We start from the raw sequence: 72089 nt of genomic DNA, 5'->3' as shown, positions 1-72089 counted from the left end.
TTTTTTTTTTTTTTCCCCCTCCTTTCCCCTTTTTACATAATATCATTAAAACATTTCTTTCCCTCCCCCCTTTTTTTTCCTTTATTTCCCTTTTTCCTTTTTTTCCCTTTTCCTTTTCTCCCTTCGTTTCAGTTTGGACTCCTACAATAGAGTATTGTCATTTTTATTAAATCTGTGTAATGTATTGCAGTAAGTATTGTCATTGGTTTATATCTCTCATGTTCACCATGTTGTGCCTTACAACCGATATGTATGTATTTTTATCCGCTCCATATGAAGCTTTCATCTCCTTTTTTCTAACTTTGCCCATGGCGATATCTGCTCCCGCCCCTCGGCGCCTCTCCTGTGAGTAAGTCTCTCCCCAAGCGCTACTGCGCAGGCGTGGGTTACCCGCGCCATTTTCTTGGCGGTTTTCCCCTTATGGGCGACATGTTCCACTCCTTACTGCGCAGGCGCCGGCGTCTGACATCACTTCCGGTCAGGTGACCGACCCTGCCACCATTAAAGAGCGCTGATACAGACACAGCGCTCATTCACTGCACAGGCACGGCGGTGCCTGCATTCACCACTGCCACCAATGATTGTGAGTAACATGGAAGAGATTCCAATAACCACCGCTGCACCACCAATAGATCTCGCTATTTACATGTCATTATGTGTATGTTTTTACCTTTAAGGCGATGTACCTTGGGCACACTGGCATAATTGTGGATCCTCTAGAATCACTTATCTTAAAGGTATTCATTTTTCCTCATGATTCCATATGTATCTCTGTCCTCATCATATCATACTTATTAGTATGCCTTTTTGGCGCATACCTATAAAAGATTTTCTCTTTTAAGGCAATTAGCTTTTGGCACATTCACACAGTTGTGGATCCCCTTGAACCAGGACCACTTGCTACAAAGGTATTCTAATTTTCCTGTTGATTTCATTCCTTTATTATACAAACTAGTCATTTAGAGTGTTACATCAGTTTACCATAGGTCTACACCGTATATCCCACATTTACATGATCAATATACAAGTTTCCATTGGTCACACTATAAATGAAATATTTCTGTCTACATTTCTGATCTTAGTAGTACTAGGAACCATACGGTCTATAGACTCTTATAAAGACCTTTTCATTACTTTGTAACATGTTTGTCGACATTGCAATCATTATACTCTAGTATTGGTTCCCATCTAATGATATTCCCATCTAATTATATTCTCAAGTATTGGCTCCCATCTAATTATATTCTCATTCAACCTCCACTTACAGGACAATCCATTTACTCTAAAAACATTGTCTAACAGTGAAACTATCTAACCGATGACTACAATCTTTCTTCTCGAAGGGGTATGATATCAATATTTACTTATCGAGTGATACTCTGTCTGCCGCCATGCTTTCCTTTTCTCTGTTTTTTGTCTTAAAAATGTCTCTATACTCCCTAATGATCGTTTGGCACATAACATAAAGATGCTCCTCAACGAGATACTTATTCTAAGATCTATTCTACGGGGGCGGAAGAAGCAATAGGGCGAAACGCACGTCGGGGCGCAGGGGACAGCGACTGGATCATACTTAGCACCTTATAGGTATCCATATGCCTCTATTTATTTATAATTCTTTATTGGCGGTTGTTATTAATATGTTTGTTGCTCCACTAATATATTATATAGTGGTGTATGGGGGTTAATGCTGTGGATTTATCTAGCATTGGATTAATTATGCCTCTTTTTCTGCCATCAGAGATCTAGTTATGTGGTACATGGGTCTATATATGGAAGCAAGTGTGTTGACTTTCTGAGGGTGGCCCACTGTTATAATAAGGATAATATCGGTCATAATTATAACCAATTTTGGTATTAGTGGATTTATTTATATGGTGATGCTTGATCAAATTATAGGGACCGTACCCTCACAGTGTCAATAGACTTTTTTACCTATATATTATACTATTAAAATAATGCTGCAGTCCCTTTTCTGGGTTATTTTTTCAAAAAATATGGGTATGTGGCCCTTTTAATGTATATGATTTTGTTAATAAAAATTATTTTTTATATTATTTTGTGGTTCGCTTCTTTATGGTGAGTTCACGTTGTGGCCATCATAGTGTGTTTTCTGATTTGATGAAGTGCCATTATTTACAATTGGACATAGTGTTTAAATATGTTATTTTTATTGTATATATTTGTCTGTAATTTTTATTGTATATATTTTATTTTTTCAGCGACTATATGATAAAGGCCATTGTGAGGCCGAAACGTCAAAAAAGCTGTCGCTTCTTCACCGTTCAATAGAAATAAAGATTTTCCACTTTTGCAAAAATCCACGTGTGCAGTGACTTTATATTTGACTAGTGTTGATGTAGAGACATACCCCACCCCCCCTTTGTTTACCTGAAGCTACACAATCACTGTCAGCTCTGTAGATAACAAAACCAGGTAGATCCAGACTACAATCAGGGATGGTCTCATTCAACCAGGTCTCAGTAAAACAAAGAGCAGCTGAATTGGCCATATCAGATCTCATGTTACAAAGTAAGCTCAGATCCTCCATTTTGTTAGATAAGGAACGGACATTAGCCAAGTGGAGTGAAGGAAGAGCTGTTCTGAACCCTCTCCTCCGAAGGCGTGCCAGGACGCCTCCTCTCCTACCTCTCTTGCAGTACACCTCCACAGGTTTCACAGAAGTAATGGATTTTATGTACTCAATTGTTGAATTAGCAATCATGCTCCAAGAAGGGGAGTCCATGAGAAATTGCGGATGATTCCAGAATAATAAATCGTCCCTTGAAATCATAAGAGTAGGTTTACAGAGTGCAGTGGCCATGACTACACTCAGCTTGTAGCTATAAAGACTGAACAGTCACAACTTAGCAGAGTTAGATGTACAACTTTCCATAAAGGGTGCTCCCAGCACTGCTGGGGGGGAGGGCATGGGCGCAACAAGACAGGGACATCATGGGACATGCCAACATTAAGTCCAAACCTGCCCAGCTCACCCCTTCAGCTCCACCTGGACCACAAGATCTCCAGAACATCTCCAGCACCGCACACTCCACCAGCTTTCCTTTCCCGGGATCATCTGCATGCTGGAAATGGGTACAAGTTGTAGGAAAGTTGGCAGGCAGCCAGCAGCTTCACTCTCTCCCAGCTGAAACCAGGCACGGAGCTCTACGAGGACAGAAAGACACCGGTCCCAGCTGGTCGCAGTCTCCACACTACTCCCAGCTCTGCCGAATCCTGTAGCCCTACAGCTCCACAAGATCTCCAGAACAACTCCAGCACTGCACACTCCACCAGGTTTCCTATCCTGGGATCATCTGCTTGCTGGAAATGGGTACAAGTTGTAGGAAAGTTGGCAGGCAGCCAGCAGCTTCACTCTCTCCCAGCTGAATACAGGCACGGAGCTCCACGAGGACAGAAAGACACCGGTCCCAGCTGATCGCAGTCTCCACACTACTCCCAGCTCTGCCGAATCTTGTAGCTACGCAATGGTGAGTGAACCAAAGGGAGAATTAACAATTAAACGGGGTAAAAAACTAAAAAACTCAGGAGCCTCATGGCAGAGCAGCCATCTCTCGGCGCTCCTCCTCCTCCTCCACATAGTCCTTCATACAGTATTATAAGCATCACAGAGTCCTCCAAATAGAATAATGGGCACCACATAGTTCTCCATACATAATTATGTGCACCACATAGTCCTCCATACAGTATTATTGGCCCCATCTATGGCTCCATATAGTATAATGGACAGCACATAGTGCACCATACAGTGTAATGCACCCCAAATATTGCTCCATAGAGTATAATGATCCCCATATAGTGCCCCATACAATATAATGGGCCCCGTATCATGCTGCATACAGTATAATGGACTCATATAATGCTGCATACAGTATAATGGACTCATATAATGGTCCATACAGTATAATGTACCCCATATAATGCTCCAAATTTGCAAATTTTCACCTCTCCTGTTCCTTGCAAGTCCGGTCTGCTCAGCAACTTCTGACTCTTTGCACTGCTCAAGACAGAGGGCAAGATGTAGTGAAGTAATTTTGCCTTCTGCTCTGAGACGTCACATAGGCTGAAGACACTGGAGCTGCTGGGAACGAGGAGAGGTGAGTATTTGAGGGAGGGCCCTTTGTCCCCAATGGTGACTCGTGTGCACGCCCCTGCATGCGCTTTTAAAGGGCCCGTGCCCCTAAAACTTTTTTTTTCCCCTTCTTCTCTCTCACGGCCCCATTGGGCATTTCACCGGTACACCACCAGACCAGTCCGACCCTGACTATAAATATCTGATAGGTACAAATTCTATTTAGTGGAGTCTTACTTTCAAAATCAGCACTGTAATAGTATGTTCACGCTGAGTTTTTTTTATGGGGATTTAGAAATAGTTCTTGCTCCCAATTCTGTATAATAAATAGGGTCAGATACTCTTTGAAAAGTTGGTAACTGATTTTAATAGGAAAAGCATCTTTAGTACACACAGTAGTGCTTTTTTGTTTTTCACTTTTTGAACATTTCACAGTGAAACTAATAGAAAGTATTTGAATTTTTTTATGTGGATCTAGAATAAAAATTATTTTCTAAATCCTTATAAAAACTGTGTGAATAAGCTCCAAAAGGTAAACAGGTCATGCATGTGCTCTTTGCAATAGATCATGAGCGTTTTGTTTACTGCCTAATGATTCAAAGCTCCCCTAAACTGCAGTGGAGAAAGTCACAGTCACCTATCTAATTAATGTACTACTTTCTAAAGTGATAAATGGGGTTCAGAGACCCGTTCTCCTGATTTATGAGGCATCCAGAGATGTCTACACAGGGCACCATTAGTACTTGCCAATCCCACTACTCTTCTGTGTTTGGCAGCTCACATATCGTTGTCCAATCAGTCAAGCATTTTTCTGCTCATATGGTTGGGGGCCACACAGAAAAGCATCGTGGGCCACATGTGCCCCTCCGAGCAGCATGTTGTGCACCCTTACTTTACAAAACAACAATGGGAGCAATATTCACCACCTGAACATACCAAATAACGGGCTGGCTAGTGTAACAAGTGTAGAAAATATTTTAGATGCTCGTCTTTAGTAGACTACAATAGGTTATCATTTCTCGTGTTGTGCAGAATTCTTTGCACAATCCATGGAGTTGGGTACGGACTGGGACTGAAATTCAGCCCTGACATTTGAAATCACACAGGCCCATGCTGTCCCCAAGCACCAGATGGGATAGATTACTAATATTACCCTGGATGGAGGGAAGCAAGATTTACTTCATGACCAATATTTCTAATGATTCCCTTGACCTGCTGGGATAAGTGATAGATTTGGCAAATTTGTGCTCCGTCACAACTCTTAACAGTATGAGTGTCTTGAGAACAGCAATTCTGTTAACAACATAGCAGACAAAGCAGCCCATGACCAGACAGGACCTTCTGACATTTGCCAGAATTGCCAGATGGCCAGTCCGGCCCTGCATGGAGTATTTGTGCTAATTGTTAGTATTACTTTTAAGAAACTTAAGTTCTATCTTTTGAGTTTCCTTCAATACGACGGAAACTTGAAAAGAGCTGTGTAACATTTATTATGGTCACGGTCTCACCTATTTACACTGTAAGAGCGTGTAACTCGTCGTGTAACTCCGAGAGAGGTTTACTAAGCCGCACTTTTCAAGGAGCTATTCAATAGGTTGTGTGAGTGACATTTAGCCCTCAAGTTGTTCTTCCAGATATGTCATTATTACCACAGTGAATTGAACCACCTTGACTTCATGCAAGTCATTGAAAAATTCACTTATTAAAGTTTCCAGGTTTGTCATATTAGGGGTTATTTTGTATTTAGTAATTAGTAAATAGTAAAAGAAAATCCTCTAAAAAACATTAAATCCCTAGTAATACATTTTATTCAATGGTACATCATTTTAATACTATTTCTAAAAATATACGACCAATTCTATCCTACATTATGCTTTGCACCTAATAACTCCAGTAACACCTTGATACAACGAACATTCCCTTTGTTCTCCCTGCGTCCTATGAATTTCTCATTTGGTCTGCAGTGCAGGTCATATTTGTGTTCTTTTAAGCTGATGCTATGTAGTTACAATCATCCTGAACACTTGCCCACCTCCAATCTCACTTGCCTTGTATAATCATCTGAATTCCCCACATAGCTTAATGCTGCCGGTTCTCTTATGGATTGTGCCAAGCCATATTTTGCACATGCTTTCCCAGGTCGTTATATCTTCATTAGTACCGTTCCAGTGGTTTGTTATTGGAGATATGTTCTTTACTCACAGTCCAAAGAAATTAAACATCCAAAATAATTCTAGGACAGAAAACAAGGCTATTTCCATCTCAGATCAATGGGAGCTAAGACAAGCCAACATGTGAACAGGAAAGGCGGAGGTTATTAAAATGGTGATCTTTACTCCTGGGCTATTAGCCTACGCAGATTACAGATGACTTGCATGGGACTTACAGTAGTAGCAATAAACCTGGCACTCAGGATAGTTTGAATGTATAGCAGATTTATTGGCAATCCACAATTTACCGTTTCGGTCTGTTTATACCTGTTAGCACCACGCCGGATCCCTGCTCTGACAGGTAGGGTCTCCGACGTGTCACTTCACTTACCTGCGGTCGGTTTTTCCCTTTCCCATGCTCTGCATGCATCCAGCAGAGCTTCCAGCTGAGCCTCCATATATGTCCTTAGAGCACACGCGCATGCGCTCCCGCCCTCTTGCTGTTTCCTCGCCAGACAATGGCTGTGGGACATTATATATATATATATATTGCTTCCGCCTCACTGTGGAGGTGCCTGAGCAACCTTCCTGTTCTGCAGTCTAATTGTGTAAGGTTGCGTACCAGACCCTGCAGAACTCTGGTGCAGATCTTGCCTGCTGCACTCTGGTGCAGATCCTGCCTGCTGCACTCTGGTGCAGATCCTGCCTGCTGCACTCTGGTACGAACTCTGCCTGCTGCACTCTGATGCAAACGCTGCCTGCTGCACCATCCAATCTGTCCTACTGGGTCCAGCTGCTGCGTGTCCGTTGGTCTGTCCTGGAGTGGCACCTGGTGTTCATCGGGAGCCAAGTATAACCTCCTCATCAGAGGCTCTAGTGATCAGTCTGGTGCTCGTTTAGTCACACCCCTACAGGGTCTTCGTGGTCTATGGCACAGTCGTTCCACAAACCACGTCCGTGACAAGACCTTCATCAGAACTGATTGCGTGGGAGCTATCAGAAAAGAGCGCTGACACAGGGTGATCCGAAATGCTGCAGAAATGTAATTTATTTATCAATTACTGATGACTGGAGTACATTTTCTGGTGCATGGGCAGCCTAAGGATGAACCAAAGTGATTATTTGGTGCATCTTACCCTAGTGGACTTTTAATTTTGACCACTTCTCCTTTTCAGAAAAAAAAGCAAAAAGCAAAATTTAACACTTGGAAATTCAGAGACATGTTGTCAGTAGTTTATAGACTAAAAGAACAATTTACATTTTACTCAAAAATATACCTAAAAGAGAAAAATCAGACAAACTGAACATTTGAAAGTGGTCTCTTAATCTTTGCCAGAGTTGTATGTGTGGTCAGTACAAAGGACTGGCATATAACTTATTCCATCCAAAGACCTTACACAGGACCAGGGGCCATTCATTTATGGTTAAGAAAAGGCAATTCCGGCAGCTAAATAGGAAAGGGTTCTTTACAGTTAGAGCAGTCAGAATGCCCTACTGCAAGAAGTAGTAACGCCTGACACTATAGCTGCTTTTATAAAAGGGCTAAATGTTTTTCTCACAGCCAGTAGCATTGTGGGTTATCACAAATAATCGCGATAGAGAACGTATAACTGCTGGAGTAGGTTGGAACTGAGTCATTTTTGACCTATATAGCTGTGTAACTATGTAACTACAATAAAAGACATAAAAAGTAAACCACAAATATATGAATTCTGGAGCTCAAAACTGAAACACTGACCAACCAGTGATACAAATCTGATCTAAAATACCGATGTAAAGATTTTTTAAGTATGAGAAAAATCACTGATGTTTCAAGGGGTTTAAGATATCTTGCTTCATGTTTTGTATTTTTATACTTCTTAAATTGCCCGTTCATAAGCACTTGCAAGTTTGGACCCTGGGGCACGAGTATCAGCTAATGCATCAGCTAAATCTCTTGATTTGGAGTGTGCATCTTGAACACTCTGACAATCACACACAACAATTATAAACCTTTGGCTTTAGGCTGTGTGTCCACCATGCGATTTTTAAGCATTTTTTCAGTGATTTTCAGCGCGAAAACGCTGCAAAAACGTTTAAAAATCTTGTACAGAATGCACCCCATGCGGGAAGTTAAGCGTCTCATGTGCGGTTGGTACCCACGGTGTGGAGGAGAGGAGACTGTCCTCCAGGCCCTGGGCACCATACCCCTGTAAAAAAAAAGAATAAAAAATAAAAAATCGGGGTATATTTACCTTCCGATGTCCCGTGCTGCATTCCCGGCCTCAGCGTTCCCAGTAATGCCTTGCGGCAAGGCCCTGTAATGACGTAGTCTCGCGTGACTCTCGAGATCGCTATAGTAACGCGAGACAAACATCATCACAGGTCTCGCAAGGCATTACTGGGAACGCTGTGGCCTGGGAATGCAGCGTGGGACGTCGGAAGGTAAATATACCCCGATTTTTTTTATTATTTTTAACATTTTATCTTTTACTATTGATGCGGCCTCAATAGTAAAAACCTGGTCACACTTGTCAAACACTATGTTTGACGAGTGTGACCAACCTGTCAATCATTTTCCAAGCGATGCTTCAAATCGCTTGGAAAGTGCTTGAGAAAATCGCAGCAAAATCGCGAACAGAATCGCGGTAAAATCGCGGTGAAATCGCGCGGAAAAAAACGTGGGATTTCTGGGAAGTAGTCCGGTTTTCATTGTGCGTTTTAAAACGCTAGGTGGGCCCATAGCCTTAATCATTAGTATACTTTGAACCTCTGTGTTTTGCGAGCATTATGCAGTATATTATTAAAGGATTCAAAGTAATTTATTTTTTTTGGCTTGAAAATTGTTATTTTTGTTTTTAAATCTAATTAGTTTTGGAAGACACACAAACTAAACATTCCCTCGCTTTATTGCCGGTCCCCAAGTTTATCTTTTGCGCTATGATATTACATGCGGTTTAGAAAGCACGGTCTGAAGTCTCAAGCAAATGTGGATTTAATAAACTAATTGTTTGTCGCAGACTGAGACATGATAAATGCAAATTGTGGTTTGGTAAGATTAAGGGTGTGTGCACACGTTGCGGTTTTTGCTGTGGCTTTTTCCGCAGAGAAACCGCATCTCTTGGCAGAAACCGCAGGGTAAAATATTCCTGCAGTTTCCTAGTATTTGTTCAGTGGATTTGATGCAGGTTCTACTGCGTTTTGGCAGTGCGGATGAGAAAGAGAGAGAGAGAATTTGTATATCCCGGAATGTAGAATGCAGCTGCAGTTCCTGAAAAAAGAAGTGACAAGCTGTGGGAAATGAACCACAGCAAATCTGCGTGGAATTTTCCACAGCATGTGCACAGCGGATTTGGTTTTCCATAGGTTTACATGGTACTGTACACCGCATGGAAAACTGCTGTGTATCCGCAGGACTAAATCCGCTGAGGATCCGCAGCAAAAAACGCAATGTGTGCACACACCCTAAGAAGGACGAAATAAGATACAGTTTAATTGTCCAGGACTCCAAGCTCTACACCACATTCAAGACTGTAGCAAAGAATAAGCGTCACGATACCCCAAGTAACAAGTGGCATGGACCCACTATGGGTTGTAAGAGAAATAAATATATATTTATATTTATCATGGTCATGTGACCCTGAACACTGAAGCTACGGTCTTCTATCGGACATTGTACTGCTCCTGCTCCTTGGAGCCGATGCACTCACTGTCTGCTGGTGAATGTCTATGGAGCATGTGTATGTATGGTTAAACAAAAAGGTTTCCAGAGGAGGATATCAAATAATAAGTATACGGTTACAACTCAAATATTGCAAACAACACACACAAAAACGACTCAACGTATTAAATCAAATGAGAGGGTCAAAAGAGTATATTAACCCCTTCACCCCCAAGGGTGGTTTGCACGTTCATGACCGGGCCAATTTTTACAATTCTGACCACTGTACCTTTATGAGGTCATAACTCTGGAACGCTTCCATGGATCCCGGTGATTCTGACATTGTTTTCTCGTGACATATTGTACTTAATGTTAGTGGTAAAATTTCATTCAAATAACTTGCGTTTATTTGTGAGAAAAACGGAAATTTGGCAAAAATTTTGAAAATTTCGCAATTTTCCAACTTTGAATTTTTATGCCCTTAAATCACAGAGATACTGCACACAAAAAACTTGATAACTAACATTTCCCACATGTTTACTTTACATCAGCACAATTTTGGAACCAAAACTTTTTTTGTTAGGAAGTTATAAGGGTTAAAAGTTGACCAGCGATTTCTCATTTTTACAACACCATTTTATTTTTAGGACCACATCACATTTGAAGCCACTTTGAGGGGTCTATATGATAGAAAATACCCAAAAGTGACACCATTCTAAAAACTGCACCCCTTAAGGTGCTCAAAACCACATTCAAGAAGTTTATTAACCCTTTAGGTGCGTCACAGGAATTTTTTTGAATATTTAAAAAAAAATGAACATCTAACTTTTTTTCACAAAAAATACTTCAGGTTCAATTTTTTTTATTTTACCAAGGGTAACAGGAGAAATTGGACTGCAAAAGTTATTGTGCAATTTGTCCTGAGTACGCTGATACCTGATATGTGGGGGGAACGACTGTTTCGGCGCATGGCAGAGCTCAGAATGGAAGGAGCGCCGTTTGACTTTTTCAATGCAAAATTGGCTGGAATTCAGATCGGACGCCATATCACGTTTGGAGAGTCCCTGATGTACCTAAACAGTGGAAACCCCCTATAAGTGACCCCATTTTGGAAACTAGACCCCCCTAGGAACTTATCTAGATATGTGGTGAGAACTTTGAACCCACAAGGGCTTTACAGAAGTTTATAACGTACAGCGGTACAATTAAAAAATCATATTTTTTCCACAAAAATGATCTTTTCACCCCAATTTTTATTTTCCCAAGGGTAACAGGACCCTAAAAGTTATTGTGCAATTTGTCCTGAGTACGCTGATACCCTACATGTGGGGGTAAACCACTATTTGGGCGCATGGCAGAGCTCGGAAGGGAAGCAGCGCCATTTGACGTTTTTGGCTGGAATTGAGATCGGACATCATGTCGCGATTGGAAAACCCCTGATGTACCAAAACAGTGGAAACCCCCCACAAATGACACCATTTTGGAAACTAGACCCCCTAAGGAACTTATCTAGATGTGTGGTGAGAACTTTGAACCCACAAGGGCTTCACAGAAGTTTATAACATACAGCCGTATAATTAAAAAATCATATTTTTTCCACAAAAATGATCTTTTCATCCTGAATTCTTATTTTTCCAAGGGTAACAGGACCCTAAAAGTTATTGGGCAATTTGTCCTGAGTACGCTGATACCCCACATGTGGGGGTAAACCACTATTTGGGCGCATGGCAGAGCTTGGAAGGGAAGCAGCGCCATTTGACATTTTTGGCTGGAATTGAGATCGGACACCATGTCGCGATTGGAAAACCCCTGATGTACCTAAAAAGTGGAAACCCCCCACAAATGACACCATTTTGTAAACTAGACCCCCCAAGGAACTTATCTAGATGTGTGGTGAGCACTTTGAACCCCCCAGTGCTTCACAGAAGTTTATAACGCCCGGGCGTGAAAATAAAAAATTCGCATTTTTTCCACAAACATGATCTTTTAGTCACCATTTTTTTATTTTCCCAAGGGTACCAGGAGAAATTGGACCCCAAAAGTTGTTGTCCAATTTGTCCTGAGTATGCTGATACCCCATATGTGGGAGAAAACTACTGTATGGGCACACGTCGGGGCTCGAAAGGGAAGTAGTGACGTTTTGGAATGCAGACTTTGATGGAATGGTCTGCGGGTGTCATGTTGCCTTTGGAGAGCCCCTAATGTACCTAAACAGTGGAAACCCCCACAAATGACCCCATTTTGGAAACGAGACCCCCTAAGGAACTTATCTAGATGTGTGTTGAGCACTTTGAACCCCCAAGGGCTTCACAGAAGTTTATAATGCCCGGGCATGAAAATAAAAAAATCGTATTTTTTCCACAAACATGATCAATTAGTCCCCAATTTTTTCATTTTCCCAAGGGTAACAGGAGAAATTGGACACCAAAAGTTGTTGTCCAATTTGTCATGAGTACGCTGACACCCCATATGTGGGAGAAAACTACTGTATGGACACACGTCGGGGCTCGGAAGGGAAGCAGTGACGTTTTGGAATGCAGACTTTGATGGAATGGTCTGCGGGTGTCATGTGCGTTTGGAGAGCCCCTGATGTACCTAAACTATTGAAACTCCCCACAAGTGACCCCATTTTGGACACTAGACCCCCCACGGTACTTACCTAGATGTGTGGTGAGCACTTTGAACCCCCAAGTGCTTCACAGAAGTTTATAACGCTCAGACGTGAAAATAAAAAAAATCATTTTTTCCACAAAAATTATATTTTTGCCCCCAATTTTTTATTTTCCTAAGGGTAACAGGAGAAATTGGACCCCAAGAATTGTTTTGCAATTTGACCCGAGTAGGCTGATACCCTACATGTGGGGGTAAAACACTGTTTGGGCGCATGGCAGAGCTTGGAAGGGAAGGAGCACCATTTGACTTTTTCAACTCAGAATTGGCTGGAATTGAGATCAGACGCCATGTTGCATTTGGAGAGCCCCTGATGTGCCCAAACAGTGGAAACCCCCAATTCTAACTCCAACCCGAACCCCAACACACCCCTAACCCTAATCTCAGCCCTAGCCCTAGCCCTAGCCCTAACCCTAGCCCTAACCCTAACCCTAACCCTAATGGGAAAATGGAAATACATACATTTTTTTTATTTTATTATTTTTCCCTAACTAAGGGGGTGATAACGGGGGTTTGATTTACTATTTATGGCGGTTTTTATGTTTGGCAGCTGTCGCACGCTAAAAGACGCTTTTTATTGTAAAAATAGTTTTTGCATCACCACATATTGAGAGCTATAATTTTTCCGTATTTTGACCCACCGAGTTATGTGAGATCTTATTTTTTGCGGGACGAGTTGACGTTTTTTATTGGTACCATTTTCGGGCACGTGACATTTTTTGATCGCTTTTTATTCCGATTTTTGGAGCGCAGAATTAACAAAAACCAGCGTTTCATGAATTTCTTTTGGGGGGGTGCGTTTACACCGTTCCGCGTGCGGTAAAATTTATAAGGCGATTTTATTCTTCGGGTCAGTACGGTTACAGCGATACCTCATTTAGGTCGTTTTTTTATGTTTTGTCGGTTTTATGCAATGAAAACTATTTTATATAAAAAATAATTATTTTTGCATCGCTTTATTCTGCGAGCTATAACTTTTTTATTTTTTCGCTGATAATGCTGTATGGTGGCTCGTTTTTTGCGGGACAAGATGACGTTTTCAGCGGTACCATGGATATTTATATGCGTCTTTTTGATCGCGCGTTATTACACTTTTTGTTTGGCAGTATGATAATAAATCATTATTTTTTGCTTTGTTTTTTATTTTTATTTTTTAAGGGGTTTGCTAAAGGGGTTAACTAATGGGACAGTTTTATAGGGCGGGTCGTAACGGACGCGTCGATACCTAATATGTGTACTTTTATTTTGTTTTTTTTTTTTATTTCCAAAAAATGGATTTATTTGGGGAATATTTTTTTTTTTTTTCTAATTTATTTGGCGATTTTTTTTTTAAATTTATTTTTACACTTTTATTTTTTTTTTTTTAACTTTATTAAATCGTCCCAGGTGGGACATCACTGTCCTGTGACAGATCGCTGATCTGTCACATCACAGATCACTGTGATAGATCAGCGATCTGTCACAGGCAGTGCAGAAGGCTTCCTCATGCCTGCGCTTGCCGATGCTTCCCTATCATGTTTGATCGCGGTGTGCAAGGGGTTAACGTGTCGGGGGCGGTCCGTGACCGCCCCTGACACATTGTGCCGGGTGTCAGCTGTAATAATTAGCTGACACCCGGCCGCGATCAGCGGCGCTCACCACGTGGGCGCCGCTGATCGCGGTAGATGTACTATCCCGTCCATGGGCATAGGGGCCCGGGTCCCATGGACAGGATAGTACGTCTGATGTCAGGAAGGGGTTAAACCATAAAAAGTATTTTATTAATATAAATAAATATTAAAAAAGAATGATTGAACAAAGTACACTACCAAAGCAGGACAGTTCATGGGGTAATAAAATTGAAGGTATTGCCTAAGAATTACAAAGAGGTTGAACAATAAGTGCTCAAAAAAGGGTACACATAATTTTTAGAAAACCCACCGCTTCAAATTCTATATTACATGCTAAATCTGCACATCCAAAATCTACAATAAAATCAATTCCGGTGGGTCAAAGGGCCAAAAGAATCTACTCCACTGATGAAATCTATCAGGAACAAGCAGCTGACCTCTATTCCAGGTTTCGGGAAAGAGGATATGGGCATAGACATATCAGATATGCTTATAGGAAGACACAAAATGTTACAAGGAACCAATTGCTGTACAAAAACAAGGATAATAAGAAAACAATGGACAACCAAGTTAGGTTGATTACACCCTATAATGAGCAATGGAGAGAATTGACAGACATTATTAACAACAGATGGAGCATTTTGCTCACCGATTCAATCTTGAAGAAAGTGCTCACTCCCAGGCTCCTTATCACAGCCAAAAGGTCTAGAAATCTATCTGACTTTCTTGTAAGAAATCTTATTCTTCTAAAAAATCTTGTCAAACCAATTTCCTTGGTTTAACTCCAGACTTCTTTCCTTGTAAGAGATACAAGGCCTGTGCCAACACTGTTAGGGGGAAAGAGTTTTTCAGCTCGGTCCACAACAAAACATTTCAGATCAGGAAGGACCTAACCTGAACATCCCAAGGGGTAATTTATTATGACTACTGCCCCTGTAACAAGATCTATATAGGGATGACTACCAGGGAATTACCTGTAAGGATTCGTGAATATGTACGTGATATTGAAAAATCCAAGAATGCCAAGGAGGGGGAACAATTAAAGACCCTTCCAAGACACTTCAAGAAAGTCCATGATTCTGATACAAAAGGGGCTCCGTATTATGGCTATCGATCAGGTATCTCTGGGAGTGTGGGGCTGTAATTTGTTTAAGGCTTTGAGCCAGGTCGAAAGCCAGTGGATTTTCAGGCTTAACACCTTGGTGCCCGAGGGACTAATGAAAGCCATGGTTTTGGGTTCTTTCTTTATCTCGCTTTACTCTATAGGTATATTTTGTATCTGTGTTAGTGTATGTCTTTTTGTGGTGTTAATATTAATATTTTCTTTTGTTAGATTTATGTATCTTGCTCCAATGATTGGCCTTCCTTGTCCGGGTTATCGCAGGATTGGGACCAACGTATGGATGTTGATGGTGAAAATCTCTGAACTTCCTCCCGGATTATCATCTGCAGGGATGTTATAGACTTGGACTATATTTTTTGTGTGATCACAATTTCTGGTATTATTATGGGGGTTTCTGGATTGTACACCATCTGGATTATTTATAACTATAATTGGAATTTTTTATTTTTTTTATTTTTACTCCCTTTTTTCTGTATTTTTTTGTTTTCAAATAATTTTATTGTTTTTTTTAGAAATAAACAGGGTAGGGAAAGGAAGGTAGGAAGGGAGGGAAGGGAGTGGGGAATAAACAACCTTGTACAGGTACGGAAAAAAAATTTAAAAACTAGAGAACCCACAAATAAGCATAGAATAACATTTATCGAATAGCAACATAAAAGAAAAAAAAAATCGACAATCCTTATTATGGGGTAACATTCTTGGAAGGAGATACAGCATCCCAGCACTAAAGTGCCCAGGTTTAAACTTCAAAATATAGTGCCTCGTGTTAAGTCTATTTGATATGAAATTTGTTGTTCCAGGTCTTCCATTTTTTTGAGTATTTGTGAATGTGATTGTTGTTAATCGCAAATCTGCGTTCTAAATCGCTGTGTTGGCCTATCTTGTCAAGTATGTCTGAAAACTTGGGAACCTCTGCTTTCTTCCACCATTGTGCTAACATGGTCTTGGTCACTAAGAGGATGTGTATAATAATGTGTCTTACCGAATCATCAAATTGTTCCATGTCTAATGAAAGAAGTGCTCTTTCGGGTGTAATTGTGAAGTCCTTAGCAATGAGGTTAATGTGCTGTGTGACTTGAAGCCAGAGGTTTTTGATTTTTGAACAACCCCAGAAAATATGGTAGAGGTTCCCTTGGTGTCCACAATCTCTCCAGCACAAGGAAGATAGATCTGTGTTAAAATGCGATAACCTCATCGGGGTATAGCACCACCTATTTAACAATTTGAAATAACTCTCATGAAGACCCATTGATATGTTGGAATTGTAAGTGTTTTTGATGGCATCGTTCCAGTTCTCGAGATTGATATCAGCACCAAAATCGGACTCCCATCTCTTCATGTATATGTTTTTGTGGCTCGTTAGGTCTTTGATGACAGATCTATACAAATTACGCAGACTCCAGAGGTTTTTATTTTTAAGGTTGCACAACAGTGAAGTTAGCATTTCATAATTCAAAGTCTTCCCTTTTATGAATTTCCAAATTCTGTCTTTCAACATGGTGTAAAAGACTAGCTCAGATGACGGTAAATTATATTTAACCCTGATCTCACCGAATTTCAGGAACTCCACTCCACTAAAAACATCCCCCACCCTTTTAATTCCAGATTTCCCCCAAACCTCCGGTATCGGGAGATCATCCATCAGTGCCAATGAAGAAAGAGGCAACTTTAAGATTTGCTCTGCTTTTTTGATATTTTTAGTCGGCTTAATGAGATCCCTCCAGGCTGAGATTATCGGCCGGAATATAGGATGAGATGAGTTCGCACTGGGCTTTTGCAGAAGGAAGTTAAAGAAAAGCTTTTGCAATGAACCTCTATCACTAGCATCTCTCTCCAAGCCATACCAAGCTGGATGCGTCATGTTTTCAGTAAACCAGTGCCAGCTCTGTTTAATGAGCGAGGCCTGATAATAAGCGTATATGTTGGGCAGTCCTGCGCCCCCATGTTTTTTATTTTTGTACATCAAGTCTGCAGATATTCTTGCTTTTTTACCTTTCCAAATAAATAGTCGGATGAGCTCTTGAGCTTTATCAATGGTTTGGCGCGGAAAGCTAACTGGTAAAGTCCTAAATATATATAAAATTTTGGGAAGGATAAAAGTTTTGACTGCCAGAATCTTCCCAAAGATGGAAGTCTCTAGCTGAGCCAAAAAGGATAGATCGCCTGTAATAGTCTTTATAATGCTGTCTAAATTGGCCCTATCTGTGGCTTGGATTGATCCAGCTATTCTAATCCCTAGATAGACAATCTTCTTCTCCTCCCAAATGAACTGGGTTTGGGCCTTTATTTTGTTAATTTCAGATTGTTTCATGTTTAGAGTTATAAATTTTGATTTGTTTGGGTTTATCTTAAAATAAGATGCTCTAGAGAATTTTTCTAGTTCAACTGAAAGGGCTTTAATGGAGTTTGCAGGATCCAGTAGCGTGAGGAATAGATCATCTGCGAATAATCCAATTTTAAAATTTCGTGATGGCAGTTCAAAGCCTTTAATATCATTGTTTATTCTTATTTTTTCGGCTAGGGGCTCTATGGCAAGCACAAATAGAAGGGGGGACAGGGGGCACCCCTGTCTCGTGCCATTGGTAATGTCAAACGGGTCGGAGAGGAAATTGTTTGCATAAATCCTGGCACTAGGACCCGAGTACAAGGCGAAGACTGTTGATAGAAACTTCTCGTCAAAGCTAAATCTAGCGAGAGTTGCTTTTAAGTAAAGCCAGTTTAGCCTATCAAACGCCTTCTCGGCGTCCAGTGCCAGAAAAGCAGTTTGGGTTCTCAGGTTGTTCGCTAAATTTATCAGATTCAACACCCTTCTAGTTCCGTCTGAGGCCTGGTGGCCCTCTGTAAAGCCTATTTGATCATCCGCCAACAGACGTGGAAGGATGTTTTTTAATCGGTTTGCAATGATCTTTGAGTAGATTTTAATATCGCTATTTATGAGCGATATTGTCCTATAGCTCTGTATCCTCTCGGGGTCCCCCCCTCCTTTGGAATCATGATAATTGTTGCCTCTAACATCTCCTTTGGGAAGGAACCCAGAGAGGACGCCAGATCAAAGACGGAAGCCAGCTGTGGAGCAAGAACTTTTGAAAAGGATTTATAGTAGTCTCCAGAGAAGCCATCTGGCCCTGGAGATTTTTGGGACTGCAGTTTCTTGATAACGTCAACAATTTATCTCTCTGTAAAGGGGCTATTGACATAATTCAAGTCCAGCTCATCGACTCTTGGTAGATCGATACTTTGTAGAAAAGAATCTACAAAATTTGAGTTAACCACCAGTGTTTGGGGGTCATCTTTCAGGTTATAGAGATTTTTAAAGAATTCTGCAAACGAGTTGACAATGTCCCTAGGGTGAGTTTTGGGGTCACCCGAGGGAGATACTATCTTATTTATTCTCCTTTTAATTCTTTCTCTTTTTAATTTCCTCATCATAAACCTGGTAGGCTTGTTAAGAGATGCATACGATTTGTACCTAGATGCTTTGATGACTGCATCATATTCCTGGTAGATTTCAGATCTCAAACTCTGTCTAAGTCTCAAAATCTCAGCCTGGACGGTCTGGGAAGGAACTTTTAAGTTTGTTTGTTTTTTCTCTAGATCATTAATTTGGGCCTGTAGGTTTGTAATATTTTCCCTATTTATCTTATGTTTAGAAAGAATTTGCATAAGACACCCCCTCAGGACCGCTTTATGGGCGTTCCAGACCGTGAACTGATCTACTTCACCAGGTACGTTTTCCTTGAAGTAGTTTAAGAGAGCGTTTTCTATCTCTTGTTTGTACTCTGGTATATATAGCAAAGCTGAGTTAAGCTTCCAGCGGAATAGTTTGTCAGGGGGAGGACCCACAAGGAAGTCAATGAGAACCGGGGTATCATCCGAGATGGACTTCTGCATGAAGCGAATGTCCTTAATTTTGGACAGAGTGAATATGTTAGTAAGTAGAAGATCTATCCTGGAAGCTGTCTTATGTACATCTGAAAAGGGGGAATACTCACGTGACGATGTATTCAAGCAGCGGAAAGCATCATAAAGCTCATTTTGAATTAACCAGTTTTTTAAAGCTGGGACCTTGTGGCGAACTAAAGAGGATGAATCAATGCTGCTATCTGGGACAATATTAAAGTCGCCCAATAAGATGAGTTTGCCTGTTTTAACTTTTGTCGATTTTTTTGATAAGCTTGTTCAAGAAATGAATGTGTCCCTTGTTGGGTGCGTATACATTCACTAATGTGCATGGCCTTTCATGGAGTAAGCATATGAGTATATGAAACCTGCCCAAGGAGTCTGGTATTTCTTTGATGAGCTGAAAAGGAACGGTGCCACCTACCAATGTGATGACCCCAGCCTTTTTCTTTGTGGAGAGTGACTTGTACATGTGTGGGAAGTTCTTGTCAGGATTCGTACCGGGGTCTAGTCTGTGTTCCACAGCAAGTCTCGCTGCCTTACTGGCTGTGCCACACAATCAGTCTTAATATACAGTTTCTGATCAACTAGTTCTCTTTCGTTCATCGTTCTTCCTCCGTTCTGGTGATTGGCTGCTTCACTGTTTCCTGTGCTTATGTCCCGCCTTTTTCCTATTTAACACTCCACAGGGCTCTCACTCCTTGCCGGTGATTCTTCTGTGGTACGGATTCCTGTCTTCCCTACAGCGCTGTCCGGAACAACCTCTGACAGCCTCCCGGTCTCTCTTTTTTTTGAGTACCTTTGGGACTCCAGCTTTCCGCTTTTGTCTTTGCTGAAATCTTAGTATTTTTTGTGTTAGCTTGGGGTTTTGTGGTTTTACCCTTCAGGTTCATTCACTCTTTAGTTTCACTCTAGGAGTCCTCCTTGCTGCTGCTTGTCTCCCTTAGGTTGTCCTGCACTCATTCCACCCTCGGTTTACCCTCACTGTAGCTCCCTGCACTTACGCCGAGGTAGGGACCGCCGCCCAGTTGTCGCCCACCGGCTAGGGTGGGACCGGCAAGTAGGTAGGGTCAGTGGTGGGTGGAGCTCAGTGGCACCTTCTTCCCCTGCCGTGTGGTGGAATCATAACAGAATCACCGGCCTTCCCTATGGACGCTATGACCTCTTTAGTCAATCAAATGCAGGGTCTTACTCAGCTGGTGCAAGATCTTGCTGCGCAGGTCCAGCGTCAGGAGCAAATTCAAGCAGCTGCCGTTGCAGGGACAACTAATTCTGAGCCTAGAGTTAACTTACCCGAGCCATTTTTCGGAGATAGAAGCCAATTTGCTTCTTTTAGAGAAAATTGTAAATTATATTTTCAATTACGACCTATTTCTTCTGGCCCCCCAGCTCAAAGAGTCCGTATCATAATCTCTCGCTTACGGGAGGGACCCAAGAGTGGGCCTTCTCTCTGCCGCCAGATTCAAATCTCCGTGATTCAGTAGACAATTTCTTTCAAGCCTTAGGGAATATTTATGATGAGCCTGACCAAGTCGCTCTGGCCGAGGCAAACCTTACCTCCCTGACCCAGGGTGATCAGGAGGTAGAGGTTTATTGCACCCAGTTTCGTAGATGGAGCTTAGCTACCCGTTGGAATGATCCCGCCCTTCGGAATCAATTTCAGCGGGGCCTTTCACCAGCCCTAAAGGATGAATTGGTACACTACACTCTGCCCCAGTCTCTGGAAGAGCTGATGGCTTTAATGGTCAGAATAGATCGCAGGTTAAGGGCGAGGAGATCGGAGCAGGCAGCAGCACAAGTTTCCGTTTTCTCTAGGGTCACTCCGGCTGTTCCCAATCTGCCAGCTGCCGAACCTATGGAATTAGGAGCCATGCAAGCTACCACAGATCCAAGTCCTTGCCGTCCACGCCACGCACCTGGAACCTGTTTTTACTGCGGAGATCTTCGGCACTGGATAAAGGATTGCCCGCGGCGCCCTGGCACTCCACAGGAATCTTCTCGGAATACACCACCTAGGCCTGTGGGTGGACAGGTAATTCCTTTAAGTTCTAAGAGACTCTTAGTGCCAATTTCTATTGCTTTCACCTCCTCTAAGGGAGAAGGAGTTGCCATGATTGATTCAGGGGCTACTGCTAATTTTATGTGTTATGAGTTTGCTGTCTCATTGGGTATTTCTTTAATTCCACTCGCTCACCCCACTAAATTAGTTGGTATTGATAACACCCCACTAGCAAATGGGGAGATTAGTCTCTGTACTCCATTGCTATCATTTCAGGTTGGTGTACTGCATGTGGAACAGCTGTCATTTTTGGTTATGCATAACCTCCCAACTAGTGTCATACTGGGGCTTCCATGGCTCCAGCTCCATAACCCCAAGATTAACTGGGTTTCTGGTGAATTGGAGAAGTGGGGTGCAGATTGTTCACGGAAATGCTTGTTAACACACGTTTGTGGTATCGTCTCCGTACAAGCTTCTCTTCAGAATCTTTTGGGCCAATTCGCAGATGTCTTTTCTATGAAGGAGTCTGAGCGGTTGCCACCTCATCGCTCCTATGACTGTACTATCAATTTGGTTCCCAATTGTAAATTCCCTAAGGGACGCCTATATAATTTATCACCTCCTGAAAGAGAAGCTTTACGTGAATATGTACAAGAGGCTCTAAGAAAGGGGCATATCCATCCGTCCACCTCACCCCTGGCCGCAGGTTTCTTTTTTGTCAGTAAAAAGGATGGAGGACTTAGGCCGTGTGTAGACTACCGAGGTCTTAATGAAATAACTGTCCGTAACCAATATCCACTACCGTTGATTCCGGACCTGTTTAACCAGGTTCAGGGGGCTCGATGGTTCTCGAAGTTGGACCTGAGAGGGGCGTATAATCTCATTCGTGTAAAGGCTGGCGACGAGTGGAAGACCGCCTTCAATACCCCCGAGGGCCACTTCGAGTGTTTAGTTATGCCCTTTGGGCTGTGCAATGCTCTGGCGATTTTTCAAAATTTCACCAATGATATTTTCCAACAAGCTATCGGCCGCTATGTAATTGTCTATCTGGATGATATTTTAGTGTTCTCTCCTGACTGGGACTCACATTTAAATCATGTAAGGGATGTTCTCCAGGTACTCCGCAATAACCAACTTTTCGCCAAGCAAGAAAAGTGTATTTTCGGGGTCCAAAGTCTATCTTTTTTGGGTCATATTTTGACACCCCAGGCCATCACAATGGAGCCGGAGAAGGTAAAGCGGTTCTTAATTGGGCTCGTCCTGCATCTTTGAAAGCTCTTCAAAGATTTCTGGGGTTTGCCAATTTTTACCGCAAGTTTATAAAGAACTTCTCCATTGTGGTGAAACCTCTCACAGATCTTACTGTGAAAGGTTCCGACTTGGTAAACTTGAGTAAAGATGCAGTGGACGCCTTCATGTTTCTTGAGGAGAGCTTTGCCACTGCTCCTGTTCTTACCCAGCCCGATCATTAGAGACCCTTTGTTGTTGAGGTTGACGCCTCGGAGGCAGGGGTGGGGGCAGTACTTTCACAGGGGACTTCGTCTTTGACTCATTTGAAACCCTGTGCGTTCTTCTCAAAGAAGTTTTCCCCAGCTGAAAAAAATTATGATATTGGGAATAGGGAACTCCTCGCTATAAAATTGGCCTTTGAGGAATGGCGACATTTCCTGGAGGGGGCCAAACATCCTGTTACTGTCCTCACCGACCATAAAAATCTTGAATATCTCAAAACGGCCAAACGGCTTAATCCAAGACAGGCAAGGTGGGCGTTGTTCTTTTCACGTTTTAATTTTGTGATGTCTTTCAGACCCGGCTGCAAAAACGCCAGAGCAGACGCGCTATCTAGAAGCTTCTTGCCTGAACAACCGTCAAACATCCCACCTGTTCCCATTTTACCTGATAAAGTATTTTTGGCTGCTAATTCCTCTGATTTGTTTGCTGAAGTTAAGCAATTTCAACATTTGTCTCCGTCCGGCTCTCCTGATAATAAATGGTTCGTTCCCTGTCAGTTGCGTTTGAGACTGCTGAATGAACACCATAACTCTCCTCTTTCAGGTCACCCTGGTATCTCTGGTACTATGGAGTCAATCTCCAGAAATTTTTGGTGGCCGACTTTACGCCGGGATGCCACTGCCTATGTCAAGGCGTGTGACATTTGTGCCCGGTCTAGGGTTAACCGCTCACGGCCTTTGGGTGAACTATGTCCTCTACCTGTTCCCTCCAAGCCATGGACCCATCTTTCCATGGACTTTGTTACTGATTTACCTTCCTCCCTGGGAATGAATACCTTGTGGGTTGTGGTGGATCGCTTTAGTAAGATGGCGCACTTTATTCCTTTACCCAAATTGCCATCCGCCAAGCAATTGGTCCCCTTGTTTCTAAATCATGTGGTGCGGCTGCATGGAATTCCTTCTAATATTGTGTCAGATAGGGGTACCCAATTTGTCTCCAAATTCTGGAGAGCTTTCTGTAGTAAAATTGGCGTTTCCCTTGCTTTCTCATCGGCCTTTCACCCGGAGACCAATGGGCAGACAGAATGGGCCAATCAAGCCCTTGAACAATTCTTACATTGCTATGTGGCTGATAAGCAAGAGACCTGGGCATCTTTTATTGCCCTGGCAGAGTTTGCCATAAATAATAGGGTGAACTCTTCCACAGGGATATCTCCCTTCTTCTGCAACATGGGATTTCACCCTAAATCCAGCTCTTTCTCTGAGGACCCCTCGGACAATCCTGAGGTAGAGATTGTTTCCTCTGATCTGCGGTCAGTTTGGGAGCAAGTCCAAAGCAACATCAAAAAGGCTCATGAGTCACAATGCCACTTTGCTAATATGAAAAGGAGGAGAAGTCCTTCCTTTGAAGTTGGGCAGAAAGTGTGGCTTTCTACTAAAAATCTGAAACTAAGAGTCCCCTCTGGTAAACTGGCTCCCCGGTACATTGGTCCTTTTAAAATATCTCAGATAATCAACTCTGTTTCTGTCAAATTGGATCTCCCCCAGGCGATGAGAGTGCATAAGGTATTCCATGTCTCTCTCCTAAAACCTTATGTACCTCCAGTTTGTCCGGCTGACACACCTCCTGCTCCTGTTGTTGTACTTGGTCACCCCGAGTTTGAGGTAAAAAAGATCTTGGATTCCAGGAAAGTTCGTGGGGTCCTGCAGTACCTGGTGGACTGGAAGGGGTATGGTCCTGAGGAGAGGTCATGGGTGTCTCATTCTGAGGTTCATGCTCCCAGGTTATGTAAGAGGTTCCATATCAATTTTCCTGAGAAGCCTTCCCTGTGTGAGGGTCCAGGGGCCCCTCATAAAGGAGGGGGTAATGTCAGGATTCGTACCGGGGTCTAGTCTGTGTTCCACAGCAAGTCTCGCTTTTGTCTTTGCTGAAATATTAGTATTTTTTGTGTTAGCTTGGGGTTTTGTGGTTTTACCCTTCAGGTTCATTCACTCTTTATTTTCACTCTAGGAGTCCTCCTTGCTGCTGCTTGTCTCCCTTAGGTTGTCCTGCACTCATTCCACCCTCGGTTTACCCTCACTGTAGCTCCCTGCACTTACGCCGAGGTAGGGACCGCCGCCCAGTTGTCGCCCACCGGCTAGGGTGGGACCGGCAAGTAGGTAGGGTCAGTGGTGGGTGGAGCTCAGTGGCACCTTCTTCCCCTGCCGTGTGGTGGAATCATAACAGTTCTTGTGCTGGAAGACCGAGTGTCGATCGGAAGCCAGTTTAACCTCCTGAAGGCATACCAATTCGGCCCGGGTTTGGTTGATCTCCTTCCATACCGCATACCTCTTATTCGGGCTGTTGAGCCCCCTAACATTGTATGATAAAATTTTCATCGTTAGAATGCAATATCAAAACAAGAAAGGGAAACAAATAGAACAATGAAATACAGGAAAAAAAAAAAAATTAAGAACTTGAGAGTTCTCCTGGAGGACTCCAAACTGGTTGGTGTCTTACCTTAGATGGGGGGAAAAAACAAGAAAAAAATTAAGTGGCAAGTTCCCACAGTGACAACGATAAACTGTAATTACAGGTACTAATATTCATGTTCAGGAAAAGGAAATAATAGTGACTCCCAAATAAATTCAAACATATGACAAAGATCAATCCTAATCCCTATCTCTAAAGGATGGCTCATCCATCAGGAATTTAAGAAACCTCTGACCCTCGTGTGGAGTATAGATGGGGTAGTGTTTATCTTTATACCAGACTAAAAGCTTGGTAGGGAAACCCCATCTATATGACACTCTAAGTTCCTTAAGTTTAGAGGTCAGATCTCTGAAGGAGCTTCTTGCATCCATAGTCTCTTTGGAAAAGTTTTGGAAAATCTTAAAATCCTTATAAGGCTCAGGGGGTGAACCTCTCTCTCGCAAAGATTTTAAAACCTTCTCCTTGGTTTCAAAGAAATGGACCCTGAGGATAGTGTCCCTGGGCTTTTCCTGTGGCACCCCTTTGGGACGTGGGAGGCGGTGTATACGATCGATATTGACTTTTAATTCTGTCAATTTTGGCGATAATTTTTTAAACAAATTTTTGGTGTAATCAGAGAGATCTGCCTGGGGTACCGACTCAGGGATACCTCGTATCTTTAAGTGAATTCTACTTTGAGAAACTATATCCCTCTCCGCCTGTACCATCTTTACCTCATATTTCTCAACCTTTTGGCTAAGATTTCTGCAAGTTTCCTGTAGGGCCTTGGCCTGAGTCTCAAACCCTATTTTTAGGGCATCACTGAAGGACTAGAAGAGATCCGCCATGAATCCTTCAGTGGCTTGTTTGTTGGACCCCTTGTATTCCCCCAGTTTAATTGGTGGAGGAGGAACCTCAAACGAAGGGAATGGATCTCCATTATCCCTCCTAGGCTTCTGCCTTTCAGGGCTTGTGTTTGGAGTATAGTCAGCTGAGACACTGTCGGAGTCGTCAGATGAGAGACTCCCAGTGTTTCCCTGATCGCCTGGTCCCTTCCCTTTGTTTGATTTCGAAGTGTCCATTTCCTCCGTAAGAGTCTCAATTGGAGGGGGGGTTTAATGTTGCCCCCTATATTTTTATTTTTTTGAGGCGTTTCAGGTTGTGTTTTAGATAGTGTTTTAGTCAATGAGCTATTAGTACCTGATCCCCCTTTTGCAACTTTGACAGATGCAGGGTTCTTAGATTTTTTTAAATAAGGCATTTTTGGCTCGTCTCCTTTCAGGGGTGACCTAGATTTTATTGGACTTAGCAAATTAGAGATATCGTTGCATGATTTAGAGTGTGCCCCAAAATTGTGCCTCGTGACCCTGTGTGGGCTATTGGAAGCTCTGCCCCTACCTGACTGCATCTTGGTTTGCCACAAACCCTTCCCAGACATCAGATCTATGACCCCTTTTGTCATGATCCAGGACGGGATTTCGCTTTGACCCGTCCTGGTTAGACTATGGGCTAATTGTGCTGCCTCTCTCTGGCAGCAGGAGGCTATTTAGTGCTCACTGGACCTGGGTCCGGTGTCAGTTATACTCCTGCCCTCGGCTGAGTTAGTTGACCTCTTGTATACGTGTGCCTTGTGCCTGATAACTTGTTGCTTGTTCGGTTGTGATCTGGTTCTGTCCCTGTTACGAGTTCTGCCTGTCCCTCTTGTACTGCGCTACCTCTCGTGCATGACTCTCTGCTTGTGGCCCGATTTTTCTCTGCTCGTCCCCTTGGTACCACGTCGCCCTCTTGTGTATGACCTTTGGCTCTGTCTGACTACCCGTCTGTTTGTCCCTCCTGTACCTCGTTTGCCCGTACTGCTGTGACCTCTGTTTTGCCTGACTCTGAGTTGTTGTATGGTGCCCTGTCCTATCTGAATACAGGATGCTAAGCCCCGCCTCCTTGCAGTCACATGACCATAGGTCCCGTGCAGACTATTCAGTTTCAGTGTCCGCAGGTCCTATGCCTCTTTACTTTCCAGCGCTGACTGGACCCTGACACTATTAGCCTGAAGCACGCATTGTCACCTCTGCTGCCCTGCTCCACAGGTAACTTTCAGCACTGCTTCTGTACTCAGGACACACGCACTGGCTCTATGAGCAAGTGCAGTGCGGTGTCTCTGACACCTTTAAATTATTCAAACAAGTTAAGAAAAATGGTCAAAAAGCAAGTTTCCCAAAGGAGTTAACTGAGAGACCCTTAGTGAGAGCGAGTAAAGTCACACAATTCTGCAGTATCAATATCAGCAGCCCACTGTATCTCTGATCCTCAGTTGAAATAAAGGTAATCTTCTGTTATAATTCACTGGTCAGATGGATACCAGGCACCGGGACCACCATCCGTGAACTGCAGACTCTGTTATATTGTATGCCTGTGCAGCTGATATGCTGAAAGCAGCCAGAGAACAATCCCTTGGGACGCTGTATGGGGATAAAGAGTGCCTCCCAGATGCCTGTGTCCTTTCCCCAGTACCTCTGTGGTTAAGTCTCTGCTGTGTTGTACAGTTCGTGGGAGTATGTGTGCCTGTCACAGGGGAGACCGCTGACTGAACGCTGCAGGGCCTGTGACGTCAGGTTTGCTCAGTGCTGACAGGCTGGAAGCTGGGAGCGGTCGGATCTACTTCCCATTGAAGTCTATTGAGGCTGTGAGCACTAATCAGCAGCTGGATCTAGTGGCCCAAACTCGGATGTGCCTCACCTCTGCTGTCTTCAGAGGCTCCTCCTGTGCTTGTCACCCCCTGTCCGGTCCTCAATGTGGCTGTGGAATGATGTTCTTAGCCATTCTGATGTCTGTTCAATGGGTCCAGTGGTATCCCTCCGCCTTTCTGCTCTGTGACAAGAAAGTAGTCCCCGCCGGTGTCCTCTGCTTATATCCTTGGTGTGTCAGTCCAGAAAGGGTCCAGATCAGCTCCTCTGCCCCCGCTCTCCTCACCCTGGCCGTGAAACTTCCTGATTTCGGCAGCACTCAGTCAGAAATCCAGAGGGGAGATTGTGCATAGTTCCGTATCCCTCCGCCGCAGCAGTGCCACTATCCTCTACACCCCGCAGGCAAAAAACATTGCAGTCAGTTAGAATCAAGTTGTGCCTTACCAGGAGGATTCCAAATAAAGTCCTTATTGTCCTTATTACTGGCGATGAGCCTCCAGATCAGTCCTGGCTTATATACAGCCCACAGTAGCACTCCAGTCACTTCCAGGAAGGCAAATGGTGGGAGGGTGATGTCCCTCTGTTTCTCCTACACCACTACTGTCCCAAACTTGTAAAAGTTCATATCTTCGGTCTCCTTTGGACCAGGGTCCTAGTTTTAGGCTCAGAATGTGCACCAGAGTTTCAGGAATAAAATAGAGTCCAGTATGGGTTATTTTTGCTAACCCTTTGCACGCTTTTTTGTTGCTTTAGTGTGTGACTGTGGGAGCTTAGAGCTCTTGCCTCCTACATGCTCAGAGCCCAGGCCACGCCCCCTTTTCTGTATTTTTGTAACAATTACTTTGCACATTATACTACTATTGTTATTCAGCGTTATCATTGTCTTGTTCACATTATAGCCTTTTAATGGATCTTCATTTTTACTTTTCCCCATTCACTTTCACATCCTCACACCCTTTATCATCCAGCCATAATTATGGCTTACATATACCCTATTTTACCAATTGCATTTAATTAATTTTGGTTTTCTTTGTCTGGAAAAATTATTTTATAATTTACATATGACACACATACACTCTCTTCACCTTTTGCCCAATACCACATTTCCCTTTTTCAGCAGTCCCACTAACCACTCTCTATTTCCAAACCCCAGCATTATCACTCTTTGGTTTTTCCCATACTATTTTTTTCTAATTATAATTTCATTACTTCCAGATATGATATCCGTCTTTTTCACCCCCTACCTATTATTTGTCCTCCTCAATTCCATTGCTTGCTCTTCACTTTGCCCAATTCTTTATAGATACCTGGCCCTTTAATCGTCACTACTCATTCTCTAGTCCTGTACGCATGCCCGGGTCTGAGGTCCTCGCATCGGCCTTCCGGAAGCGCTGCTGTGTGTTTGGAAGCAATCCCTGTTGCTTAGCAGCAGTGGATGGCTTGCAACCTACGAGCGCAGGAGGAAGTGCCCCCACGTGGTGCAGCCGCACTCCCGCATGCGCCAATGATGGGCCATACGTCAGCAACAACCGGGACATTTGATTGATGTATCTCTCACATATATACAAACCCCAGCATGGCTCTAGACCATGCCTCCTGAAGAAGACAAGCGAAATGCGCGTAGGGGCGGCAGGCGTGGTCCACTCACTCATTAACTATGTAGGCATTAGCCTAATTATTATTTGATATGCTTATCCCTTTGCACATCTGGCATTTCAATTTTGATTTTCTATTATATTTGCCTCACTTTTCACCTCACTAGAGGATGCCCCATGCTGCTATGGAGGTTGTTAGTCTACAATAAGACTCTGCTTAATATACTGATTACAGCACCTTTGCCCTTAAGCTGTTGCTTTGTTCTTACATACGCATTAACCCCTAAAGAACTTTATCCTTACTTACACATGTGCAACAATTTTTACAACTTTCTGTGTTAGTACTTTTTGCTCTTATATTGCCATTTTATGAGGTATTTGCATGGGTATTAACCCCTGATGAACATGATTCTTTTGTTCTCTTTATTTATATATGTGCAAAAATTATGTGTACCCTTTTTTGAGCACTTATTGTTCCACCTCTGTGTAATTCTTAGGCTATAACTTCAATTTTATTACCCCATGAATTGTCCTGCTTTGGGAGTGTACTTTGTTCAATCATTCTTTTTTAATATTTATTTATATTAATAAAATACTTTTTATGATTTAAATATACTCTTTTGACCCTCTCATTTCATTTAATACATTGAGTTGTTTTTTTCGGGTGTTGTGTAGGTATAGGTAGGAAAGGAATGAACTAGGACACAAAAGAGTGCAATAGGTTCTTATCCGATGATATGGAAGAGTGAGAAAAGTGAGACCACTCACCTGCTGTGGTTGCAATTCAGCAACATGAGATAAGTGTGTATTACAGCTGCTGCAGGACACCGGTCACATATGGACCCAGGGAAAATGAAGAGCAGGAAGGAAGTGTCGTTCAATGCGCTGCTGATAAAAGCTCGATGGCCGGATAAAATCAAACGCGCTTTATTGGTTTACAGGTCAAAGCGTTTCAAGGTCTCACACAACCTCTTCAGGACAAAAACCTCCAGGTTAGACCTTAATGTCTTTGGTCCTTGCATCCTCCTTTGGCTCAAGTGGTGGTTGAAGGGAGTCAAGAACATAATCCTTTACATCTATGTTAATGCAGAGGATTAAAATATCTGTATCAGAAAACAACATATCTGACCATGATTAGGAGGCATTAATAATTAAATTTTGGGCCTAAAAGTTGCATGACAATAAAACGTAAAGATTACCTGTCACGAAGTGACTGGCCCTGTGTGACACGACCCAGCAAGCGGTCGGTCACTAAATGACAAACAAACAAGGGAACACCGGGGACACAATTACAACGGTGGGCCCTGCGATAGGGAACGGGAAAATGCACTCTCCTGAGGTCTTGCCCTGGTCTATCCTGACGTCCCTATATGGCTTCTTTCAAACCGTCACTGAGCAGGTTACCTTAGCCCTCACTTGCCCTGCACCTATCCCCTGCACCCACCGCTGCACTATTATAACACCAAGGGAAGATATACAAACGAGGTAAGACAAACAAAACTTAGCTTTGTCTGCTGCAATGCACCGCACAGCAGATTAATGCACCCAATCACAGCATTCAGCTGAAGCACCACTGCACTCAGCCAGCTCCTGACTCCAGCACGGCTGGTCTCCAAAGAGGACCTGTATCACCAACAGTTTGTGGAAGCATCAGGTGACTTTTAAAGGAAGGTGGGAGTGGTCACCACCTGCATCAGCAAATTGACCAGCCATGTAATTACACCAGAGGCCACTGGGGGGAAAAACTGATGTTAACCCCCGATGACCTGAAAGGAAAAAAGTTTATATATGAGAATCCTCGATCTGACAGATCCAAAAATGGATCGTGACAGTACCCCTCCTTCAATGAGGGTCCTCTAGACCCTCAACACCATGCCTCACCAGAAAACAACCTACAATGAGGACTCCTCGATCCACCAGAGTTCACCTCGGCAGTCACCTGACTCTCAGGTTTATGGCAAACGTGGATTGATGGCGGTGACAACGTATGCTCCAGAGGCGCCACAAATCTCCAGGGCACCGACCTGGGAAATGAGTTGGGTGCGGGCATTACTGGGGGTAACTCCAGCTAGTAAGTCCCCGGGCCGAGAATAGCTGACACCCAATACGGCCCGATCATCAGAGAACTCCAGACCCCAGCAGCACACTTCCACCGGTCATAGATTAGCGGTCTAGGGAAATAGCTGGGATCAGTTGTGTGAGGGCTGTTGCCCAGGGGCTACTGTCTCTGCTGTCATTCTACAACCATCCCCTTCTTTTCCAGGGAGTAGGGGCAAGTCTCAACCCTCACTACAAGCTAACCCTGAGTGTCGGAGTCCTCTTAGGAGGAGGGGTCAGAGGAGAGTGGTGGTTCCTTCTGAGCATTGTGGGGGGTGTGAGGGTGGCAACACAGGGAGACGCCTCTGTTGTCAGTTCTGGGAAGAATTCATCATCTTGTGGTAAACATGTGCGTGGCAATAAATGTTCAGTTCTGGACCTGTGTGTGAATGAGTATGGGTGTCCACCAAAAACATGCGGTGGAAGTGTGCTGCTGGGGTCTGTGCTGCTGAATGCTGTGATCGGGTCCCTTACTCTGCTGTGCGGTGCATTGCAGCAGACAAAGCTAAGTGTTGCTTGTCTTACCTCGTTTGTATATCTTCCCTTGGTGTTACATTAGTGCAGTGGTGGGACCAGTGTCCGCACTTAACAATTCGCTATTGAGGGACAGGTGCAGGGTAAGTGAGGGCTAAGGTATCCTGCTCGGCGACGGATTGAAAGAAATCATATAGGGACGTCAGGATATACCAGGGCACAGCATTCAGCTGAAGTACCACTGCACTCAGCCAGCTCCTGACTCCAGCATGTTTGGTCTCCAAAGAGGAAGTATATCACCAGCAGTTAGCTGAAGCATCAGGTGAACTTTTAAAGGAAGGTGGGAGTGGTCACCACCTGCATCAGCAAATTGACCAGCCATTTAATTACACCAGTGGCCACCGTGGGGAAAAACTGATGTTAACCCCCGATGGCCTGAAAGGAAAAAAGTTTATATATGAGAATCCTAGATCTGACACAGATCCAAAAATAGATCGTGACATTACCTTTATGAAAATTGCCTCTTCAGAGAGGAAGAAAACTTGAACTCCAGCGCCATATATTGAAAGTAGCAATCCTAAAAGTCAATAGTGACACTTTAACGAGCCTTACCATATGACTTATTTATCCTATGTCATGTGACAAGACTAGTTAAAGGTTCAAAATTGACTGTTAGTATCGCTACTTCCAGCAGGTGACATTAGAGTTCTAGTCCTCTTCCTCTCTTAAGAGGCAATTTGAATATTTAATTTCCCAGAGGAGCATTGCAAGGCTTATAAGGCTCCTTACACTGGCAAGCCACAAGGAGAAATGTTACCCCTAATATTCCCTTCAGACCTCCTCCATTGGGACCTCTGTGGCTATTCTTTCTAGTAACTGATTTTATTACCTATTTTATTACCCATTATATATCATACTGAGCTTTCCAACTAATTCCAAGACAACATAAAATGGTATCTTTATTTATTACATGACTATTAAGACTTGAGAATTTCTGCATATTTATACACTCTATAAACAAGAAAAGAAAATCTAGGCACATTAGACTTCCATGAGCTTTGATTAATCGTGTAAATATAGTTGGCTTTACTGGAAGAGAAATACTGGGAACATACAGGACCCTAATAAATAAAGGATAAATATGATGTGTGAAACTACTGTACAACTGAATGAACGCCCACCCCTCAAATGAATATGAGGGGGGAGTCGCATGATAGCACAACCCCCATTTTATGGTTATAGGTTATGTAAGGTGTTTATCATTGGTTTGGTATGCAAAGGGTTAAGGGACCTGTGTAATCTGTGCTATGTATGAGCAGGTTAAAACTGGTTTGGTCTGGTTCCTCTTCCCGCTTTTCTCTGTCATTTTGATTGGCACCTGTCAAAAAGATTGATGCTATAAATAACAGCTGTTTATACATCAAAGCAACCATACCCTAAATGGATACCAGGAAGCAAGTTCAAACAGGACAACAAGGAAGCCATAGGGAGACAGTTTTTAAAAGCCCAGACCCCGGTGAAATTGGTAAATATGGCCCCCTGGCTAAATGTCTATCCAGATTAGGGGAGTATCTTTCTTCTTTTTGAAGGCTTTCTTGAAGGGTTTTTTGTGCCTCCCTTTAAAGGTGTCAGATGCAAGGTGGTTAATAACCTTGCTTCCGCTCTGGAGTTCCCCTTGGTGGTGGAAGATAAGATTTTGAAAGAAGTTGATGCAGGAAAAGTCTCTGGCCCATTTGATACCCCCCTTTTGAGGATTTTAAGGTTTTCCCCCTTTGGGTTGTTCTTAAGAAAGAATATGGATCTTTTAGGTTGATACACCATCTGTCTTATCCTAAAGGTCGTTCTTTGAATGACGAGGTTGATGCAGATTTGTGTTCAGTCAAACACTCTTCTTTTGTTGTAGACATTGAATTACTTCAGAAATTCGGACGCAATTCTCTTATGGCAAAATCAGACATCAAATCAGCATTCAGGGTTTTAGTTTTAATGGTAAATTCTTTTTTGACAAGTGTCTCCCTAAGAGTTTTTCGTTATCCTGTTTTTATTTTGAGACTTTCTTCCTTTTTACACTGAGAAGTGGAATCTAATTCAAAGGGCGGGGGGGGGGTTTACATTACCTTGATGATTTTTTATTTGAAGGCCCTAGAGACTCAGATTGTTGTTTATCTTTATTAAACAATTTTTTCAGGATATGCAATCATTTTGGGGTCCCCATTGCTGCTGAGAAAACGGTTCTTCCTTGTACCTCTCTGGAATTTTTAGGTAAAAGAAAAAGTCACTTTAAAAGAATTGCAGTCATTATTAGGTTTGTTAAATTTTACTTTAAGAATTATTCCTATTGGTAGGGTTTTTTCAAGGCAAATCTATGACTTAACTTCGGGACGTTCTTCTCCTAATCTGCATGTGAGACTCAATGCGGAAGCAAAGGAAGACTTGAGGGTTTGGTGGGAATTTTTATCCAAGTTCAATGGGAAAGCTGTTTGTCCTCCTTTCGTTCTTGCAGATGAGCTGAATTTGTCTTACTTCACTGATGAACATGAAGTTCTTGGTATTTCATTTGCTTCCCATTGGGTTTCGGAAGAGTGGCCTGAGTCTTGGGTCGTTGAAAAAATTGCTAAGAACCCTGCAGTTTTGGATCTTTTTTCCATATTTTTAATTATTCAATTTTGGGGATCGTCTCTCAGAAGCAAACGTATCTTGTTTCGTTCAAATAATCAAGGGTTGGCCTTCAAGCTGAATATTTTATCTTCCAAAAATAAATTCTTAGACCCTAAAGGCCCCGTTACATTTAGCGATCTACCAGCGATCCCGACCATGATATGACCCGGTCAGGATCACTGGTGCATCGCTAAATGGTCGGTAGTGAGCTGCCATACAGGCAGATCTCACTAGCGATGCAACAGCGGTCGGCGGTCGTACTCACCTGTCAGACGCGGCGAGTGTGACCGTCTTCCGCCCGCATCCATGGCTCGCTCGTCGGTGCCAGCAGGAAGCTGATGACGAGAAATGGACCAGGCCGATCTCGCGCGATCAGCGATATCCAGCGGGGGAGCCGGTCGGAGGTGAGAATCACATGTAACGATATCGCTAGTGATATCGCTGCTACGTCACAAAATCGGTGACGCTTTAGCGATCTCACTATGTGTAAAGAGCCCTTTAGTACTGCTGTGTATGGAACACAATATTTGATTGAAAGCTTCTTTTTCCCTTGAGGTTAATAATAATAATGCTAAGCTTATTTGTCGCCGCCAGAGGTCACAGTTCCGGAAGCAAGTGCCTTCAGCAGACATCAATGGAACGATTTGTACACAACGGTTTTGGGATTTAGTTCAAGCTTATTACCACATTTCATTGAAAAATCTTTTGCTAAGAAAACTTGGACCGATTATTCAGTTGCTTGGCGATTGTAGGTACAATTTTGTGTGCATAGGAAATATTCGTATACGGAATGTCGTCCGGAAGCTGCTCTATATTTTGCTGAACATTTAGTAAAGAATGGATCATCTTATTCGGCGGCAGCAAAATATCTTGCCGGTGTTTCCTTTTTTCTTAAAATGCTAGGTAAAAGACCTCTGACTGACCTGTTTTTGGTTAAACAATTTTTAAAAGGCTTTAAGAGAGAAAATTTTAAGCCTGATGATCGGCACCCTATATCTTTTAAATTACTGAGGGATATTTGTGCAACCCTCCCCTCAGTGTGTATTGATAGTGTCTAGGGATGAGCGAGTATACTCGTTAGGCCGGGGTCACACTAGAGCGGAATACGGACGAGTGAGAGGCGTAAAAAGCACGCTTTACACACGGACAAATGATTCTCTATGGGTCAGCTCCCAACAGCCGCATAATTCTCGCCCGTATTCTACGGTCCGTGCCAATCGCAGCATGCTGCGATTGTCAGCGTACTACGCCCGTAGTACGCCAATGCAAGTCTATGGGTGCACAAAAAATACAGATTACACACGGACCACTCGTGTGACTTGCGAGAAATACGCAGGTCTTTTGGTAGGTGACAGGAAATGGGCCAATCCATCATCAGGAAGGTTAGACATGCAAATGAGCTCAAAAAGCGCTCCAGACATCCAGGAAGTACGCCTCCATGGAGTACATCAGTGTCATGGCACCATATTTTTTCAATGTGGAGATGTTTATTGTCTTAGTGCAGGAGCGGCCAGAAATCTGGGACCAACGTGATGCCCATTATGCCAACAGGGCAAGAAAGGAGGCGTCATGGAGGCGCATATGTCGCCAGATGTTCCACGATTTTGGTGATCGGCCACGTGAGGAGCAGCAGCAACTGAGTAAGTACAACCCAAAAACTGTTTAAAATTACCTCACATCAAAAAATGCATATAGAATCAGCCCCCCCTCCTGTGCTTGTACTTTTTTCCTCATGAGGCGGGTAGATTTTGATGTGACCCATGGTTTTACACTGCCATAATTTGGCCCAGGCCACAAGCTCCTCATCCTCCTAGCCAACCAAGTTAGTAAGTGTAGTTACTTGATACATGAACTACTGTGACCCTGTGTATCTGGCCTGGATGCCCCAATTATATATGCCACCCTGGGTAGAAAGCACACCCCAGAAGGCCACATGCCTAGGCTACTGGTTGCAAATTTGACCTATCAAATATGTGAAATTGAGAATATTTCCTGTCACATTGCACAGATACTTTACAGGGCCAAAAATATTGATTTATTTTTGGCTCTGTTCTATTTCATAACAGAACTTAGTCCAACCTTACGGAGAGAGGAACTGGCTCAGATACAGAGCCCATCATTGATCCTGTAGGGGATGAGGTGGCTGGCCCATCTTCTCCCCCTACAAGAAGCATGGGTGAAGAATCCTCTCAGGAAAACCCAGTGCCTGCGCCACAAACCCCGCCACCAGGAGCACATCCACAACCAGGACCTTCTGCTGCTGCACCATCAGCCATACAGGAGGAGCAGGGCAACATGAGCAGCAGCCCAACTGCCCAGATCTGGGGCTCCCCACAGCATGCTGGACCATCCCGGCGAGGAAGAAGAAGGCGCCAGATCCCTGCCCAAGATACACGTACAAATGTGGACACTGGGGTCCTCAACTATTTGGCTAGAGTCAATAATAATGATGGCGAGGAGGCATACTCGCGCAGCCTGGCCCTTTATCTTCGTGCCCTTTCCCGTGAGGTGAGGCTCCGTATTCGAGGATGTTTTCAGATCCTGCTTGATGCTTGCACACACCCCAATACCCCATATGAATTATTTGAATATCTGGAGAGGTGGCAGCTTTCATCCAGAAATCTAATGCGCCTTAGACACCCCACACACATGCTTGCTCAAGCAGGCTCTGAGGATCCTCAAATACGTGGGCCTGCACCTCACCCCCTTCCTCCCCCTACCCAACCTTCCCAACAGCAGCCCCATATGTCTGGCTCTAGCCAACCTCACCAATATGGCCACTTGTTCCAACGCAGTGTTGGAGGCTGGTCCCAACCTGGTTGGGGATGACATGGATATATTGGTGGGTATGAGAAACGGGCCTACCAGACCCAACAAGATGCCCCTCTTCATTTTCACTCTGGCCAGTACCCACAACAATCCCAGGAGGCAGTATATTACCCACATCATGGGCAACAGTATGCCCCCACACAGGGCGATGTTGGGCAAAGTAGCCAGCAGCAACCACAGGCTGGTCTTCCGCCTTCTCCTTCCCCAACTTACCAAAATTTATAATGTAGCCATTTTGGTATTGCATAATGTTGTTTTTTTTTCTATGCGTGAAAATTTTATTTGGAAAAAATGTTCACATCTGCAAATAGGCCAATTTGGCCCTTTGCCACAGTTCTCATATGGCAATAATATGTTTTGGTTAAAAAAAAAAACAAAAAAAAGGGCAAAAGTAAACATTTGTCTACTACATTTTACGTCTCTGTCTCAATTCTAAAAAACAGTGTCAGCATACTAACATACGCTTACCAATGCAATTAAACAGTCATAGAATCAGAAGGGGTAGAACTATATATATTTAGACACACATAAACCAGGTGACATAAAGTAACTTGTGAAAATATCACGCACTTTGAGTCCAGAGAGTGGTCTACATTAAGGGTTGATAGGTGGTCTCGCCCTACGCACATTGTTCAACCCACGCACAACACCAGAAGTGGAGGAACAATCATGTATCCTGGTGAAGTTATGAAGAACCACACAGGCTTTAACCACTTCATTAACATTTTGTTCACTCAGCTGAATGGCAGACTGGAGTACCCACCATTTGGAACAAAGAATGCCAAAGGAACACTCCACCAGTCGCCGAGCACGTGATAAGCGCAAGTTAAAAATTCTGCGCCGGTGGTCAAGGTTGCGCCGGGGATATGGCCTCATGACATTGCGCGTTAACTGAAACACCTCATCTGCCACAAGGACATAAGGAACAGATTCTTGAGTGGAGCCTGGTAGCTGGCGTGGTGGTGGTAGATCCAACTGGTTGGTGCGTATCCGCCGAGCCATAATGGAAGTATTGAAGACTCGAGAGTCTCCCGTCCTTCCATAGGCCCCAATGTCAACAATTATAAACTTGTATTGAGGGTCGACCAGAGGCAACAATACAACAGAACAGTATTGTTTATAATTGAAGAATTGGGAGCCAGAGTTCGGCGGCTTACGCACCCGGATATGTATGCCATCAAGGGCCCCAATACAATTAGGAAACTGGCATTCCTCCTCAAAGTCCCTTGATATCCTCAACCAGTCATCCTGGGCTCGGGCATGATGAGTTGATGTAGTCTTGACCATATTTCACTACATGTCGACCTGACTATGCCAGAAATGGTAGATCTTCCAATCAGAAACTCATGGTGGAGGGTGGCATAAGACAGGCCAGTGGACAGGAAGCTGAAGAACAACAGAAAAGGAACATTTTAGAATGCACAAATTAACCAAAAAACAGGTACATACATACCAAACTTGTTAGGATTTCAGATCTACTAACACACATGTATTTGGTCGCACAATGACTAAGTGATATTCAGTACATATTACACGTAACATTCTGGTCTGTAAGTTTCAACATATCTGGAATAAGATGAGGGCATTAAAATTAGTCCATGAAGCAATAAATACAGACTTTGGGCAACATCATGAACATAGAGAATGTGGTCCTCTGCAGATATAGCTTTGCGCATCCTTGTGTCCTGAAAGGTTATCCCAGGGCGCACTGTCTCCAAGAGTCGTTCAAATGTTGCAAGGCTCATGCGACAGTATTGGTAGAATTTTGCAGGATGCTCCCGCAGAGAAGAATAGAGGCGGTGAAAATGACCTCAAAAGTGGATGGACCCACATGCGTCTTCACCTCCGCGGATCCACTATCACTGGGTATGGTTGACCAAAGCGGCGTGACAAAAGCCAGTTGAAGAGAACCTGCTCAGTTCTGTTGAAACTCAGACTGTCTGCCATGTTGCACATACAACACCAACACACCTAGTGAAGGCAAGGTCACAAATGGACAGAATGGAGGCAGCCACCTGTTCCTGAGCCAATAAATAGGGTGCAGGATAATGATTTAAATAGGTTGCAGGCCTCAAAACCGTTAAATGTCCATTTTGCAAGCCTGCGAGAAAAACTCGCAATACGGATTACATACGGATTACATACGGATGCTGACATGCGCAAAATACGCAACTACCCCTTGCTTACGGATGACATACGGAGCAATATTTAGGGGTCATTCATCCGTATTACGCATGTAAACTACGGACCGTATTTTGCGTCGTTTAGTGTGACCCCGGCCAAAGGATTCTGTACTCGGCAACTAATGCAGTACTCGTGGTACTCGAATCCTAGCGAGTAAATTTCACTACTAGCCTCGCAATATTCGGATCTCCCACCCAGCATGTGTCAGCCAATCATAGTAAAGCCACCGTCTTCTTTGTTGTGGCATTACTGTGATTGGCTGGCTGCACAGCCTCATATGTGTGTCCGGGGGTCTGTGCGGGCTCTGCCGGGCTGATCAGGGGTCTGTGTGGGCTCTGCCGGGCTGATCAGGAGTCCGTGCAGAGCTCGCACACACACAGCCCCACAGACCCCCGCACACATAGTCTCCGCCTATTACTCGCATTTCCCATAGACATACATTGGACTCGCTACTCGTTATGAGTACCCGAGTATTAGGAGCTACTCGTAACGAGTACAGAGAGTCCGAGTATTTCACTACTCGCTCATCCCTAATAGTGTCGAATCATGCCTTTTTTCCACGTTTTTTTTCTTGACATTTTTTGCGGCTTTGCAAGTTGGGGAAATTGTTTCATATAAAAAATCTCTGCCTTCTGGTCTCTTTTTACAAGACATAAAAATTGCTTAATCTTATATTTTGCTGTTTATTGGAAGTCTAAAACGGATCAGCTAGGTAGGGGTTCATCGATAAAACTGAATGCTATTCCTGATAGTATTATTTGTCCTGTGATGAACGTGCAGAAATGGTTTTTGTTACATCCTAGATTGAACGGCCCATTTTTTATTCATAACAACGGCGAACCGGCGACAGTTTTTCAGTTTAATTTTATTCTTAAAAAGTGCTTAAAGAGTTTAGGGCTGAACGGTCTTAAAATTTTATTCTCTTCTTTTTACATTGGCACTGCGACGGAAGCCGCTAGGTTAGGATTAAAGGAAGGTAACAAAGCGAATTGGACGATGGGAGTCGAACAGATTTAAACTGTATATGTGCCCAGATTTATCTGTATTTTAACCTGTCTTCATTTTATAGGTCAGTGTACAATATGGATCATCGGACACTCTTATATTCATTGGGCTGAGAAAAGGGCCAGCGTCAGATCCTATACTGCAAATCTTTTATTTACTCCTTCTTCTATTCAGATTTCTTGGCATAGTAAGCGAGGAATGCTTTGGAGAAACTTATTGTCTGATATTCGTAAGTTTGCCGAAGTACGGCCTAATCCGGACTTGATAATTTTTCATGTAGGGGGAAATGATCAAGGTAAAAATAACACCCTTGATCTTTTAGCATCTATTTTTGTTTTTTCAGAAATTGTTCTGTCCCGCCATATAATTGCTGTCTAGAAAGTCATTTTTGTGTGTATTAATCCTTCATATATTTCATACTGTAAGGTAACAGCACCACCTGCTGGCCATTTAATGCATAGATTCTAGTTTAATTTGCAATGTATTGTGGGATTGTTCCTGTTACATCATAGTCTTGTTTATGACACTGTGAGGGCAACAGCAGCCATTATTCCTCCATGTGTCTTAGAAGAAACTACACCATTCGTGTTCTTCATGCTTCTTAAACAGCCTGCTCTAAACATAGTTGGTAAGCACTATCTAGCTGTTATAATCCTGTGTTTATAACATTTGTTGTATTAAATAGGTAATCATCAGCTATGTATTACCTCATGGTACCTATGTGTTACCTCATGGTACCTATGTATTACCTCATGTTACTGTGTATTGCAGACTATCTGTATTTTTATGCTCTGTGCAATTATATATTCTGAAATGCTCCTGTTATTGCATCCTATAGTTTCACCCTTTCCTGTCACATCTGCAATCAATAAAAGAAGGTTACAATTTTACAGCCTCTTTTCTTAAAGAACACAGGGGGTTTAGCTACATGTCTCCTTGCACACCCTGATAACGTGTATGAGGACAGTACAGTGAAACAACTGCTGAGAGCAAGCTCAGAAGATCTGATGTTACAGAGCCCGCCATTATCCAAGCATATGGGTATTGCATACGGATATTGCAGCAACCTCCTAACGGTCGGACCGAATAATTGGAGCCCGCCATTATCCACGCAGAGCCGACAAAGGGATATCACAGCGGTCGCCTAACTGTTGAATCATGTCTCAAGGACGAACATCCTCTTTCAAGATGAGATCACGAGTTGGTTCCTCCAAGACATCATCCGTCAGCAATGCCGCCGCTATTGCCCGCGCAAAAGCTGAAACAGCAAAAGCAAGAAACACCTTTGCTGAGCAAAAGATAGAATTGAAACTACAACAAGCATTTGGTGGTTCCCTGCTTGGAACACTGGATGTGCTGGGAGGTGGGTGGAGTTAAGATCCATATAAAAGGTTGGGAAGGTTTAGAATTACAGATCAGTCTGGGGTCAGTCTGGCGGGAGGTCAGGCGAGAGAAGGACTGTCAGTCAGGAGAGTCTGAGGACGGGTCCGAGAGAAGGAGTGCTGCAGCTGCCTCAGTGATCTGAGCCAGCTGGCACGGGAAAGGAACAAGAGAGAGAAAGACGTAGAACTGCAACCTAAGCTTCCATAGGAAAGAGAGACAAGTACGGAACAAAGGAGTAGGAGAACAGAGAGGAGTTGTGGGTTGGAAGAGGAACCCTGCCTATAGGTTCTCAGCGCAAGGCCGGGCCCGGTCCCCGAGGTTGTATGGACGCTTATGGTTCTGCAGCAGACACCGGTGGAGTAGTTGGCTGTAAATGCACTACTCCCATCTAAAACTTGGGGCACAACAGCAACTGAATAGAGAGCCAGGACTCCGGAGAAGGGAGTCCCTAAGAGAGGCTACAGCTGTCTGCCATTCGAGTAGAGTTGTTAGGAACATCTGACAGGAGGAACTTCAGAGTACCACGGTACTGGAGCTCTTTACACCTTAAGGTGCATTATAGGAGTCGTTCAGGAAAGGTACATGTTGGCGGAGTGTTGGAGAGGAGAATCCTGACTTGCCCGGGAGGTTGATTGAGTCTCTGCCCCGGAGGACATGGCATGGAGGCAGGCACCAGTGTGTACCACAGACTGTGAGTAAAGCTTTGGAACTGCAAGCCCTGGTGTCTTCCATTCATTTGTGCGCTAACACCATCTGCACCGCTACAGCTGAGTACCAGCATTCCTCACACCGCCTGCGCCTATCCTCATCTATTGCAATTACACTGCCCTGGGGTTACAGCTTCACCTGTGGGGAGCTAAACCATCTTTGCTGCAACACACCATCAGCCCCAGAGGATCTGCACGCAGCGTTGGCTTAACATGTTGCTTGCCAAGCACCACAGGTGGCGTCACGAACTATCACATAAACTATATCACAAACCACCATTGATTTGGGCGCCCAGGGCCACGGACCGGGTCACCGCTGCTGTGACACATTCCCCTGACACCGGCCCGGTACCGAGTACCCCACAGCCCTGGGAGGGCGACCCAATTTTGGCGTCACAAACAGGATGACGAGACCCAATACCATCGGGTTCTGTGCGCCTGAAATTTGTGAGACTTTATACTTTTGAAAATGTGCAGAAGACCCAATTTAATAGACTGTAAAATGGACATTAGAAATGACCGCTGGCGCGGAGAAGAAGGGCGTGAAGAAATTGGAGGTCCTAGGAAAAGACCGCGAAGAGTATTGGGCCTTCCCTGCCTGAATTACTGTGTGACAGCGACATGGCCCACCCCCCGAGGGGTTCGTATACTGGCTTGGTATGGAGGCGCTGGAAGGAAGGAGGGGCAGAAGAAGTCAGTGGCGGGAAAGGGGCCGAGGCAGGGAGAAGAACGCCAGATCGCCATCTTGGAGAGTGAGGGAAGGAGGCCTGGAGAGCGTGCGGAGGTTGAGTCGGAACTCCCCGGCGCCATGGCTGAAGGCTCCGACCCAATCTCAGGGATGAATCACCAACAGCTGGAGGATGAGATTATCCAGTTGACGCGCCGCCTGCGACTGAGGCGAGAGGCGCTAAGGACATTGAACCTGCAGCACGCCCAGGAGGGGCCTACACCTGCGGTACCCGCGACACCGGTACCAGCCGCTGCTGCACCGGACCTTTTCCCGGCAGACCCTGTGGAGCTTGGAGCCGCTGCCATGCCACTGGCAGCGTACTCTGTCCCCTCTTTGCCGCTACCACCGGACGAGTTGTACACAGCCCAGGGAGCTTAAGCGGAGGAAGAGAAGCCCCTGCCCAGACCTGACGTGGCTGCGCAGGTCCTGCCAGCGACCCCCGCGGAACCGGAGCTGCCATTGGCCCCACCGCCATCCCCGGTGTTTCACCGGGCAACACTCGTTGCCACCATGCCTGTACCGGAGCAGAGACAGCACCGCCGGGAACTCCCAGGTATATATCCTGGCCCTCCTAATGGGTTGATGGGGAGGTGGAGGAGGTCCCTGCTGCTAGGGGTACGGTTGGAGCTGGCACGCCCGAACCGACATCTTCAGTGAAGAGGGGGGTCTGGATCGTTTTGGGACGGTGATCTTGGGATCCCTTCACTGCCAAGTCCCCAGGTAGTTGCTTATCAGCGCCGACAAGCTGCAGAAGCTCTAGGAGCAAGACCTCGTACCAGAACAGCGGAACCACCTATCGAGGAGGAACAGTTGATAGGCATTGAGATACATCATGGGTTCCATTTGCCACAGCTTCATGGCCCTTTAGCAAGAAACCAGAATCAGGATGAGGACAGTTCCAGTTCGGCTTCCAGAACCCCAGGAGGGGACCACAATTAGAAAATTTACAGTAAATCTCGTTACCCAGGAGGGTTTGTTTGCACCGTTGTGCCTGTTTATATTTTTTGTTGGTTATCTATCATGTTTTTCTGGTAGCACTTTTGTTGCCTAGTTTTTGCAGTGGCAGCGTTCTTCAATTTTGAACTGCAGTGATCATGAACTTGGAGTGTATCACAAACTCTCTTGTAAATAGTTTGCGCCTCTTTAGGTGCTTTCTCTTGGTTTTACATAAAGACACTTTGCGAAGATAATGTTTTGCATGGACATTTTTCGAAGATGATGTCTGCCTCAAAGGACACTGCAAGAAATCCTGGCTGTGAGCAGTGTCCAGCACTTACAAGAATCTTTGAAATGTTTTATTGATGATAATGTGCTTTATAAGAGTATTAGTAACTGAGAAATGGCTTTTACAGAGAATTGAGAATTAAGAATAAAGAATTGAAAGTAGACAGGAGACAGACCAGGTACTTGAGGTCAGCGTCTTGCGTCTAGAAGAAAGATAGCGTGCACTCAAGTCTTAGTAATGAGGTGCAGGTGTAATGGACCAATAGGTCCTATTACCAATAATAATATAGATTCACCGCACACTCAGAGGAATATAATGCCAACAAGTGTTCATTTTATTATGTACAAAACATGTGGGAGCCAAAAAAGAATATAGAGCACTAGATGGAAGCGATATACATATAACGACGTTTCGGCTCAGCCCGAGCCTTTATCAGTTTATCGCTGCAAATAAAGAAAGATACATCAAAATATATACAGAGACAAAAAACAATTGCAGAAAAAACAGAAAAGAGACTATACAACACCAAATAAACATCACATTATCCAAATATAATACAGTGATAAAAACACATATATACATACAAATTATACTGCTTTCACGGAGAACATGGATGTACGAAACAGGAGGGAAGGCCCAGTAAACTAGTACTATACTAAGTAGAATAAGGGGAATAAGGGGAAAGAAAAGGATTACCTGAATCCGGTTTCAAATCTTTGAATAGATAGGAAGAGAACTCCCAAGAGAATAGCCCAAGTAAAACGGCTGAAAGGAATTTGTCAACATCATGGTTAGTAAAATAGAAAAATAGCTAAAGTTGTAATCGTAGTTATTCTGGTTTGGTTGTCTGTGTGTGGTGTATAGTGCATCAGTATTACGGGGAAAAAATTATATATATACCATCCTTGTAATGAGAAGCCTTGTGCTCCTACTGATCATAATAATAGTAAAAAAGATTAAGCATATGGTAATGCCATCAAATAGGGCAGTAAGAGTACTTGCCCACAGAGTGTCTAAATAGTATAATTAATAGTGAAATAAATATACACACAAAATATGACTAAATCAGTGCTAGCATCGCACTGAAGTGTATTATGTGCGTTATGCAGGATGTGTACAAAATGGCCATTTTAAACAACACTCTTAGAAGAATGTAGGACGCCACACATTATTATGTGTGTTGCGCATGATGTGCAAAATGTCAGTAAATTACTATGTAACAGCGCTCTTATATTGATGTCATTTGAGAGGAGAGTTACCTGTAGCTTTAGTGCTGTAAAGCGGCGCTCCCGCGCCTGGCTGCAATGGCGTCATGCTATACCCCTCGGTATGTGGCTGTATTTATATGGGAGCCCGGGTGGCCGCATCCGGCCGGAAGTAAAACCCCTGAACCAGAAGTGACGTCGCGCTGTCTTAGTATAGACACTGCGCATGTCTGTGATGGTTGTCAGGGTGATCAGCAGGTTGGCGTCCCTGTAGTTTATCTGATAGCGCCGAATAGTGTGTGTATATTGCGTAGAGGCTATAATTGTATGACATGAGGACAGCATCATAATATTGCAAAAAAATAATAAGAATAGCTAATATATAAGCAGGCATATGGAAAACAATGAACCATGGAAAGAAAATGAAATATGTAGAGGGCAAAAACAGAAAATAATAAAAAACAAAAATGGTAAATAAGAAAAATAGAAAAATAATAAAAATAAAAATAAAAATAAAATAAAAATAGAGAATGAAAAATGAAAAATGAAAAAATAAAAAAATAAAAAATGAAAGAATAAAATGGAAATAAAGATAAAATAAAATGTAGATAAAAATAAAAACCAAAAACAATGTTGCTGACTTTGCGCAAATAATTACCTATGCGTGCATTGTATATATAGAGTTATGAAGAATAAAAATAAAAATAGAAAATAAAAAAATAAAAAATAAAAATCCAAAATAAGAGTCCAGTGGGCGGAGCAAAACTCACCTAGGGTAATGGCATGTTAGCGAGTTTGAAAAATAACAGAAGAAGCAGGGAAAAGGTTATTAGCAGTTATAGGAGCCAGTCTATCTCTCTATTCAGCCCCTTAGGGGCTAGAGTGTCTAACTTGTGTATCCAATAGGTTTCTCTCTCTCTTAATAATTTAACATGGTCGCCCCCTCTCCTTGGGCGTGGTACATGCTCGATTACCTGAAATTTTAATTGTGCCACTGAATGTCGATATTTAGTGAAATGTTCAGGTAAAGGTAACCAGTTTTTTGACACCTAATTGTTGATTTGTGGCTGGCAATACGGTCCTTGACATGTTGGGTTGTTTCCCCTACATAGAGGAGGCCACATGGGCATTTTACCAGGTAAACCACAAAGTTCGAATCACATGTATAGTAGCCACGTATAGGGAAGGATTTACCTGTCCTTGGATGAGTAATACTGTCCGATCTAATCACATTCGAACAGGCTGCGCAACTCAGACAGGGGAATGTGCCGCAACGGCGAGAGGCAAGTAGCCTCTGCGTAGTCGTAGGAAGTTTACTACCTATGTCAGCCCTAACCACTTTATCGCGAATATTAGTAGGACGTTTAGTAAACGTCAAGTTAGACACTCTAGCCCCTAAGGGGCTGAATAGAGAGATAGACTGGCTCCTATAACTGCTAACAACCTTTTCCCTGCTTCTTCTGTTATTTTTCAGACTCGCTAACATGCCATTACCCTAGGTGAGTTTTGCTCCGCCCACTGGACTCTTATTTTGGATTTTTATTTTTTATTTTTTTATTTTCTATTTTTATTTTTATTTCTATTCTTCATAACTCTATATATACAATGCACGCATAGGTAATTATTTGCGCAAGGTCAGCAACATTGTTTTTGGTTTTTATTTTTATCTACATTTTATTTTATCTTTATTTCCATTTTATTCTTTCATTTTTTATTTTTTTATTTTTCATTCTCTATTTTTATTTTATTTTTATTTTTATTCTTTTATTATTTTTCTATTTTTCTTATTTACCATTTTTGTTTTTTATTATTTTCTGTTTTTGCCCTCTACATATTTCATTTTCTTTCCATGGTTCATTGTTTTCCATATGCCTGCTTATATATTAGCTATTCTTATTATTTTTTTGCAATATTATGATGCTGTCCTCATGTCATACAATTATAGCCTCTACGCAATATACACACACTATTCGGCGCTATCAGATAAACTACAGGGACGCCAACCTGCTGATCACCCTGACAACCATCACAGACATGCGCAGTGTCTATACTAAGACAGCGCGACGTCACTTCCGGTTCAGGGGTTTTACTTCCGGCCGGATGCGGCCACCCGGGCTCCCATATAAATACAGCCACATACCGAGGGGTATAGCATGACGCCATTGCAGCCAGGCGCGGGAGCGCCGCTTTACAGCACTAAAGCTACAGGTAACTCTCCTCTCAAATGACATCAATATAAGAGCGCTGTTACATAGTAATTTACTGACATTTTGCACATCATGCGCAACACACATAATAATGTGTGGCGTCCTACATTCTTCTAAGAGCGTTGTTTAAAATGGCCATTTTGTACACATCCTGCATAACGCACATAATACACTTCAGTGCGATGCTAGCACTGATTTAGTCATATTTTGTGTGTATATTTATTTCACTATTAATTATACTATTTAGACACTCTGTGGGCAAGTACTCTTACTGCCCTATTTGATGGCATTACCATATGCTTAATCTTTTTTACTATTATTATGATCAGTAGGAGCACAAGGCTTCTCATTACAAGGATGGTATATATATAATTTTTTCCCCATAATACTGATGCACTATACACCACACACAGACAACCAAACCAGAATAACTACGATTACAACTTTATCTATTTTTCTATTTTACTAACCATGATGTTGACAAATTCCTTTCAGCCGTTTTACTTGGGCTATTCTCTTGGGAGTTCTCTTCCTATCTATTCAAAGATTTGAAACCGGATTCAGGTAATCCTTTTCTTTCCCCTTATTCTACTTAGTATAGTACTAGTTTACTGGGCCTTCCCTCCTGTTTCGTACATCCATGTTCTCCGTGAAAGCAGTATAATTTGTATGTATATATGTGTTTTTATCACTGTATTATATTTGGATAATGTGATGTTTATTTGGTGTTGTATATTCTCTCTTCTGTTTTTTCTGCATTTGTTTTTTTCTCTGTATATGTTTTGATGTATCTTTCTTTATTTGCAGCGATAAACTGATAAAGGCTCGGGCTGAGCCGAAACGTCGTTATATGTATATCGCTTCCATCTGGTGCTCTATATTCTTTTTTGGCTCCCACGTTTTGTACATAATAAAATGAACACTTGTTGGCATTATATTCCTCTGAGTGTGCGGTGAATCTATATTATTATTGCGTCTAGAAGAGACCGTGAAAGTAGAAAAATGATAAAGAAAATGTGTACTAGAGAAGGAAAAGCTGAATAATACTGAAGTGATAGTGAGTCACAGATAATGGCACTAAGAACGAAAAATTGCACTTTTTGACTTGAAATTTAGATAGTTAATTAAGAATTGTTTGTAACGTTCAAGAATAAGTACCTCCTATACTAGGAAGATTAGTATAAGAAAAGTTTGTTCTGCATTACAAAATTTTTGTATGTTTCTTTGCTGTCAACTTTGTTGTCTTGCAGCCCGCTGACGTGCTGTGCTTAACGGGGGGGTATGTGGCGTCCCTGAGGCTCAGTCGCCACAGAGGTACTGCACCCTCTCCTAAGTTGTAGTGCCCCACCACCTAGGAAAGTTGGGAGCTCCTTTCCACACTCCAACACTCGCATCCCACACAACAGGGTAGTTCAGCACAACCATATTGAGGGTTCTCTCTCCTCCTAGACATTAGGAGTGCCTTTGGTGGTTCCCTGCTTGGAACACTGGATGTGCTGGGAGGTGGGTGGAGTTGAGATCCATATAAAAGGTTGGGAAGGTTTAGAATTACAGATCAGTCTGGGGTCAGTCTGGCGGGAGGTCAGGCGAGAGAACAGTCAGTCAGGAGAGTCTGAGGAAGGGTCCAAGAGAAGGAGTGCTGCAGCTGCCTCAGTGATCTGAGCCAGCTGGCACGGGAAAGGAACAAGAGAGAGAAAGACGTAGAACTGCAACCTAAGCTTCCATAGGAAAGAGAGACAAGTACGGAATGAAGGAGTAGGAGAACAGAGAGGAGTTGTGCGTAGGAAGAGGAACCCTGCCTATAGGTTCTCAGCGCAAGGCCGGGGCCCGATCCCCGAGGTTGTATGGACGCTTATGGTTCTGCAGCAGACACTGGTGGAGTAGTTGGCTGTAAATGCACTACTCCCATCTAAGACTTGGGGCACAACAGCAACTGAATAGAGAGCCAGGACTCCGGAGAAGGGAGTCCCCGAGAGAGGCTACAGCTGTCTGCCATTCGAGTAGAGTTGTTAGGAACATCTGACAGGAGGAACTTCAGAGTACCACGGTACTGGAGCTCTTCACACCTTAAGGCGCATTAGAGGAGTCGTTCAGGAAAGGTACATGTTGGCGGAGTGTTGGAGAGGAGAATCCTGACTTGCCCGGGAGGTTGATTGAGTCTCTGCCCTGGAGGACATGGCACGGAGGCAGGCACCAGTGTGTACCACAGACTGTGAGTAAAGCTTTGGAACTGCAAGCCCTGGTGTCTTCCATTCATTTGTGCGCTAACACCGTCAGCACCGCTACATCTGAGTACCAGCATTCCTCACACCGCCTGCGCCTATCCTCATCTATTGCGATTACACTGCCCTGGGGTTACAGCTTCACCTGTGGGGAGCTACACCATCTTTGCTGCAATACACCATCAGCCCCAGAGGATCTGCATGCAGCGTTGGCTTAACATCTTGCTTGCCAAGCACCACAGGTGGCGTCACAAACTATCACATAAGCTATATCACAAACCACCATTGATTTGGGCGCCCAGGGCCACAGACCGGGTTACCGCTGCTGTGACACATTCCCCTGACACCGGCCCGATAGTGAGTACCCCAGAGCCCTGGGAGGGCAGCCCATAAACCTTGTAGAACAACTGTAGAGGTCCACAAAACTAACATTTCTTCCACAGGTTCAGTTCGCAAAGAGTTCAGCTCCGGTCAAGGAGAAGACAAATCCAAGGACCCAAGCAGGCAGTGTCCCTTAGACAAGAAGCCACATTCCTTACTTAAGTGCAGAGCTTTCAGAGAAAAGTCATTGGAAGAAAGGAAGGCCTTCCTTAAGGAGAACTGCATCTGCTACAAATGCTGCGCTTCAACATCCCACTTCGCCAGGGACTGTGACGTTAGTGCAAGGTGTACCGAATGTGACAGCACCGAACATAACTCAGTTCTACACCCTGGACCACCATCAGATGCATTGCCCCAAGAGCATAGCGGGGAGCTGAAGGACTCAAATACTGACACTCCAGCCATTACTTCTAAGTGTACAGAAGTTTGTGGAAATCTCATAGGAGGCAAGTCCTGCTCTAAAATTTCCCTAGTGAGAGTTTACCCAGCAGACAAAAAGGACAAGGCCATCAAAGTATACGCGATTTTAGATGATCAGAGTAACAGGTCATTAGCCAAGTCTGCCTTCTTTAATAGCTTTAATGTCAGAGGACCCAGTGCCCCCTACGCTTTGAAAACTTGTGCCGGTATAGTAGAGACAGCTGGTAGAAGAGCAACAGGCTACGTAGTCGAGTCTATAGATGGCCAAATGTGTCTGCCCTTACCAACCATATTGGAATGTAACCAGATTCCTGACAACAGGTCAGAGATACCAATGCCTGAAGTGGCATCGTATCATTCACATCTGAAGCGTATAGAACGCCTGATTCCCGACCTCAACCCAGAGGCTCAAATAATCTTGCTCCTAGGGAGAGATATTCTACAAGTTCACAAGGTTAGACAACAGATCAATGGCTCACACAATGCTCCATATGCTCAGAGACTCGACCTTGGGTGGGTCATTGTGGGAGAGGTCTGTATAGGAGGTGCACACAAACCGACAGTGGTTAACAACATGTTTACCAGTACTCTCGAGAATGGACGTCCATCCCTCCTTCAACCATGTGAAAATCGCTACTTCATAAAGGAGTTGCTACACAGCACTTCAGCATCAAGTATCTTAGCGAGTCGTGCCAATGATAATTGCATTCAGAATTGCGACCAAGATCAAAGAAGATAATCATATAGCAATGTTATTTGAAGATAGACTGTTCCTAGAGATGATGGAGCAAGGAATGGTGCAGGACAAAACGAAGAGCTGGATTGCACCTCTATCCTTCAAGCCTCAAAGACAACGCTTGCCTAACAACAGAGAACAAGTTTACAAACACTTTGTCTCCCTCATGCACAGCTTCTGTAGTAGACCAAAGATGAAAGACCATTTCTTAACCTTCATGGAGAAGATACGTAAGAACGGTCATGCAGAGTTAGCACCTACACTTCAAGACTTTGAGGACCACTGGCATGATGGTAAACACGTCCACACAGCTTTACAGCTAGAGCAGTCGAAGAATATAATTATCCGAGCTGTACAATGGGAAAACTATGCCAAAGAAATCGACTGTTAAACCAATCAACGACCAATACCAAAAGATAGTGTTCTGAGGAAACTCAGAGCAGCAAGAGAACTGCAACTCTCTTCCAACTTGGATATGAAGGACGTAGAAAAATACCTAAGTGTACATGGGTGTACTTAGACTTTTAATCCACCACATTCTTCATATATGGGAGGTGTATGGGAGAGAATGATAGGTGTCGCAAGGAGAATCCTCGATTCAATCTTCTTACAGGAAGGATCTGCAAGACTGACACACGAAAGCTTGACAACATTCATGGCCGAAGTGTCAGCCATCATAAACGCCAGACCGTTGACTCTAATTTCCAGTGATCCTGATGACCCAACTGTTCTCACCCCAGCCCTGCTGCTTACGCAGAAGACAGACCCTAATTGCTCTCCACCAGGAGAATTTAATGTTAAAGACCGTTACAGGAGTCGATGGAGACAAGTACAGAGTCTCTCCAATGCCTTTTGGGACAAGTGGAAAAAACAGTACCTGCCTACTCTGCAACAGAGGAGAAAGTGGCAAACCAGCAAGCCTAACCTCCAGCTTGGCAATATAGTACTAATGAAAGACAGTCAGTCTCGCAGAAATGAATGGCCATTATGTCTCATTACCCAGACATTCCCAAGTAAGGATGGAATCGTACATAAGGTGGAAGTAAAAATAGGAAAACAAGGAGAGACCAAATTGTTCCTCAGCCCAGTAGGGGAACGCATTCTGCTGTTCTCGTCCAATAAACACAATAGTGACGTCGGCTGACGTCAAGAGGGGAGTGTTCTGTCCAGCCATATAATTGCTGTCTAGAAAGTCATTTTTGTGTGTATTAATCGTTCATATATTTCATACTGTAAGGTAACAGCACCACCTGCTGGCCATTTAATGCAGAGATTCTAGTTTAATTTGCAATGTATTGTGGGATTGTTCCTGTTACATCATAGTCTTGTTTATGACACTGAGGGGAACAGCAGCCATTATTCCTCCATTTTTCACAGTCTTCTACTAGGCTTTGCTCCTACTGGCCAGTTTCCAACTCCACACTGATGAGGGGCAATACCCCGAAACAGCTGTCTGTGGATGGATACCATGTTTTGGCATAGGTGGTTTCCTTCATTGGAGACTGCTCTTCCCGTGGTTGTTCCCTCCTGGGGAAAGACCTGGCGAGTCATTGCTTGCGTTGAGAAACATGTGATGGTGTCTCCGCGGCTTGTGTTTTGCATATATTTACATATTTCCCATAAGGGTGGGGGCATTGCCCTAGAATCACTGCATTGAGAAACATGTGATGGTGTCTCCGCAGTGTTGGATGTTGATCTCCATGAGTTCATTCATCCTCATTATTCCTCCATATGTCTTAGGAGAAACTACACCATTCGTGTTCTTCATGCTTCTTAAACAGCCTGCTCTAAGCACAGTTGGTAAGCACTATCTAGGTGTTATGATCCTGTGTTTATAACATTGTTGTATTAAATCGGTAATCATCAGCTATGTATTACCTCATGTTACCTATGTATTACCTTATGGTACCTATGTATTACCTCATGGTACCTATGTATTACCTCATGGTACCTATGTATTACCTCATGGTACCTATGTATTACATCATGTTACTGTGTATTGCTGACTATCTGTATTTTTATGCTCTGTGCAGTTATATATTCTGAAATGCTCCTGTTATTGCATCCTATAGTTTCACCCTTTCCTGTCACATCTGCAATCAATAAAAGAAGGTTACAATTTTACAGCCTCTTTTCTTAAAGAAGACAGGGGGTTTAGCTACATGTCTCATTGCACACCCTGCTAACGTATATGAGGACAGTATATAGCAATAATTCCCAGACTTTTACGGTCCAGACACGATATGTTTTTCTTGGAAAAAATTAGGAAAAGAGTAAATAGGAATATGGAGAAATTTATGCCATTAATTGAAGGTTTTTCTTTTAGGCATGTTGATTTGGAGGAAGTTATCCCTGGTATGTATAGGAGGGATCTTGTTCATTTCTCTGATATTGGCTTGGATATCTTTAATTTGGATCTCCAAGCCATTATCGAAAAGTGGCTGTGGTGTTTTTGGGGGGCCCAGCCTCGTTGAGGGAAAATCATATGGGAAAATCACCCGGCTTCCGGACGGATTTGGATGAGCTGGTTATGATTTAATTCATTTTATGGAATCTAAATGGATTTACTTGTTATGGTTGATTAAATCTGAATTTTAAAGTAACTCAAATATAAACCACAAGGCCATTTTATTCCACATTTTATTGGTGCCATGAGTAATTATTTATGAATGTGTGGGGCTTGTGTTACCATGACAAGACGTCACGCTGCTTCCCACCCAGAGTTCAGTGGGTAGCATGAAGGTTCACCATTCATGGCTGTCTGCTTTACATCCTGGTGCCATTTACTGACAGATGCCAGATGTCTCATTTCTTTCTATCCAGAACTCTGGTTCTTCTTATACATTGAATTTACATTGAATAAACTGATTTTTGCTTTGTTTACTGCCAATTTTTTGTTCCAGGCTATGATAGAGAAAAGGTAGTAAGACAATGGTCATAAAAGATAACAAGCATTAGCAACCTCAAACTACTAGGAAATAGAGTTGAGCGATACCAGCCGATACTTGAAAATATCAGATCGGAATGGATCGGCCGATCTTAAAAAAAAAAAAGTATCGGTATCGCCGATTCCGATACTGGAAGTCCCATTCAAGTCTATGGGACTTCCGGTATCGGAATAAGAAAAACCCTATTTTTGCCTTGTACAGCCTCTCTGGGGTCTGTACGGGCCTTTTGGGGGGCTGTGCCGGCCTGCCAGGGGGTCTGTGCAGGCTCCGGTGGTCTGTGCCAGCCTGCCGGGGGGCTGTGACGGCCTGCCGGTGGTCTGTGCAGGCTCCGGTGGTCTGTGCCGGCCTGCCGGGGGGCTGTGCCGGCCTGCCGGTGGTCTGTGCAGGCTTCGGGGGTCTGTGCAGGCATCGTCCGATGGGACTACAAGTCCCATCGGGCGATGCCTGCTACCATGACAGTGATTGACACATTAGCCAATGATGGGACAGTAGTAGTCCCATCATCCGGCTAATGTGTTGAATGTAAAAAAAAATAAAAAAAAAAAATTACATGCTACATACATGCTACATACATACAACATGCATACTACATGTAACATACATACTACATATATATATTACATGCAACATGCATAATACATACATGCTACATACTACATGCATGCTACATACATGCTACATACATGCTACATACATACTACATGCATGCAACATACATACTACATATATACTACATGCATGCAACATACATACTACATATATACTACATGCCTGCAACATACATACAACATATATACTACATGCATGCAACATGCATACTACATATATACTACATGTAACATACATACTACATATATACTACATGCAACATGCATACTACATACATGCTACATACTACATGCATGCTACATACATGCTACATACTACATACATGCTACATACATACTACATATATACTACAAGCATGCAACATACATACTACATATATACTACATGCATGCAACATACATACTACATATATACTACATGCATGCAACATACATACAATATATACTACATGCATGCAACATGCATACTACATATATACTACATGTAACATACATACTACATATATACTACATGCATACTACATACGTGCTACATACTACATGCATGCTACATACATACTACATATATACTACATGTATGCAACATACATACTACATATATACTACATGCATGCAACATACATACTACATATATACTACATGCATGCAACATACATACTACATATATACTACATGTAACATACATACTACATATATACTACATGTAACATACATACTACATGCATGCTACATACTACATGCATGCTACATACTACATACATGCTACATACTACATACATGCTACATACATACTACATACATAATACATATATACTACATGCATGCAACATACATACAACATATATACTACATGCATGCAACATGCATACTACATATATACTATATATACTACATGTAACATACATACTACATATATACTACATGCTACATACATGCAACATACACACTACATGCTACATACATGCAACATACATACTACATACATGCTTCATACATACACACTACATACATGCAACATACATACTACATACATGCAACATGCATACTACATACATACTACATACCACATGCATGCAACATGCATACTACATATATACTGCATATATACTACATGCATGCAACATACATATATACTACATACAATACATACATATAGACATACAGTACATATAACAAAGAGTACATACTCACCGTCACTTGTCACTTTGATCCCCGAAGCCATTGTCACTTGAGGGATAAATATCAAAATAAAAAAACACCAATATACTTACCCCGATCCGCAGAAGTCCACGAGGGTCCCACGTCCATCTTGCGTGGAGAACAGCAGCATCAGCTGATGCTACCATTCTCTACCAGCTCCAGGAATACAATGACGGAAGGTAGGTATCCTTCCGCACTGTATTCCTCCACCACTTTAAAAAAAAAAAGTCCCTAGTCTCACTTTATGCCATTGCTGCGTGGGAAATTCCCACGCAGCAATGGCATAAAGTGAGACTAGGCACTTTTTTTTTTTTTTTTTTTTAAAGTGGTGGAGGAATACAGTGCGGAAGGATACCTACCTTCCGTCATTGTATTCCTGGAGCTGGTAGAGAACGGTAGCATCAGCTGATGCTGCTGTTCTCCACGCAAGATGGATGTGGGACCCTCGTGGACTTCTGCGGATCGGGGTAAGTATATTGGTGTTTTTTTATTTTGATATTTATCCCTCAGGTGACAATGGCTTCGGGGATCAAAGTGACAAGTGACGGTAAGTATGTACTCTATGTTATATGTACTGTATGTCTATATGTATGTATTGTATGTAGTATATATGTATGTTGCATGCATGTAGTATATATGCAGTATATATGTAGTATGCATGTTGCATGCATGTGGTATGTATGTAGTATGTATGTAGCATGTATGTAGTATGTATGTAGCATGTAGTGTGTATGTTGCATGTATGTAGCATGTAGTATATATGTAGTATGTATGTTACATGTAGTATACAGTGGGGCAAAAAAGTATTTAGTCAGTCAGCAATAGTGCAAGTTCCACCACTTAAAAAGATGAGAGGCGTCTGTAATTTACATCATAGGTAGACCTCAACTATGGGAGACAAACTGAGAAAAAAAAATCCAGAAAATCACATTGTCTGTTTTTTTTTCATTTTATTTGCATATTATGGTGGAAAATAAGTATTTGGTCAGAAACAAAATTTCATCTCAATACTTTGTGATATATCCTTTGTTGGCAATGACAGAGGTCAAACGTTTTCTGTAAGTATTCACAAGGTTGCCACACACTGTTGTTGGTATGTTGGCCCATTCCTCCATGCAGATCTCCTCTAGAGCAGTGATGTTTTTGGCTTTTCGCTTGGCAACACGGACTTTCAACTCCCTCCAAAGGTTTTCTATAGGGTTGAGATCTGGAGACTGGCTAGGCCACTCCAGGACCTTGAAATGCTTCTTACGAAGCCACTCCTTCGTTGCCCTGGCGGTGTGCTTTGGATCATTGTCATTTTGAAAGACCCAGCCACGTTTCATCTTCAATGCCCTTGCTGATGGAAGGAGGTTTGCACTCAAAATCTCACGATACATGGCCCCATTCATTCTTTCATGTACCCGGATCAGTCGTCCTGGCCCCTTTGCAGAGAAACAGCCCCAAAGCATGATGTTTCCACCACCATGCTTTACAGTAGGTATGGTGTTTGATGGATGCAACTCAGTATTCTTTTTCCTCCAAACACGACAAGTTGTGTTTCTACCAAACAGTTCCAGTTTGGTTTCATCAGACCATAGGACATTCTCCCAAAACTCCTCTGGATCATCCAAATGCTCTCTAGCAAACTTCAGACGGGCCCGGACATGTACAGGCTTAAGCAGTGGGACACGTCTGGCACTGCAGGATCTGAGTCCATGGTGGCGTAGTGTGTTACTTATGGTAGGCCTTGTTACATTGGTCCCAGCTCTCTGCAGTTCATTCACTAGGTCCCCCCGCGTGGTTCTGGGATTTTTGCTCACCGTTCTTGTGATCATTCTGACCCCACGGGGTGGGATTTTGCGTGGAGCACCAGATCGAGGGAGATTATCAGTGGTCTTGTATGTCTTCCATTTTCTAATTATTGCTCCCACAGTTGATTTCTTCACTCCAAGCTGGTTGGCTATTGCAGATTCAGTCTTCCCAGCCTGGTGCAGGGCTACAATTTTGTTTCTGGTGTCCTTTGACAGCTCTTTGGTCTTCACCATAGTGGAGTTTGGAGTCAGACTGTTTGAGGGTGTGCACAGGTGTCTTTTTATACTGATAACAAGTTTAAACAGGTGCCATTACTACAGGTAATGAGTGGAGGAAAGAGGAGACTCTTAAAGAAGAAGTTACAGGTCTGTGAGAGCCAGAAATCTTGTTTGCTTGTTTCTGACCAAATACTTATTTTCCACCATAATATGCAAATAAAATGAAAAAAAAAACAGACAGTGATTTTCTGGATTTTTTTTTCTCAGTTTGTCTCCCATAGTTGAGGTCTACCTATGATGTAAATTACAGACGCCTCTCATCTTTTTAAGTGGTGGAACTTGCACTATTGCTGACTGACTAAATACTTTTTTGCCCCACTGTATATAGTATATATGTAGTATGCATGTTGCATGCATGTAGTATATATGTATTATGTATGTAGTATGTATGTAGCATGTATGTAGTATGTAGCATGTATGTAGTATGTAGCATGTATGTAGTATGTAGCATGTATGTAGTATGTAGCATGCATGTAGTATGTAGCATGCATGTAGTATGTAGCATGTATGTAGTATGCATGTAGTATATATGTAGTATGTATGTTACATGTAGTATATATGTAGTATGCATGTTGCATGCATGTAGTATATATGTAGCATGTATGTTGCATGCATGTAGTATATATGTAGTATGTATGTTGCATGCATGTAGTATATATGTAGTATGTATGTAGCATGTATATAGTATGTAGCATGTATGTAGCATGCATGTAGTATGTAGCATGTATGTAGTATGCATGTTGCATGTAGTATATATGTAGTATGTATGTTACATGTAGTATATATGTAGTATGCATGTTGCATGCATGTAGTATATATGTTGTATGTATGTTGCTATGTTGCATGCATGTAGTATATATGTAGTATGTATGTTGCATGCATGTAGTATATATGTAGTATGTATGTTGCATGTATGTAGTATGTAGCATGTATGTTGCATGTATGTAGTATGTAGCATGTATGTAGCATGCATGTAGTATGTAGCATGTATGTAGTATGCATGTTGCATGTAGTATATATGTAGTATGCATGTTGTATGTATGTAGCATGTATGTAGCATGTAATTTTTTTTTTAATTTTTTTTTACATTCAACACATTAGCCGGATGATGGGACTACTATTGTCCCATCATTGGCAAATGTGTCAATCACTGTCATGGTAGCAGGCATCGCCCGATGGGACTTGTAGTCCCATCGGACAATGCCTGCACAGACCCCCGAAGCCTGCACAGACCACCGGCAGGCCGGCACAGCCCCCCGGCAGGCCGGCACAGACCACCGGAGCCTGCACAGACCACCGGCAGGCCGGCACAGCCCCCCAGCAGGCCGGCACAGACCACCGGAGCCTGCACAGACCACCGGCAGGCCGGCACAGACCACCGGAGCCTGCACAGACCACCGGCAGGCCGGTACAGACCCCCGGACAGTCGGCACAGCCCCCCCGAAGGCCCGAACTGACGGCGCATCATGATGCGCACAGACAGCGCATCATGATGACATCATTTCGGCAGCCAATCAGAGCCACTTTTGTGGCTCATTGCATTTTGGACTTCCGATTCCGGTATCCCATACGAAAAAAGTATCGGTACTCGGTATCGGAATTCCGATACGGCAAATATCGGCCGATACCCGATACTTGCGGTATCGGAAAGCTCAACACTACTAGGAAATGATTACCAAACTGCAATGTGCTTCTCCCAATTGTCTGACTTAGAAGGCTGTGGACAGTGGATGTGAAGAGTCTTGATTTAGGTGGAATGGCGACTGTGTCATGCTGTAGTGAGGTCTTATTGTGCAAAGTAGAATTATCACCAAAACATCTAAAAAAAAAAAAAAGATATCCAAGTACGTATTTTTCGCTTTATAAGATGCACCCCCAAATTTGGTGAAGAAAAAGAGAAAAAAATATTTTTTTATGTTAAATGGAGGTGTGTCTTATAATGCCAGTGTCCGTCTTTAAAATCATATACCGTATATGTCCCTAATCCTGGTATCTATATAACCCCCATCCTGGCACATTGCCCCTTTGTGCTGGCACATAGCCCCCCCATCCCATCCTGGATATTGGCCCCCCGGTCACTATATGCCCCCCTGCTGGCACTCACATGGCCCCCCTCTCTCTATATGCTCCCCTGCTGGCATACACATGGCCCCCCTCTCTCTATATGTCTCCTTGCTGGTATGCACATGGCCCCCCATCCCTATATTTCCCCCTGCTGGCATTCACACGGCCCCCCTGTCCCTATATTCCCCCCTGCTGGCACACATTGTCCCCCCGTCCATATATTCCCCCCGCCTGCTGGCACACATTGTCACCGGCGTCCCTATTCCCCCCTGCTGGTACACGGCCCCTCGTTCATATATTCCCCCCTGCTGGCACACATTGTTCCCCCTGTCCCTATATTCCCCCCTGCTGTCACACATGGCCCCCGCGTCCCTATATTCCCACCTGCTGGCATTCAAATGGCCCCCCCGTCCCTATATTCCCCCCCTGCTGGCACACATTGTCCCCCCGTCCCTATATCCCCCCCTGCTGGCACACATTGTCCCCCCATCCATATATTCCCCCCTGCTGGCACACATTGTCCCCCGTGTCCCTATATTCCCCCCTGCTGGCACACATGGCCCCTATCCCTATATTTCCCCCCTGCTGGCAAGCACATGATAAAATAATAAACAGTTAACTCACCTTCTGATGGTGGCTCCTGCTCCCAGCTTCCCCCGTGGCTTTCCTGTGTCTGCTGACATCCTCCTCCTGCGAGGGTGAGTGCAGCTGCTGCTCATTCAGGCAGCTCATTGTAGCTCCAGGACCTTCCATGATGTGACCAATAGGACCTGCGGTCATGTGACTCGCAGCGCACACTGGGAGTTATGTGACCGCAGGTCCTATTGGTCTCATCATGGAAGGTCCTGAAGCAATGAACTGCCTGAATGAGCAGCTGCTGCACTCACCCTCGCAGGAGGAGGATGTCAGCAGACACAGGAAAGCCGCGGGGGGAACTGGGAGCAGGAGTCATCATCGGAAGGTGACTATAGTGACGGGGGGGAGAGTGCAGGCACCTGTAATTTGCCCTGCTCCCCTGTCTACCAACTCGGTGTTGCTTCAGCACCGAGGTGCTGGACAGCGGGTGCAGTGAATATTACATGAGCCTAATGAGCGGGTGCACAGGACCTAAGTAATCCCCTCTTGTAGATCTGGATTCATCCTTTCTGTCACAATCTACCTTACTGGCATTGCTGTTTCCACTAGCTGCTCTTCACTGGTTGGCACTGCTTGCTGCTCTCTTACTCTCTATCATCACTTTCCAGTATTGTGATGTGCAGAAAATGCATTTGATACAAATTGTATCTTATGAGAAAATTTAGCGAACATTGCAAATTCAAATTTCAAACTTTCTGCTCATCTCTGTCTCCACACTGAACACCCTTATGAACTATAATCTCCATACTGTCTGCCCTTATGAACTATAACTGTCACTTTTGTCTTAGATTTCTCAAAAATGTATGAACTTAGTGTGAACATATTTTTAGAAAGGGCTCTTATTGTACCCTGCCTGGCCAATGGTAAGTTACTATCTCACAATAGGATATGTCAATACCTCTACAGCAGTTCATAGTGATGAAGCAATATTTTCCTTTTTGATCAAAACTTAAAAAAATCTACATTTTTTTCTTCATTTTTATTTAATTTGGTAGTATAATAGTAGAAGTGAAAGGAAGGGTTGTAGAACAGACATAAGGGAATGGACTGTAGTGTGGCTCAGGACAGGCTGCAGGAGCTGTAATGTGTCCAAGAAAGACAATAGGCTGCAGAGGCTTTAGTAGCTGAAGGCTGCGGAGGCTGTGGTGAAGCTATGGTGAGACTGTGGAGGCTGAAGGGAAGCTCAGGGAGAGGCCTAAGGCTGTGTGCACACGCTGCGGATTCCGCTGCGGACACGCAGCAGTTTTAGCTGCGGTGTACAGTACCATTCATTTGAATGGGAAAAAAAAAAACGCTGTGCCGACGCTGCGGAAAAAACCGCGCGGATTTGCTGCGGTTTTGAATCCGCAGAAAGAATTGCATGTCAATTCTTTCTGCGGAAACGGCTGCGGGTTCCTATCTCCACCATTGTGGAGATAGTGAATCTGCAGGACCAAACCGCAGGCAAAACCGCAGATAATCCGCAGGTCTTTGGACCTGCGGATTATCTGCGGTTTTTGCAAAATCCGTGCGGATTAATCCGCAGCGGATTCCGCAGCGTGTGCACGTACCCTTAGGCTGTAGATGCTGTAGTTTGATTCTGGACATGCCAAAGGCTGTAGTGTGGCCCAGAAAAAGCTGTTGGCTGTAAAGGCTGCAGCATGGCTTAGGAAAGGATAAAGGCTGCAGAGGCTGTAGTATGGCCTAGGCAAGGCAGAGGTTATAATTATGCTCAGGAGAAATCAGAAGCTGTAGTGTGGTCTAGGAACGGCAGAAAGGCTGTATTGAGGCTGTGCTGAGACTGTGGAGGCTGTAATAAAGCTCAGACTAGAGGTGGTTACTTAATTCACCCTGGTGTTCATACAAAGAAGCCAGCTGAAACTGTGCCCTAAGGTGTTGGGACCACTTGACTATGATTATTACATTATTTTTTAATTGTTTTAGTTGTTTTTTTTATTTTCTTGAGGTAATAGTGAAACTAAGTTTTTCTTCTTTCTTTTTTGTGACAACAGCGGGGAAATGCACAGGTGGGAGAGGTGAAGACAAGTGGAAGGTAAATGGTGATGAATTATGTTTACTCTGGTCTGTATGCTACAGAACTCAAGATGGATAATCCGTCCTCGTCAGTTATCCTTTTAGAGAAGTCTGATTAAATTTTAGTCCAGAGGTCTTAGGACCAATTGGATATGATTTTTTTGTTAATTGTTTTAATTCAAGATTTTTAATTTATTTTTTTATAGCTTTTTTTTTAATATTTTTAATTTTTCAGTCAACACTGAAAAAAAGAGATGTGGATTTTCATAACTATATTCAAGTTATTTTTATCCTTCAGGCTATACGGCAGAGTTGGTTCATCAATACTCATGAGATGTTAACAGAGAAGCCTGTTTCAGGCTGTGTCCAGAGATGTTATAACCAGTAGACTATGCTTTTCCAAATAAATCACTGTTTTGTTGTTTTTTTTTTCATCCAGGTCTTCAATAGCCAGTATTCTACATATTTTGAGATGGTAATCAGTCTTCATCAGATGTCTGTGTCTGAAGATGTTTAGGATCATGGTTGTCCATGATTTTTAAATGAATTGTTAAATTTTAATGTTTTTCTATTTTTATTATATTTTCAGTTTTTTAAGATTTTTTCATTTTCTTTGTATTTATTTATTTATTTATTTTTTTATATTTTTTTTTCATTTTTCCTTGTAGTTGATAGTAGGGAAAAGGAATGTGGACTTTTGTAACTATATACAAGTCATTTTTGCTCCTGCAGGCTATAGGGCTGAGATGGTTAATCAGCACTCATGAGATAATAGCATAGAGAATCCTTAAAGCTACATCCAGAGGAGTTATGAACAGTTGAATATGATTTTTAAAATGAATCAATTTTTGTTGTTTTTTTTTTTTTTTAGCCAGGTCTTCATTAGCCAGTATTCTGCATATTTTGAGTTGGTAATCAGTCTTCATCAGACCTTCACACACTGGAAGAGGCTTTTGACACTTGTGTCCAAAGGTGTTTAGGATCATGGTTGGCCATGACTTTTAAATTAATTTTTTTAATGTTTTATGTTTTTTTTTAAATATTTTTATGATTTTTTTTTTTGTTTTATTTTTTATTTTTTTTGTAGTTAACAGTGGGAAAAGGGATGTGGATTTTCATAACTATATAAGGTTAGGGGTGGGAGAGATAAAGTATGGGTTGGAAAGGTGTTAATCAAAGAGGTGGGTGGATAAAGGATAAAGTAAGGGGTGGAAAGAGTGGGGGTGGGAGTTGGAAAGGGAATGGCTATGGAAAACTATATACAGATCTCTTTTTTGGTTTGTAAGTTATTCGATGCGTTCTGGGATGCCCTCCTATGAATTTGATGGTGAGTATTACTTGTGTGATGGTTAATTGTAATTTCTAAAAAAAAAAAAATAAATGTACAAGATTAGTTTTGAGTTTCTAAGCCACGGAGTTGATCAAAGAAGGAACACTTAAAGGGGTTGTCTCAAGTTTTTAAATGGCTAAAATTATAGACTTCTTGTAAAAATAGATGCATTTACAATTTACCTACTATTAAAAATCCTCTCCATTCTCAAGGATGGACAGATTTACTTGCACGCTGCACAGTTTGTCGCCTATTTTATCAGACACCCTGCAGTCTCAGAGTGACCGGTTACGTAGGTAAGGAGTGTACACTGCTAGCAGACTCTGTGCTCAAGATTTTAGGATTTCCCTACTTTTGCCAGGGTGATAATTCCACCACCTGTGCAATACTAAGGAAATCTATGTGACTGCAAGTGCTGCTCTGAAGCGGGTTGTGTCTCTGTATCCGGCTAGCCTCAGTCTCCATGCGCTTCTCCTATGCTGCAGAGACAAAGCTGCCTGTGCTAGCAGCAGGGGAGAGCGATCTAAACTATTAGGGTACGTGCACAAGCTGCGGATTGGGGTGCGGATTTGGCTGCGCTGATTTTGTAAAATCCGCAGGTAAATCTGCAGGTCAAAAGACCTGTTGTTTTGCCCTGCGGTTTTCCATCTTCACAATGGAGGAGATGGCAAACCGCAGTGGAGTCCGCAGAAAGAATTGACATGTCAATTCTTTCTGCGGTTTAGAAACCGCAGTAAAACAGTGCGGAAAAGTCTGCACTGCGGTTTTTAAAAACCATAGAATATTATGGTACTGTACTCCGCAGCAAAAACTGCTGCGGTTCCGCAGCGGCCAAATCCGCTGCGGAACCGCAGCAGAATCCACAGCAAGTGCACACACCCTTAGGTCACGTGCATATGATGAGTATTTAGTCATTTTTTTTTTTACCTCAATATTTGTAAGCCTAAAACTGGAGTGGGTGATTAATGCAGAAGTGATGACGTGTTTCTATTATACTTTTCCTCTGACTGTTCTACTCCTAATTTTGACTTATAAATACTGAGGTGAAAAACTCACCAAATACTCAACGTGTGCACATGGCCATAATATTTAGGAGCGCACTGCTCGCCGGCAAGCAGTAAGGCTGAGTGCAGACGTACTCTTTGGCCCTGCGGATTTTTCTGCGCAGAATGGAAGAAATCCGCAGGTCAAATGACCTGCATTTTTCCTGCGGATTTCTTCCATTTTTCTTGCGGTTTTCCCCCTGCGGATTTGGTGACAGGGGAGATGGAAAACCGCACAAAAGAAGTAACATGCTGCGGATTTTGTACCGCAGGAAAGCCGCGCAGAAAAATCTGCAGCGTCTGCACAGCATCTTTTTTTTTTCATTGATTTTAAGGCTACTGTACATCACAATGCGGATATGCAACGTTTCTGCGTGGTAAAATCCGCTGCGGATCCGCTGCAAATCTGCATCGTGTGCACACAGCCTAAACCATGAGGCAGGGAAATGGTGCACTTCTGAAGGCAAACCAACATGCGAACAACCCTTTACAGCAGGGGTCTCCAGCCTGTGACTCCCGGGCCAGTGATGTGTGGCTCACGGCTGTCTGCCAGCTCAGCGCATTATCACCAGGTCTAGAAAACAGCTGTGAAGAGAAGGTCTCTACATGGTGACTTTTGTGAGTAGCTTCCCATAGAAGAGCAGATCTGAATGGGGTAGGGTAGGAACCCCTGGATCTCAGTATAATGCCTTGGTGTGATTTCTGTGGAAAAGCTTTGGCTGTCAATATACCAGTAAAGGGAGTTCTGGGTGTGACTACTATGAGCGGGACAGGAGCTGGATGGGGCTTGCAACCCTCTCTCAATGCTGAATGTGGCTCTTTTAGGGCTCATACCCATTTGCGAGAAAAAAAAGGTCAGTTTTCTGGATGAAAAAACGAACCGATTCTATGCAATTGTCATGTGAGTGTCATGCGATTTCAGTGTGATTTTTCGATATGACGTGTATGACATCCGTATGCAATGCGATTTTAACATGAAATTTTACATAGAGCAGTTCTCTCCATGTAAAAACTCATGCTAAAATAGCATTGTAAACTAACACTGTACACATCGTTTAAAAAAAAAAAAACACCTTCAAAACACACACACACACACCACACACACACACACATATATTGCATAGTAAGATTGAAAAAAAGCCGCTAATTCAATTGCCGGCTTCTGTAAAATCAATACAAAACCCGACATGAAAGGACACATGGTTTACATACAATAAACCATTTCATTTCATGTATTTTTTTATATGTCCCTGACTAATAATTAGATTAGGGTTTGTGTGTAAAATTTGGGAAGCCGGCAATTGAATTAACGGCTTTTGTTCAATCTTACTGTGAATATACATATATATATATATATATATATATATATATATATATATATATATATATATATAGTTTAAAAAAATGACGGGTCACCGTTGAAACGTTGCCACCTGAGGATCAGTAAAGCATCCACTTTTTTCACATTTAATTTGGAGTGCTGCCTATTTTTTTTTATATATAAATATATATAATGTGTCAGTGACCAATACAATTAGTATAGTGTTGCTGTCTATAAATTATAGGGGGACCCTACGCCATTTTATTCCTGGAAATAATCATTTATTTAGTAAATACATGCCCATAATTTAGAACAACACTATACTAATTGCATTTCGCACTAACGTGTGTGTGTGTGTATATATATATATATATATACACTCACTGGCCACTTTATTAGGTACACCATGCTAGTAAGGGGTTGGACCCCCTTTTGCCTTCAGAACTGCCTCAATTCTTCGTGGCAGAGATTCAACAAGGTGCTGGAAGCATTCCTCAGAGATTTTGGACCATATTGACATGATGGCATCACACAGTTGGCGCAGATTTGTCGGCTGCACATCCCTGATGCGAATCTCCCGTTCCACCACATCCCAAAGATGCTCTATTGGATTGAGATCTGGTGACTGAGGAGGCCATTTGAGTACAGTAAACTCATTGTCATGTTCAAGAAACCAATCTGAGATGATTCGAGCTTTATGACATGGCGCATTATCCTGCTGAAAGTAGCCATCAGATGTTGGGTACATTGTGGTCATAAAGGGATGGACATGGTCAGCAACAATACTCAGGTAGGCTGTGGCGTTGCAACGATGCTCAATTGGTACCAAGGGGCCCAAAGAGTGCCCAGAAAAAATTCCCCACACCATGACACCACCACCACCAGCCTGAACCGTTGATACAAGGCAGGATGGATCCATGCTTTCATGTTGTTTACGCCAAATTCTGACCCTACCATCCGAATGTCGCAGCAGAAATCGAGACTCATCAGACCAGGCAACGTTTTTCCAATCTTCTACTGTCCAATTTCGATGAGCTTGTGCAAATTGTAGCCTCAGTTTCCTGTTCTTAGCTGAGAGGAGTGGTACCCAGTGTGGTCTTCTGCTGCTGTAGCCCATCTGCCTCAAAGTTCGACGCACTGTGCGTTCAGAGATGCTCTTCTGCCTACCTTGGTTGTAACGGGTGGCAATTTGAGTCACTGTTGCCTTTCTATCAGCTCGAACCAGTCTGCCCATTCTCCTCTGACCTCTGGCATCAACATGGCATTTCCGGCCACAGAACTGCCGCTCACTGGATTTTTTTTCTTTTTCGGACCATTCTCTGTAAACCCTAGAGATGGTTGTGCGTGAAAATCCCAGTAGATCAGCAGTTTCTGAAATTCTCAGACCAGCCCTTCTGGCACCAACAATCATGCCACGTTCAAAGGCACTCAAATCACCTTTCTTCCCCATACTGATGCTCGGTTTGAACTGCAGGAGATTGTCTTGACCATGTCTACATGCCTAAATGCACTGAGTTGCCGCCATGTGATTGGCTGATTAGAAATTAAGTCTTAACACACAGTTGGACAGGTGTACCTAATAAAGTGGCCAGTGAGTGTATATATATATATATAATGCACTTCCGACGTGAGCATGTTAAATGCCACTGTCAAGTGACTGACAGCGGCATTTAACATGTTAACAGCCATGGGTGGATCACGATTCCACCCGCGGCTGTTAGGGACACATGTCAGCTGATGAAATCAGCTGACATGTGCCGGAAAAGATGTGGTCTTAGCACCAGAGCCCACATCAAAGGGGGAGACCCAACATGCACCGTACATGTATGGCGCATGTCATGGAAGGGTTAATATAGATGTAGATATTGAGGGGGAATTTACTTAGGCTGGTTTTGGGCTTCATTTAATATACGTGGAATAGATTGCATTTGGGCCTATAACTACTTCCTGCTTAGCTCCACTTACAGGGGTGGTCTGAAATATTGATTATTGTAAATGTCTTTCTATTTTAATATAATAGTTTTTTTTTTCTAGCATTGTTTATTTAATAAGTCCCTTCCCTTCCTTATCTAATCTAACAGTTTTATTTATTTTGATTACCTATTTCTATTTTGATAATGCTCCATTTGAGAATCCCCAGTGCATGGTAGGCTACTCAAAAGACCCATCATTAGAGTGCAGAGGCTAGGTAACTGTCCCAATTTCTGCCCTATCCTGAAATTGTAAAATTGTTAAATCTTAGCAATAATATGGAATACTACAAGGTTTACAAATTTTTACTCCAGAATACTAGAGAAAAGCCAATATTTTAACACCTTACTGACGCATGTTGGCTCCCTGATTTTGATGTGGCCTCATATACTGAGCCTGCATCTTTCCTGGCAGATAACGGCTGTGTTATTCAGCGATCATCTGTCTCTAACACCCAATGTCTGACACCAGCATTTAACACACGCCAGAGGAGCGCATCATTCCATGCAGCCATCCAGGGGCGCACCTATAATGAGACCATTTGAGCCTGTGGCTCAGGCGGCAGTCAGCTGCTCTGCTCAGGTGGTGGCATTATCGCTCTGCTACCCGCAGCACCTAGAATTTAGCCTCCGCACGCTGGTGCTGCGGTAGCGTGCAGAGCCTTGTAATTGATGAGGTCACAGGAGGGAAGGAGTCAGGGCCCCCTGATCATGTGACCCCTGACTCCTCCCCTCTTATGACTTCACCACAGGTCCTGTGGCACAGCCCTCAGTGTGTGCAGGACTCTGCTGTGCTGGATCAGTAAGTTTGTGTGGGGTCGGGGGGGTTTACAGGGTGGATGTAGCAGAGCCACGTGTGCAAGGTGTACAGAACAGAGCCATGTGTGTGCAAGGTGTACAGAACAGAGCCATGTGTGTGCAAGGTGTACAGAACAGAGCCATGTGTGTGCAAGGTGTACAGAAAAGAGCCATGTGTGTACAAGGTGTACAGAGCAGAGCCGCTTGTGTGTGAGGTGTACGGAGTGGAGCCATGTGTGTATAGGGTGTTCGGAGCAGAGCTGCGCGTGTACAGAGCGGAGTCGTGTGTGCGGGGTGTGCGGGGTCGAGCCATGTGTGTACAGGGTGTACGGAGCAGAGCCGCTTGTTTGTGAGGTGTACGGAGTGGAGCCATGTGTGTACAGGGTGTACGGAGCAGAGCTGCGCGTGTACAGGGTGTACAGAGCGGAGCCGCGTGTGCGAGGTGTATGGAGCAGAGCCATGTGTGTACAGGGTGTATGGAGAGGAGCTGTGCATGTGCGAGGTGTACGGAGCAGAGTCATGTTTGTACAAGGTGTGTGGAGCCGTGCCGTATGTGTGTGAGGTGTACAGAGTGGAGCTGCTTGTGTGTGAGGAGTCCGGAGCGGAGTCGCTTGTGTGTGAGGTGTACAGAGCGGAGCTGCTTGTGTGTGAGGAGTCCGGAGCGGAGCCGCTTGTGTGTGAGGTGAGCGGAGCAGAGATGTGTATGAGGTGTACGGAGCAGAGCCACGGGTGTACGGAGCGGAGCCACGTGTGTATGGGGCATACAAAACGGAGCCCTGTGTGTACGAAGTGCACGGAGCTGAGCTGTGTGTGTATGGAGTGGAGCAGAGCCGTGTGTGTACAGAGCGGAGCTGCGTTTGTACAAGGTGTATTGAGCAAAGCCGCATGTGTACAAGGTTTACGGAGTGGAGCCATGTGTGTACAGAGCGTGGCCACGTGTGTAAAAGGTGTACGGAGCAGAGCCGCATGTTACGAGGTTTACTGAGTGGAGCCGTGTGCGTGCGAGGTGTGCGGAGCCATGTGTGTACGAGGCATAAAAAGCGGAACCGTGTGTGTATGAGGTGTGCGGCTCCATACGTGTACAAGGTGTATGGTGGGGAGCATTCATACCTCCCAGCGGGACGGTCACGATTTTGAGAGAGAGTCTGCCCCAGCCGGGAGCTTACTTTTCCGATGGACACAGGAGTACACGGCGGAGCCCAGAGGAGCACTTTAAAATTCGCATGTGACGTTCCACCGGAAGTGACGTGCTAGAAGCTGACCGGAAATTAGGTAATTTCGGGAGGAGATTGTGACAGACCCATGGAGGCACTTCAGGGAATGCTTCAGATCCATCACCGTGTCCTCCTCCAACAGCGCGGACAGCGGGATCGTCTTGGACTCGGGGATCATGATATGTCCTGCATCGGGAGGCTCAGGTGGGCATTACAATGGGAGCTGGGCTGCTATAGTATCTTTATAGAATCTTTCTCTCTGTTCTTTCTTTCTCTCTCTAATCTTTTTTTTTTTCTCTCTTCTCTCTCTCTCTCTCTTCTCTCTCTCTTCACCAGTCAGTTTGCCCACAGTACCAGTAGAATAAGAGGGGTAGGAAACTAGGTGGCACTGGTCACATTGAGCCTCTCATACTTTTTACTGGTGTATAATCATATGCCCTGAACACCCCCATAAAGTGGGCCAGCCCCAGACAAGAGGGTACAAACAAATCACTATTACTATCACTCCAAGTGGACAATTATATACGTAAAGTTAATGAAGTCCCTGTGCCAAGCAGTGCGGAGGATCAGAATACACTGAGGAGACCAGAGCAGCGGGGTATGGGTAGAAGAATTATATGGGGCCCATTATGCTGTATGAAGTAATATATGGTGCCCATTATGCTGTCTGAAGTAATATATGGTGCCCATTATACTGTATGAAGTAATATATTGGGCCCATTATACTGTATGAAGTAATATATTGTGCCCATTATGCTGTATGAAGTAATATATGGGGGCCCATTATACTGTATGAAGTAATATATTGGGCCCATTATACTGTATGAAGTAATATATGGTGTCCATTATGCTGTATGAAGTAATATATGGGGCCCATTATACTGTATGAAGTAATATATGGGGCCCATTATACTGTATGAAGTAATATATGGGGCCCATTATACTGTATGAAGTAATATATGGGGCCCATTATACTGTATGAAGTAATATATGGGGCCCATTATACTGTATGGAGCATTATATGGGGCCCATAATACTGTATGGA

Source organism: Dendrobates tinctorius, unplaced genomic scaffold, assembly GCF_039654945.1.
Source record: "Dendrobates tinctorius isolate UK_male_01 unplaced genomic scaffold, ASM3965494v1 ptg000029l, whole genome shotgun sequence".
Lineage (NCBI taxonomy): Eukaryota > Metazoa > Chordata > Amphibia > Anura > Dendrobatidae > Dendrobates > Dendrobates tinctorius.
The sequence above is the reverse complement of the archived record's forward strand: the minus strand, read 5'-3'. Positions refer to the sequence as shown.